This window comes from Euphorbia lathyris, chromosome 2, assembly GCF_963576675.1.
Source record: "Euphorbia lathyris chromosome 2, ddEupLath1.1, whole genome shotgun sequence".
In the NCBI taxonomy this organism is placed as follows: Eukaryota; Viridiplantae; Streptophyta; class Magnoliopsida; order Malpighiales; family Euphorbiaceae; genus Euphorbia; species Euphorbia lathyris.
The window spans coordinates 49584116-49656204 of NC_088911.1; the positions used below are offsets into that span (position 1 = coordinate 49584116).

Here is a 72089-nt window from a genome sequence, read left to right on the forward strand (position 1 = left end):
TTTTTTTGTTTTTGTAACAATCCTAAAATAAATAAATATTGATTGTGATTCCGCCAAACTCCCTTGGTTTAATTTTCAAATTTTCATATCACAAGGATTTGGGTTAGGTTAGATCAGAGCTGATGACAGGTTCTTGGAATAGGATCGAAAACAATAAAATGTCTGGTATAGGAAATATTGCAATGCTGGCCGATTGCTTGACGAAAACAGCAACATAAGTCGATCCTCTTACGTCTTTGAAACTTCGATGGCGCTGTGGATTGGTAGATCAATCTTCTCGAAGTAATAGCCAAGTAGCTCCTACAATCTACTGTAAGCGTTATCTTCTACAGTAACAAATCTTAATACTCTGTCAGATATTAAATTGATACTATCCCTCTTTTACTAATAAAAGAAAATCGTTTTTAGTCCAACCTATTCGTTTTTTGGTTCGTGATTTCTATTCTAGAAATGGTATCCATGATTTCCGTAGCTACATTTGCCTCTACTTGGGTGCAAATTGATTCGATCGGGAATTCATATTTCGCGGGTTTGTGTAGGGTGTTTGAAATTCACGCAACAATAAACTCTCTTAGTTGGAAGATGAAATGGATGTTAATTAAAGCATGGAAAACATTTATTTTGTCCCATCAAATTGGGGTAATTATGAAGGTTTTTCTTTATAACCTCCAAAGCAGACTTGAGTACCGTTTGTTGCTACTGCTTCTGAAAATGATTGTTGGACCATATTGTTGATATGTTTAATGCCAATTTTAGGAACAAAATTCGAGATGAGCTTGAGCGAATCCCAAAAACCGTTTAAAACAATTTGCTAACATTAAACCTCACTGGCAATTAGCTAATGTTTTTCTGCTCTGAATCATATCATATGAAAAGAGGGCGAGCCTTGGCGCAACGGTAAAACGTTGTTGCCGTGTGACCTGAGGTCACGGGTTCGAGTCTTAGGAGCGGCCTCTTGCCAATTAAATTGGCAAGGGAAGGCTTGCCCCCAATACACCCTTGTGGTGGGACCCCTCCCTGGACCCTCGCTCAGCGGGGACGCGTAATGCGACCGGGCCGCCCTTTAATCATATCATATGAAAGTTCTTTAGCAGTTTTTGATCTATAAACAAATGAGTACTGCTTGTATCAAATCGTCATTTAACTTCAATATAGAATTTCTATTCTGTGGCTATTTTATAATGTCCGGCTGGGTCCTAGAAATTTATCGTGGGTCTGCATCTTCAAATAGTTAAATTGATGTTTGCACCATCAATGTTCAAAGTGACATGGGAGAGTAAGAATAGTTCCTGCGGAATTGGAATTCTCAAAGATTTGTGCCATTTTAATTCTGTTGCAATTGTTTTACTTATATATCATGTTTTTGTCTTTCCTTTAAAAAAAAGAAAGAAAGATGATCAGGTTTGAATTTCCCAACATAATTATGTATTTTCTAAGAGATATATTGGCCTAAGTTTGTCCTGGTCAAGATTGTACTACTGTCTTTATCTTCTTGGCCTCATGCGGTACCATTGTGGCTTCTTTATTATCATGGTTTTTAAATAGCCAAGTATGATTTGATGTTATCTTCTTTCTGAATATCATTATAGTTAATTGCCATTGGCTATCAAAAGCTTTCTTGTTATACTTGTTGTGCTGTCTAAGTTTTCCTAGAGCTATATGATGATTGATAAATAAGTCAAAATGGGTATGTGTTATTTTGTTGCACTATGAGGATGATTGAGTTTCCTCGTTCCTTCAAGCTATATATCACCACGTTTTATATAAACGATGTTTCATGGGTACTTCTTCTGTTTCTTTTTCATTATTTTAGAACAATTAATAAATATCCCAACTCTTGTTTCCAACCAATATATATAATAATAATAATAATAATAATAATAATAATAATAATAATAATAATAATAATAAAAAGTGGAATTCAGCTTTTGTGAATGTATGATTGTATTCACATTTATTTCTGTAGAAGTTTATTGTCTTTTGCAGTTTCTTTTTGGACTCCAATCTTTTGAATTGAACTGGATCTGAGAGGACTGAAGGACCTATAAACTGTCATATTTTTTTATACCCCTTAAGGACTGCTTCAGATGTACTAGAAAATGGTACTTTAAGGTACATAGATAGTCTTAAACATTCCACAACCACTCTTGCCGTTTCCTGGATTGCGTTCATTTCTCTTTAATCTTAAACAAATGATAAATATAATCTTTGTTTTTTGCCTTAGTCAATCTTGGCATTCTTTCACAGTTTCTTAATATTTTTTTGATTTGTCAATAAAGTACAATATATAGTTTAGTTATATATACATATGTGCGTAGAATAAACAGTATTTGGGGTTGGCTGATGGTAGATTAATCATCCTCTACATATCTAACACATGGACAAATTAAATGAGATGAAACATTAATCAATCAATTAAAATGAACCAACCAACTAACTCAACTCAAACTCACCCACCAAGCCACCAGAAGCAAATCTCCTATCTTTGGTTAATTTTATCTAATATAATTCCACATGTTAGCATCCCTAATTGGAAAACTTCTCCTAAAGTGGGAAAATAATTTGAATAGACTAGAGAAAAAGGAGTGGGAAATTGATGAGGATGAGGATGAGGATGAGATCTATTGGTGGAACACGTTCACCAATATGCAGGAAGTTCGGATATTGAATTTGAGACAATAGAATAAAAACACAAATCTATTAGTTTTTAGCATTGTCTCCAAAGCTACAAGAAGTGGGGTCCAATTAAAACAACTGTCCAAAGCAAATGCCTTTGCTTATACATTTAGTATACTATAATGTTAATTATTATGACTTGATTCACCTTAAAACATATGCTTTTAGGTATATAATATAGGTTTGGCTGTTCTAAGAAGATATGCTCAGATCTTATTGAAGACCTTAATTAGTATATATGCTTACATCATTACCCACTTGTTATATTCCTTTCTCTAGTAACTACTCTCCTCCTTACTATTCTAAAATAGCATTCCCATTCCCTAAACATGGTCAAGATAAATGTATATTAAAATACTTTTCTTATGAAATAAATATTTGTGGGTGGAGGAATAATTACAAAGAAACTTCATATGGTGCTGAATAATCACATTTCTACAGATCTCAACATTTTTTTATAAACATTATTTGGGTCTTGTATAGTGGATGGGACTTGGCACCCACAGGTATGATGTGGGGATTATTTTTTTATTACTTTTATATAATAATAATAATCTCAGGTAGAGGACAATACATGATTCCACTGACTCATTAGTTGGATTAGTAAAATAATAATCTTGGATTAGATAATAGATATGCATTTTAAGTACAGTGGGAGATTTGTTACAAGGTAGGATCCTTCCTTCCTTCCAGGTTATAACATCCCATCTCATCTTTCTTTGACTTTTGTTAATTACAATTAATAAATTATAACCTTTATCCCTTCTTTAAGCATTGAATATTTATTTTTAAATAATCTGGATGTTCCATGATTGCATGCTTTTTTATATGTTTGATACTGCTTACACTGAATCCTGTTTGATGGAGAAACGTTTCAAGTGTATCCATTTTAAATTTTATTCTTTTTAATCAATATTGCTGCATGAGACGGCTTTTCTGATCTGACTTTTCTTTTTTAATTTTTATTTGTCTTTTATATTGACTCTGGGGTATCTATCTTTTATTTAATCCTGTTCATGTTATTATAATACTATAGTGCTGTTTTTAGATGCAATGCATCATTAGAAACCATAATGTTTACTATATAAGGAAGAGAAGGTAGACAACTAATCCATGCATTACTAGTACAAAATACTTTTTTCTGTTTTCTAAGTTTAAGACAGATGGATAAGGAGTGCTCTGATAATATCATATTTTCTTCCACATTAGATGGAGACAATTGTCATTCTGCTGAATCCTGTGTTGAAAAGAAGGTGAAATTATTTGGTTTTGAGCTGAATTTGTACAGGAACGAAGACCGCAACTTCCTGAAAGGTTCGGCAGAAGGAGATGAAAGTGTGAATTCATCAAACACTGTTTTCTCTGTGAAGGAGAAAAGTTTTTTGACAGATGATAAGAAGTTTGAGTGTCAGTATTGTTTTAAAGAATTTGCAAACTCGCAGGCTTTAGGCGGTCATCAAAATGCTCATAAGAAAGAAAGATTGAAGAAGAAAAGGTTGCAACTTCAAGCGAGAAAGGCGAGCATCAGCTGTTATCTTCAACCTTACCAGAACAACCTGAATTATAACGGCCACGGTTCAGCACAATGGTTCTATGATCCATCATGCTCTACTCCTGAATTTACACTCTATGAAGAGTCTCAGATTAGTTTCAATCCTTATGATCAGAATTCTCATCTTACTGGATCTCAGGAACCAAAATGGTATGGTGTACCTTCTCAGTCTCTGTCTCTGTCTCTGTCTCAGCAAGAAACTAATTGTATGTTCACTTTAACACATGCTGATACATCCAGGGAAAATAGGCCTGAAATTAGAACATCTTTGCCTAATCCCAAGCGAACCTGTAAATCTTTGGATCTTCATTTAGGACTTAGCTTGCAATCAAATATCCAAAGCTCCACCTGAATTAGGATATTATTATTACATGAAAGAAAGAAAATTTATGATCATGCTTTACGCTGTTAACACCTAGAGATTCTGATCAATGACAGTAAGAGGAATTTGTTTATTTTATACATACACATAAACATTATCATGTATAATTTTCAATGTAGGATTCAAGATTTTAATGTAATCTATTTATTTCTGTTTTTTTACAGCAATATAATCTTGTAAATTATGCATCTTGCCTTCTCTTTTCTTTTTATCAATAAAAAAAAGAAAGAAAGAAAGAAAGAAAGAAAGAGTATGCTCTCTAACATTCTATTTTATTAGAGAGCATCTAATCCAAACAACCAAAATTTAAATGCATCATCCAAATATAATATTTTATAGTTTTTTCTCTCATTTATATCATTTTTTGTCAACTTTTATTAAAAAAAATTCAAATGTTAAGCAACTCCAAAAGTTACCGTTATAGCTCCATAAATTATTGTTTTATTATTTAAAAATTATATTTTTATTGAAAAAAAAGAGATAGTAAACAAAAAAAAAGAGGTAACATTCCATTAAAAAAAAAAACATACATCATTCACTTCACCAAGCACTCATCTAACCACTCCATGTTCTACTAAAAGGTGTTTCATTTTTTTTATGGCAATCACTTTTTTCTTTTTTTTTTGAATCAGAAAGAATAACTTTTATTCGGAACATAACGAAATATCTCGAATGAGAGTGCTTTCAATGAATACAGGAGAAGAATAATGAATGAAAGAATTAGCATAGGAACGAGTATTTTCGTACCATAAGATGGGCTACTGCGTTCGCTAACCTTGGAACAAAAGACACTGAAAAACTAGTGTGATATCTTAGCAGGGACCTCAAGTCGGCGATGATATTACCGAACTCTGTGATGTCCCTACCTCCTGAATTGATACTATCAATGACTACCTTAGCATCTGACTCAAAAATAACGTTCTGGTAACCCAGGCGTTGTATCCATTCCATACCTGTTTTTAACGCCATAGCTTCAGCCATTCTTACTGTAACTGTTCCGGTCATGTGAGCATTGAAACCTACTATAAATGATCCTGAACTGTCGCATAGTACTGCTCCCATACCAAAAACCACATCTTCCTTGAACAAAGCCGTGTCTACGTTGCATTTTGTCCATCCGGTTTCTGGATGACTACAATTGATTGACCGTGGTACAGATTGGGGTAGAAGATTGGTCCCATGCAAGTTCCGCCTGGTTCCGATCTCAGCGTGAGAGTCTGGCCCGATCCATGATCTTGTTCGCGTCGTTTCTACACTCGGATGAATAATTATCTGCGGCATGTTAGGGCGTTGATTCTGTTCAGCTGAGAAGTGCAAATGAACATTGCGTTGGGTCTGATTAGCGGCATTGTTCATCACTTTTAGGTAGTATTTTTTTGATAAAAATTATAAAAAGTAACGTGGATAAAAGAAAAAATAAAATATTATATTTTAAAATAATGTATTAAATCCTTGACAATTTTAAAATTGCTCTTCATTAAAAATGTTTTTTTTTTCTAATCTCTTCAATTTAGGAGACTACTTCAAACAATCGTGGAAAATGCTCTTACATGTTACCTTTCAGGTTTTGTTGCAAGCCCCACTTCTCCTGCACGAATATGTAGAAAGCCAAAATTTGTGCGTTTTCTTTAATCAAATCTTAATTGATTATATTTCTAAACAGGAATTCTCACATGCACCTTAATGAGCAAGTGAATTTGTTCATTCACCGTTAGATATGGACTTATTAAATTTGTGAAATTCATCCACTACTCTTCAACTTGCATACCATAAATGGTTATGTTAACTTCAATTTGTGTAACTTATTATAAAAAGAAATATATATATATATATATATATATATATATATATATAATAATAATATATATACCCAACTTTCTTTTCAATATATTCCCCCAAAAAACCTATCGATATATAATATTTAATTAGATTAAACAAAATATTTTGGGTAGAATTATAAGGGAAAATTTATAAAAGTGGTCTCCATTCCTTTAGACGTTAAACTAGACTTTTTAATATATACTCTCTCCGTTTCATATTACATGTCGTTTTAGAGAATTGCATAAAAATAAAGGATATTAGAGGAAAGACATTATTGCCCTTTATTTATTGATTCCACTATTTATTTATTGTATAATAAGTACATTATTCTAATTAATTTTTATAAACCCACGTTTTATAGCAGAAAAAAAGATGACTTAACGCGTACTGATTATATAAAATGACATGTAATATGAAAAAAAAATAGTAACATGTAATATGAAACGGAGATAGTATTTTATTTCAAAAATACACTTATTCACACAAACCCCGTACGTTTTTATTGCTAATTGATTTTGTGGCGATTTAGCATTAATTGAATTTTGTAGCGATTTAGCATTGATTGAATGTGTTATATTTGGTTAATGTTAATGTGAATAGGTATAACAATGATTTTCGAACTCATTTAGATTGTATTTGTGTGATTTATTGGTTTAGAAGTCAAAATATTTGGTGTTAAGTGTTAATTTGCAATACTTCCCAATTTATAATTTTGGGAATCACATTTTAAGATTTTGCTTCCTAATTTATGATTTTAGAATCACATTTTAAGCACAAACTAGTTGTATAGTCATACTTCCTGGTTTGTTCATAGTTTGAACAAGACAGGAGTTCCTTTTCGCAGGTGGAAAAGCGGTGGATTATGTGACTGTGGAAGCAGGGACGTTGGTTGTCGATTACGAGTTCTTTCCAATGAGAACCAACAGCAAAGCTTACAAGGACATTCTCTTCTTTTCTAAAATCAGATTATCTTTAACTCTTTGTACCGATACTTTGTTTTTTCCTTATAATTTGAACCGTTGGTAATACCATATTGAATCAACTTTTACTTTGTTTGAAAGTGAATTGGAGATGAAGCTTGAATTGATTCTTGAAAGTGTTTATGCATTGACCATCAAATGTTCATTGAGGGAGGTTGTCACACCCGACCCTAGACGATCTCAATAGGCAACACCAAATAAAAATCACACACCCAATAATTATAACAGATATTAATACCCACATATAAATTCTAAAAATTTAGACACGGACGTGACAAAGGTAAAACGCATTTTGCATTATTTGAAGGGTAATATATCCCATGGTATCTCTTTCATGTGCAATAATATTCGATAGTTACATTGTTTTTCTAATAAAAATTTAGGTGGAGACCGCGAAGATAGAAAATCTACTAGTGGTAATTGTCATGGAACCGATTAAACTAAAAGCTCGACTGATAGTTAAGGCTCAATCATATATCTTATATTAATCTCCGACACACCCCCATACGCAAATGCTCCTTAGGGTTGCAGCGTGCACAACACATGCCATGGAACCGATTGAACTAAAAGCTCGAACTGATAGTTAAGGCCCAATCATATATCTTATATTAATCTCCGACAATAATGTAGTCTTTTGGGGACCTAATTTGGTTTCTTGATCGTCTCAGAAGAACGTATTGTCTCACAGTCATCTACAAAAGCTGATTATCAAGCACTCGCTTCCGCTGGATTTGAACTCAACTAGATCCAAATGCTACTCTGTGAAATCGATTTTCCGTTGCGATCTCTGCTTTGTTAGTGTGATAATCCTAGTGTTGTGTACTTGTCTGCTAACCCAGTTTTCCATAATCAGAGTAAGTATTTGGAAATTGATTTTTATTTTGTTAGAGATAAAGTCTGATCCAAATCATTATTGTTCGGTACATTCCATTGACGATCAGACATCCGATATATTTACCAAATGGTTTGCCAAAGAGCAGTTTCAATTGTTGAGATGCAAGCTAACAGTCATGAGGGAAGTAAGTAATTAATTCTAAATACGATAATATACAATCTTCCTATATTGTTTTTGATTGTATATTAGACAATCTTTCTATAATCAAGTAATTAATTCTAAATAGGAATCCAAACAATTTTCCTATATTGTTTGGATTGTGTATTACATAGCCATCCTATGTTTGAATTGTATATTCTTGTTTACTCTCGACTCCGAAATTTTAGTTATATATTTCTATTTAGATTTAGAGGTGTTTGATTACCTACTTTTATTTGTCTATTCACTTTAAAGGTACAGTTTTAAGTATTTAGTTGGACACTTACTGTTTATCTAATATTTTTTTACAAAAACAGGGAATCCCTGCCTTTCGGAAAAACAATCTTTTCCAAAAACAATCAGGAACCAATAAACAAGAACAACAAACAATTAGTCAAACAGGCCCTTAGAATCTTATATTATAAATACTCTACAATGTACACAGTTTATTCCAACAATAAAGAAATTGTTTTCTATACACTCAAAACAATTAATTTTTTTTCTTTCTTCTCTCAATTCTTATAAGGACTAGCTATAGAGAGAAAAAGGTACTTGTGATCACAATATAATCATGTTAGTTTAACATTCTAACATCAAATAGATAGCATTAGCAATGTTTTGAAAACCGGACCGGACCGGCCGGTCGAATCGCGAACCAGTCAAGTGTCCGGTCCGATTTTAACTATACAGGTTTAACTATATCAGCATTTTAATACAAGAGTTTAGCATTTTAAATATTAGATTATTCTGTAAGCATGATTAGACTAAAAAACGAGTAGTGATCCCAATATTTAATATGGTGGTGCGAGTGATCATTATTAGCATCACGTACGTAGGTATTTGGTTAATTACAGAATGATTAATAGTGGTAGGGAATAGCATTTATATTAATTGGGTTCCAGAAATTGAAAGAATGTCCACTTTCTGTCCCATAAATGAATGGAGTTCCCAACATTTATGTAAAATTGATACGAATTTTGCTATTGTCATCCACTCACTCAATTTTAATTTTAATTGCAATCCATATCTTCTTTTTTATAATCAAGATTTGGGTTTTGACCTATTCATATTCATATTCATGTAATGTAATTGGATATATACTATTGGACCGACATTCTATAACCAAAAAGAATCATAAAGTCTTTTATTTTATTAAAAGAATCCTTTTAATTTTATGTTTAGATGAGTATGCAAATGCTCATCTGAATAAGCCTAAGCAGCTCTTCTATTTAAAATATAATGTAATGGATTTTCTTTGTCTTAATTATTAGTTTGATTGATTCTTCTTCCATTTCAAACTTGGGCTCTATTTTTTACAGAATATTGGTTCCTTTATTAGACAGCCAGATTTAGCTAGATTGTTTTTTCACTATACTAATTATAATTTAGGGTTAAGGTGCAAAAATACCCCTAACGTTTTAGGTCATGAGCAATTTTACCTCTAATATTTAAAATGGTGCAATTTTGTCCCTAACATTTGTAGTCAAGAGCAATTTTACCCCTAACGTTGGTAATTTGGGTCAATTTCAGACACTATTATAAAACAAAGATATTTTTGTTCATTATTTTGCACCAATTGCATATCAATTCATTCTAAAAAAAGGATTTCATATTTTTTTTGTAATTTAATAATAAAATTGGAGATTAATATTTATAAATTCGGTGAATTTTTTGAATTTTTTTATCTAATTCGTACAAAAGACAGTATATTTTTTTTATTTTTTTTTACATCCTAACATATGTTTATGATTTGTTACTGATAAAATGATGCACAATTGAAGTGTAGATGATAAGATTCATGACTGAGAAAACAGTTTCATGAATTATTTCTGAAATTGACCCAATTTATCAACGCTAGGGGTAAAATTGCTCTTGGCTACAAACGTTAGGGGTAAAATTGCACCATTTTAGACGTTAGGGGTAAAATTGCTCCTGACCCAAAACGTTAGGGGTATTTTTGCACCTTAACCCTATAATTTATAAATGAATTTGAATTTGAATTTGAATTTGAATTTGAATTAAAATTAAAATTAAGGGTAGTATGAAATATATATATCATTACTTAAGTAATAGTGACAAGTCGGTTATTAATAATATTTTCTTTTTATGAAAACAAGTGTAATACTTCTCATGTGCATGGATTGTATATTATCTTAATGGAAAAAATAATAATATAATGCATTAGTTTTCCAAAATGAAATCACATTGAGATGGGTATGTCCAGTTTAGAAATCTTGACAAGATCAATAATATCATTAAACAAACATATTATTGATGGCTTTAATAATGACTTATTTGATGAGGGGCATCTCCTTGGAGGATCAGGCCCGGACGAGGAAAGTCGGAGGAAGAACCAAGCACGAGCAACAAGCGAGTAAAGAAACTAAAACAGTGTCACACAGCAGGTCAGCAGGTCAGGCACGCTCCGCGTGAATGAAAGCACGCTCCGCGTGAAGGAAGGTTTGATCCAAAGAAAAGTCCAACAGCCAATCCACGCTCCGCTTGGATTTGGGCACGCTCCACTTGGATTGGGCACGCTCCGCTTGAGGGAAAGCACGCTTCGCGTAAATGAAAGATTGATCCGGAGAAAAGTCCAAAGACCAATCCACGCGGAGCTTGGAATTAGGCACGCTCCGTGTGGATTCATTTTAATGAACTTGCCCCTTACTCCAACTTCCTCCTTATTTACACCTTTGCCACTCCTTAATTACAACTCTACCACTCCTATATCTACACCTATGCCACCCCCTTATTATTACTCCCATTTTACCCCTAACCTTACTCTTTAATTAATTATGTTAAGCTAGCCTTTTATGTAATTTGTTATTTAGGTTTGAGGTGATATAAATTCATCTCTTTCTCTTTGTAATGGTTAACTTTTTATGAATCAAATTTAATCATCTTCTTCATTGAAGCTTGTTAAGGTTTTCACCTTCAACAATGGGAAATTTTTATTTCCTATGGATTTAGTCCATAAAACCGGGATTAACTCCTTCTAGTTTAGCTAGAGAAGAAACATCTTTGTTAGTTTACAATTAAAACTAACACGTCCCGAAACCGATCTATATCAGTTGGTATCAGATCTGATCGTTTTCCTAACGGAGACTTCTTTCGACTATGGATCAACCAACTTCATCTCTACCATCCGAACAAACCGCCAACAAGGGATTGGAAAATCTCAAAGCCATCGTGATAAGGTATGAAGCGACTTCTCGGGAGGATTTCCGGGTGCTAAACTAGCTAATGAGGAAGTTTATGGCATCTTGGGAGAGTCTCAAGCAAGGATACCGAAATGGTTCCCAACCAACCATAGAAGTTCCTCCTAAAGATTCATCACCAATCTTTTCTCCTTTACACATTGAAGAGGTAAATCCTAAACTTCCAATTTCTCATATTGAAGTTGTGGATAGTCCTATTGCTATGGAGGATTTGGTTGTTTGTGATGTTGTGTGTGGATTAGATTCTCATTATGGGTTAATTAATAATGATGTGATGAATGAGAATGTGAGTTCATGTGTGGATGAGGAGGAAGGAGTTCTTGTAGGTGAGGATGTTGGGGAAAACAATGTAGCAAGTGATGCTCCCCAAATGTTTGATGAAATGCCTCTTAAGCATAGCTACATATGTATGCTTAAGGACATTGAGGGTATTTGCCTTGAAGAGGGGGAGAAAGAGTTTGGGCGTATTAATCTCTTTGAGGAGAATGATGAAGTTAGTTTATGTGTGGAGATTGATGACTATGGAGATGGGAGAGATGTAGGTGGTTGAACTATAGTTGGGTGCAACATGTCGTTTGGGTCGGGAAGCTATTCAAATGGTTTAGCCGGCTTGAACTATAAGGAGAAATGGAAGGAAACGAGAGGTCGTGGGAAAAGATGGTTCGTGGATGAAGAGGGAAATGAATTTGTATATGATCATAAAGAAGAGGAGTTAGTAGAGGAGATTGATGAAGAGGAGAACCAATCCGAGAATGAGCTAGAAAGGAATGAGGAACGTGATTATTATGAAGGCGAATTCGAGGATGAGGTTGAGGAGAGAGAGAGCGCTTCCGTAGATGAAATATGTGAGAATGGTGAACTTTGTCATAGTGCATATGAGTTTGATTATGATGAAGATGGTAGAGTTTACCATGAGGAGGATGAGTGTCGAAGGATTGAGTGGAACCAATATGGGGCCGCTTATGAGAAAGACGAAGATAGGGTCTACTATGATGAGAGTGAGCGTCGGTGTGTTGAGTGGGATCAACATGGGGCTCCTTATGAAGATAATGAAGGTAGATTCTATTGTGATGATGAGTTGGAGGATGTTGAACGGAACTACAACGAAAATACTTATGAGTATGATGAAGGTCGGTTCCGAGATGACTATGAGTCGGGAAATGTTGGGTGGAACTGAAATGAAGACACTTATGAGTATGATGAAGGTCGGTTCCGAGATGACTATGAGTCGAGAAATGTTGGGTGGAACCAAAATGAAGATGCTTATGATGGTGAAGAAGGTCGGTTCCAAGATGAAGATGAGTCGGGAAGTGTTGAGTTTTGAAGACATCTATGAAGTTGACGATGATGGCAATGAGCACAATGTGTATTTGGTGATGAGGGTGCCAATGCCTAGTGAAAGTGAGCATAGCCAACGTCATCGATTATTTAGAACTCGGTGCTTAGTTCGTGGGAAGAAGTGTGAGACAGTGATCGACGGAGGAAGCCAAGTGAATATCATTAGTCGGTCCACCATGAGTAAGTTTGGGTTGGTTCCCGAGCCACATCGTAGACCTTACCGCCTTGGTTGGGTCAATGAGGTGGAAAAACTTCAAGTTACTCATTGGTGTAAAGTTCCTTTCACTATTGGAGCTTATGGGGATGAAGCTATGTGTGATGTTGTGGAGATGGGTGCTTGTGATGTGCTACTTGGTAGGCCATGGCAATTTGATTGTGATGCCTCACATGCGGGAAGAAGTAACACCTACACCAGGCACAAGGATGGAATATAATATGTCCTTACACCTTTGAAGAGTTCTCCTAGTAAGAAAACGGAGACCACTTTGGAAGTTTGTCCAACTCAGGAGTTGAATGTGAATGGGTGCATTGGTGGAACGGGTGAGACATTGAATCATCTTGACTTGGGTTCCATGGATGAATTAGCTAGTCACTCTCCTAATGAAGTCAAATCCAAAGAGGAGAAAGAGGAGAAAGAGGTTGAGAAGGGGGGCAGCAAAGTTGAAAGTGAGGAAGTTGAGTCGATGTCTGAGGGTGACAAGCACATGCATTTCAACGAGCCACCTAAGGGGTTTCCTAAAGGGCTTCCACCTTTGAGAAAGCTACCATGAGACATAGCATGGGATCCGAGAGATAGTGCACCTAGTCCAACATATGGTGAGTTGAGCTCTAAAGAGGAGGATGAAGGTTACTCTATGGTGCTTATTGATAGCACCGAGATGCCTAACACATGCCACACGCAAAATGATCAAGTCACTCACTTGGTAAAATCTGAACTTATTCTTTTATGCTTTGTTGAAATATATGTGTTGGAATCTTGGATGTATATGTTGAGGGAGAACATTTCCTATGATGAGCCCATGAGGGGTGACCTTGTTGTGAATAATGTGAGCTTCATTGAGTATTTATTGAGTGGAAACGGTTTCTCGAGGGGTATAGAGGAGATGGAAGGAAGTCAAGACTTGGTAAATTAGGAACTCCTTATTTTGTGCTTTATCGACATGCATGTGTGTGGGTATATGTGGTGCTTATTGAGGAAGCATCAACCTTATGGTGAAGAGAGTGGGTTTTATGAAGACTTTGATGAATAGGGATAGCCGCCCGAGAGATATTAAGAAGATAGAAGAAATTCAAGACTTGGGGAGTGATGGCCAAGTTAGTAAGGCGGCAAGTCTTGAAGTTCCGGGATTGGTAACCCAAGGTGAGGGAGGAGCTAATCTAAGTGGGCTTGAGTTCACTATGAAGTGGGTTGACAAGTGTCACTGGGATATTCCGTTTGATGTGGGCCATGGGCAATGAGAGATTGTGAACGGTAGCCGGGTTAGTGGAATGAGTGAGAGCAAAGGCCGGGCATATTCAATTCAAAATCTTGTTTGGGTTGTGAAGAGTACTCAAGGGATCGCTCCAATTTGGGTTGATATATGGCGTCGGGACATGCCATTTGAGGTCAGCTATGAGCAAGTGGAGGTTGAGTCTAGCATCCGGGTTGATGGCATGAGGTACATAGAGGTTCGGGCATATTCGACTCAAGGCCATGTTGGGGTTTTGAAGAGTATTTGTGGGATTGATCCTAAATGGGTCGATACGTGTCGTTGGGACATTCCATTCGAGGTAGGCCATGAGTGGAAGAAGATTGTGTTGATTCCTCAAGTTCGTGATGGGGAGATCAAGAGGATCCAATGGTGGTCCGTTCAACAAAATGAAGGGCGTTGGAAGACCATCCAAGCATTTGTTGAGAGGTGGTTTGACAAGCTTTGCCAAGACATACCATTCGATGTCGGTAGAGATTGGGAGATGAGTACCACGGAAGGTGAAGTCCGGGGTGAGGCACTTGTTGAGATATGGGGAACAACTCGTGAGGAGAAGGTGAATCCGGCAATATGCGGATTGGACTTCTTGAATTCATCTCGAACAACACTTTGGTTCGATTTGAGGGCTGGGGTCTGCCCAAAATGAACACGTCTCATCAATATTTGGCAAGCAACTTGGGGTCAAGTTCTTTTTAAAAGAGTGTATGAAGCGGGGCATCTCCTTGGAGGATCGGGTCCGAACGAGGGAAGTCGGTGGAAGAAGCAAGCACGAGCAACAAACGAGTAAAGAGGCTAAAACAGTGCCACACAGATGGTCAACAGCTCACACTACAACAAACGATCACTTGCGCCACGGTTAGAATCATGGCACAAATATAATATTTCTGTGGCTATACTATTTAGCCACGGAAATTCAAAGTAGATACTTCCGTGGCACAAGTGAACGTGGCTAAGTAGTTGCCACGGAAAAATAATGGTTGTGGCATAAATTGATTTTTATGCCACAGAAAAATCTGTGGCTAATCATATCATTTTGCCACATGTAAAATCGTGGCAAGAGTAAAATATCCGTGGTAATAATAGTAGCCTGTGACAATCAATCCCATTTAGCCACAAGTATAACCGTGGCAAAAATAAAACACTTCTCGCTGGAAACCTTATTTAGCTACGAACATAATCGTGACAAAAAATAGAACACTCGTGGCTAAAAACCGTACTTAGAGTCACGAGCATAATCATAACAAACTTGATCCAATTTTAGCAATTTATTTTTAATTTCTTTTATTATTATTATTATTATATAAAATTTTGAATTGAAGAGGGATGCATTAAAGTTAGTAAGAATAAAAAAAATTGAACAAAGTACAAAATTTAACCATTCTTAACAAAATAAACAAATAATTATTAAATAACATCAATCATTCTCTCATCACAATTATTCAAAAAAAGATTTACATATTTTCTTAGGTTATCAAGAGACATCATTTAACTAGACTAACTTTTGAATCCATTGCTCTATGCTTCATTTCTAGACTAACTTTTGAATCCATTGCTCTATGCTTCATTTTGATCCATGTGTACCATGTTTAGGAATTCGTTGGAGACTGTATGAAAGCTACATTGAAAGAAAATAATGGTAAGAAAAGAAAATTACATCTAATTAATTCTCTAATGTAAGACTATTAGTGGAAAGTAAGGCAATAGATTGATGTGTTTCAACATCCATTAAAGTAGATAAGTGCAGCATAAAACAATAAATAAATAATACTAGCTTGTAAAGGGTAAAACACTAACCAAAAACATAATCATGATCAATACTATTACCCATGACTTTCAAGTACTTCTTTCCATACTAAGGGCCATGTAATATTGTCATAATCACCTCTAATATTTCATCAGAAAGTATTGTGTATCATTTAATTTCATGAAAGTTAATTACTTTATCATATTCCCTTTACCTCAAACAAGTTGACCTTAAACACTTGTTGTTTCTAGTTTTCAAATTACATTCTTACAATTGAAAGCTCAAGTTCAAAGTAAAAGGATCCCAATATATGAAATCTTTTGGTCATGCTAAGCACAAGATTTTTAGCTTAAATAAATGTTGTGTTGGCTCCTAAAAAGCATGTGTTTCTTTTCAGTTAGATACAAAAATCTGATGTAGGTCCTTAAAATATATTTACAAGAACTGTTATATTGTCAATCTATTAAAACTATCTCTACCATCACAAACAAAAGAGAATATCAAATGGAAAAATGGAAAGCAGCCATACCTTATTAAGAAACTTTAACAAAGAATTTTAATAAACTTAAAAAGAGAATATTGGCTTAGTAATAACATACCTCAACTTCCATAGAACTAAACTTGAATCCAGAATCTTCTTAAACGGCAACAACAAGCCTATCAGGCTCAGTTATGGCAGCAGCAATGCAATACCCCAACCCAACACCCATTGTCCCCTAACTCCCAGCATCCAACCTAGTCCTAGGCTCAGCCTGAACCAACACAGCTCTCTCAATATCCATTGTATTAGCCCCCTCTAAAACCAATATAGGCGCATGGCTCCCTACTCCCAAAATAGCATCCTTGATAATCCTCATTGGCACCAAGCAATTAAATGGCACCATATCCTTCACCAATTAAGCCTCCATTCTTGACACATTGTCCTTTGCTTTATTCGAAATTGACTCCATCCACAAGTGACTCTTCCAAAATAGAAAAGGTCGTGCTTGATCTCCCTATTGATCAATTCGAACATTGTTTTTCCATTTCCATCTAAACCCAAATGTGGTTTTCTTAGCTCTATCTCATCCTTACAAACATCCACCATATGAACTTCACATCTTTAGGCCATTTCCCAAAAAATGCAACAACAAATTAAGTCTTACCACAACCACATTTGCAACATCATATTTACCAAAAGCAAGTGACCTAGCAGCACTGGCTGCAAGCTCATGGGTATCAGGCAACAGTCCTTTCCTATAAGGGTAGGCAAAAATGGAATTGGAGTGCTTTCCACCAGCTACTTCAGTTCATTCTCTGCTCTCGCAAACACAATTAGACGCCTAGCCATACTTGTATTGTACGTTCTATCAAGGTTTGATGCAAAACATTGATTGGAACTTCTAGTGGACCGACCATACTTGTGTTGTACCTTTTGTGACTCTTGCTGTGTCAGCCAACAGTCTTCAGCAAAAGTTTCATACTATAGAAATTGAATAAATCTTCAAGATTAGGTCCAAGTAAATCCATCACAAGGACACTGTAGTCTCTTTCAACATCAAACCATCTACCATTTGGAATTCCACCTGCCAAAATTACAATATTAGCAATAAGCATAACTGGATGTTGACAAAAAGAAAAGACAAAATAGACCGAGGATTAGAAAAAGACGAATTATTTCTTCCTTGGAGAATTCTATATAATTTTGACTCATACTGCAACTAGGGATGCTTTGTCTTAACATTTGGATGAGCTAAAAAGGGAGAAATTACGTGCAAATTTGGGTCGACTTAATGAGCTACCATTCAAACCAAATATCTCACAAATGTAAGCATTTTTCCACCCATATATAAGAAATGCACATTCATATCGCACTGAGTGATAACTAGAACATATCAACTCTCGAGCTAATATTGAAGCGAACTACATAGGAAATGAGCTTCAGATATATATATATATATATATATATATATATATATATACAAAGTTTTGGAACCAAATTACTTTCTAAATTAAAAAAATAAACAAGGTAAAAAAACTTGATAGTAGTCTCGCTTATACCTAGCTTTTATGAATAGTATATCTAGCAAGAGTACTTAATGATCCAGGACAGGAATTAAATCGTCTTCACTACACAATATTAGAGAAGTTAAAGGGAAATAAGGAACCACATATCAGGAAAACCTAAGAACGTACTAGAATTACAAGAATGGAATACTGAAGCACCATTTGGATTTTATAGGCAAAATTTCTCATTATTGAAAAAGAGAAAGATAATTAAGAAAAATTCTTCCTAAAAAATCCATACTCTCAGCTATTTGACTCAAAACATTCATCATTCATCTTCCTTTACTTTTTTACTACTGCACCCAATATTCTCCAAGCAACCGCCCAGGAGAGCAATTACCTCAAAGTAAATACATCAATATAGCCCTAAAATAACTTCATAGGAGAGAGCATGAACCAGGAACTAATTACCCGCATAGCAAAGACTAAAAGCAAAAAGGAACACTTCTAACAAAGTAAAACCATCCGTTCATAAAACTTTAACCATCAAATTTGAACCGAAAACTAATTACCTTGAACAAAGGCACTCGACAACAGACACCCAACTACGATGATTAACCAAGACCACTTCAAAGAGAAAAGGATAGAACCGCAATTGAATCAATTGGTAAAGGGTTTAAACTCAACAAATGGCAACTGGAAGGGAATATCGTCATCATCGAAGAGAAGTTGAAGAAAGAACAACGCAAATACCAAAGAGAATAAAATAGGACTGGTTCAGAAAAATGAATTTTATGGATTAGGGGTTTCAAGATTATCTGGCGAGTGTTGCTGATTGAGGGAATGAGAAGAGAGACACGAGAACTGGACTAGAGAGAGGTGGGTGATAAGGATGACGATTGAAGGCCGTAAATGGTGAGTCGGAAGGTGAAGGGAATGGGAATCGATTACAAGGATAGGATGAGATGAGAATGGTAAATTTGGGGCTAATCTATTTTAATTTGTTAGTATTATTGGGTTTTGTATTCGATTTGGGGGAATATTTCGAGCTAAAATATTTCATACCCATTAATAAAGGAGAGTTTATTACTTTTTGTAAATTTAAATGTTTTTTCGTTTTTAATAAATTTCAAACATGTTTTAAGTAAAGATTTATGCCACGAGTAAATTTTTTCCGTGGCAGAACTCATGTTTGCCATGAATTTTTTTTATCCGTGGCATAAATATATCATGTGGCTATAAGTTTCTAGTAGAATCTATTTTTTCCATGGCTAAATGTAAATATGCCACGAATTTTGAATTTTCATGGCATAATTCGTGGCGCAAGTGATGATTTGTTGTAGTGTCAGGCACGCTCCGTGTGAATGAAGGTTTGATACGAAGAAAAGTCCAGTAGCTAATCCACGCTCTGCTTGGATTTGGGCACGCTCCGATTGGATTGGGCACGCTCCACTTAAGGGAAAGCACGCTCCGCGTGAATGAAGGATTGATTCGGAGAAAAGTCCAGAGACCAATCCACGCGGAGCTTGGAATTAGGCACGCTCCGCGTGGATTCATTTTAATGAACTTGCCTCTTACTCCAGCTTCCTACTTATTTACACTTTTGCCACTTCTTAATTACAACTCTACCACTCCTATATTTACACCTATGTCACCCCCTTATTATTACCCCCATTTTACCCCTAACCTTACTTTTTAATTAATTATGTTAAGCTAGCCTTTTATGTAATTTGTCATTAGGTTTGAGGTGATATAAATTCATCTCTTTCTCTTTGTAAGGGTTAACTTTTTATTAATCAAATTTAATCATCTTCTTCATTGAAGCTTGTTAAGGTTTTCACCTTCATAAAACTGGGATGAACTCCTTCTAGTTTAGCTAGAGAAGAAACATCTTTGTTATTTTGTTTATTGTTATTTTGGAAAACGTGTCAAACCTTCCTCCTCCGTTTCCCCACACTGGCATAAACTCAATTTACCTTCTTCGGAGAAAGAGAACTACAATTGATAAGGATTTAAACTAACATCATTAATTGGAAAAGTGAAACTGCTTTTGCGTCTCTCCATCTGGAGTGTTCCGTCTCCTCTTCTGAGTTGTTCTTTCTGCTTTGATTCATCACCAGATTCTTGATTATTTCCTTCTCCAATTCATTGATTGCTGGACTCTTTAATTCCCCATCACATCTATTCGTTTTCTTCCCAAATTTTTGATGCGAGGGTTTGGGTTACTCATCGTTGATTTGCTCTGTTCTTGATAAGAACTATGGTTGAATCTCGGCGAGCGGAATTGGTTCCGGAGTTGTAAATTCACCACTTTGATTGTGCGATTAATTGTGTGTTTGTGGCTATTGCTTGGTCTTCTGTCAGCGTCTCCGTAATTTCGTTGTTCTGTTTCTTTACTTTTCAAGACAACAGTGCTGCTACTTTATCCTTCTTATGCGAGGGTTTGGGGTGCTCGTTGGTGTGCTCCATTCTTGATTCAATTGCTATCTGGTTACAGACCAGCGAAAATGGTATCCGAGTTGTGGGTTTGTTATTTTGATTGTGCAATTGTTAGTGTGATTGTGGTTGAAGCTTGGTTCAGGTTCTTTATTCTTCAAGATTTCTCTGCTGTTACTTTATCTTTTCTTGTATGATCTAAGTTTTTGGGCTCATCACTGCTGATTAATTCCTCTTACTCTCCTTACTACTTGTATTGTGATTGGTTTGGCTGATTTCTGGCCACTTTTTTACTATGGAGAAGAATAAAGGATTGGCAGAAGAGTATGCTCAACTTTGCTTGAGTAACCCGGACGATGGTTTGGAAATTTCTGATGAGTCTCTTCTTCCTAATTCAGAGAATCAGTGTTTCTTTATTGTAGGGCAGTTCCTTACTATCAAGGCTACGCATTTTGATTCAATGAAGTCTACTCTTGCGGTAATTTGGAAACCTGTCAAAGGGGTAACGATTACTGAAACTGATATGGAGGGAAGGTATCTTTTTCAATTTTATCATGTACTTGATATGAGGAGAGTTCTTAACGATGGGCCTTGGACGTTCAATCAAAATCTTCTCATTATAAATAGTTGGATATCTCTAAACAGGCTTTAACTCCAACTCTGGTTGATCTCATCATATGGGTACAAGTCTCCGACTTGCCAATTGGATTCCAAACGGAAGCGGTCTGCAAAGCTATTGGTAATCATCTGGGTAATTTCATTGATACTGATCCTAAAAAAATTTCTGGTCTGCGTCGTAGTTTCCTTCGGATTAAAGTTACAATTGATGTGCGTAAGCCCTTGAAGACGGGTCAGAAATTGAAGAGAAGTGGAGGTGAGTGGCTTTGGGTTAACATCAGATACGAACGTTTGCCTTAATTTTGCTTCTTTTGTGGAATCATTAGTCACTCTGACAGGTTTTGCCCAAGTCTATTCGACATCATAGAAGCTCCTCAGGAAAGAAAGTTTGGAAGTTGGCTAAGGGCTGTGGTTAGGAAGGTGGGAATACAAAGGGGTAAAGAATGGCTAAGGGATCCTTCAGCAGAGGAGGATAATGTCAGATTTGAACAAGCTATTCACAGTGATGGTACTATGGCAGGGGGAGATGAAAGCTCGCTGGTAAACAGGGCTAATAAGGGATCAGAAGTTGTTGGCAACATGTGAGGGCCAGAGGAGGGCCTAATTATCTGATTCAGCCCATGGAAGATGTGATAGTTATTGATCCGAAAAGGCAGAGAACGAGTGACATGACTATGGAGTTTGTTCAGAGTGGTTCCGTTCAACCGAAAGACGATGAAGTGGCGAGGTCTAGTGTTTAGGCCCGCCAAACATTATGAGTCTACTAAGCTGGAACTGTCGAGGGTTGGGCAACTCTCGTATAGTTAGTGTCCTTCGGGACTTGATACGTGCCTACAAACCTCTGATAATTTTCTTAATGGAGATAATGATTAAAGAGGTGAAGGTTTTGGCAATTTCCAGGAAGTTGGGGTTTGACAATCAGTTTGTTGTCAATGGAATTGGTCATAGTGGAGGGCTTGCTCTTCTGTGGTGCAGTAGCGTCAATTTGGAGGTACTTTCCTCTTCTGCCAACTTTATTGATGCTGTTGTTCGCATCCCCTCTCTTCCTTCTTGGAGACTAACTGGCTTTTACGGATATCCGGAAAGGCGTAGAAGGAGGGATTCATGGGATCTTCTTAGGTCTTTATTTATGGATGATAGGGGTGCTTGGTGCTGTGTGGGGGATTTTAATGATATCAGTAGTGTGACTGATAAAAGGGGTGGAGCTCCTTGACCAAACTGGCTGTTGGAGGGTTTTAGGTCAGCTCTTGAGGACTGTGAGCTCGTGAGTATGCCATTGAGGGGGCATCAATTCACTTGGGAGGCTGGAAGGGGTACTAGTAGATGGATTGAGGAAAAATTGGATAATGCCTTGATTAATGCGGTTTGGAAACAAAATTTTGGGAATTCAGTCCTTCTCAATGCTACGGCTGCATGTTCTGACCATTCAGCTTTGGTCTTGCAATTTAAAGCTTGGTTGCAATCCTCCAGGATAAACATATTTCGGTTTGAAAATCATTGGTGTCGTGAAAACAGTTGTGCAATGATCATTGGTAATGCTTGGGAATCTACGGGTGCTGAATCATTATCGGAGAAAGTTGTTAGGTGCTCTGAGGTGCTTCAGAAGTGGAGTAAAACGCTGGATGGAAATTTCCGGACTCGTATTGGTGACTTAAGACATTGTTTAAGTGATTTTCAGGGGCATACTGATCTATTCGGGACGGATATGTACAAAATTTTTAAAACGGAGTATGTCAAAACTCTTCAGCAACAGGAGGACTTTTGGAAACAAAGGGCTAAACTTTTTTGGTTACAAGAAGGTGATTCGAACTCATGGTACTTTCATGCTTATGCAACTTCCCGAAAGCGAAATAATTCCTTTTCTGAACTCGTGAATGATGATGGAATTAAGTGTGGGTGGGAAAATGGATTAGAAAACATTCTACAATCTTACTTTCAGCACATTTTCATTAGCACTGGTTGTGAGGATTCGAAAATCCTTGAAGCGGTTCAGAAACGGGTTTCTGATACTCAAAATGGAGATCTGATCAGTCCTTTTGTTACTAATGAAGTCAAGCTAGCTTGTTTTGCCATGCATCCTGATAAAAGCCCGGGGCCGGACGGACTTAATCCAGCCTTTTTTCAATGGTTCTGGAACATTGTAGGAACTGATGTCACGAGTATGTGTCTCAATGCTCTAAATTGTGCTCAACTACCTCCAAAATTGAATGACACCATTATTGTTCTTATACCTAAAAAAGCATCTGTTGAGCGGGTAACTGATCTTCGACCCATTGCTCTGTGCAATGTCCTCTTCAAAATAATTTCAAAAATGTTGGCGAATCGGTTCAAATTGATTCTTCCTTCTGTTATCTCATTGGCTCAAAGTGCTTTTCTTCATGGGAGATTGATCTCTGATAATGTCATTGTTGCTTATGAAGTAATTCATTATCTAAAGAATAAGAGATAAGGGAAGAAGGGTTTGGCGGCACTCAAATTATATATGAGTAAAGCTTATGATCGGGTTGAATGGAGGTTTCTTTGGGATATGCTTAGTAAATTGGGCTTTTTTAGGCAATGGATTGATTGGATGAGAATGTGTGTTGAATCAGTTTGTTATCAGATTTATCAGGATGGGAGAGAGTTGAGTCCTATTGTTCCGACACGGGGTCTTCGGCAAGGTGATCCGATTAGTCCATTTTTGTTCCTTATATGCGCCGAGGGTCTGTCCTCTTTGCTTAATGCCAAGGAGATGGCGGGTCAGTTACATGGGTGTCAGATTGCTCGTTCGGCTCCCCGGATTACTCACTTATTTTTCGCGGATGATAGCTATCTGTTTTTTCGTGCAAATGCCCTTGAGGTTCAAGTGATTGGTACATGCTTAAAAACATATGAGAGAGCTTCGGGTCAATGCATAAATTTTGAGAAGTCAGCCTTATTATTCAGTGCAAACACTAATGATTTGGATAGGGATCTTTGTAGCTCAAATCTTGGAGTCAGTGAGGTGCGTGATCTTGGCTTTTATTTGGGGGCGCCAGCTGCTATGGGTCGAAGCAAGATGCAAACTTTTGGGTTTATTAAAGATAGGTTGCGTGCCCGAATTAATAATTGGAAGGAAAAATTTCTATCCAAGGCGGGTAAAGAGGTGCTGATCAAGTCGGTCTTACAGTCTATTCCTACCTACATCATGAGTGTGTTTGTTGAGCGATTTCTGCAAGTGCATGGTATACGCTTGTAGTAATAAAAGATATCGATCCCACAGGGAACATTTTTTCAAACAAAACTTATTTATAATCGGTTAAATTTACTTTTAAGGTTTATAATATGGAAAATCGTTTAGTCGGTTTTGGTTTTGAAATTGCTAGAATGAGAATTAGGTTAGAGTATGAAAACGTTAGAAAATACTCTGATTTAAGAATGAATTTGCAAGATAGGAACGTTTAGTATTTTTTAGAAAAGTAAACAGATGTATTTGTTTGCATTAAGCAAAGAAAACAACTTTAAACTTTGTACGAATTATAAAGATGAAATAAATGACGGAACCTCTAATTATTTGGCTTTGAACATGACAAAACCCTATCCGGGATAATTGCCCTTAATCAAATTAAAACTCTTTCGAGATAATAATTTGCCTAAGTGTTCAACAAAGTTTCCTTGTAAAGATTTTGAATTAAATACGTTTTAATGAAAACACCAGCATCCACTTCAGATCCTTTACCAAAGTGATGCATAAAAATCTATCGAATAGAACAGACTTTATTAGATGAAATATAAATTGATACAAGTTTACAGAAAACATGGAGCATGGAAACATTCGACGGCTTGCAAGTGAACGGGTTGTCAATCCTTTCCTTGGGTTTCGTTAGAGTTTGTCAGGCTCCGGGGCGGATCCTCTACTCAATCTTCTCGTTGAATCTTCGTAATAGAGACTGGGTCGGTCTACTACCAAAATGAAAACTAAACTGGAACAATGTCTAAACGCTACTGAACTTGTTATTATTGAATAAACAATGTGTGTACATCATATTGCTTTTTTACAGAATCGAAATCTAACTTCTGAATCACTTGACTCGGAATTTTTGCATAAATTCTATACTAATCTCTTTCTTCTACATATCTTCAACTCTCCATCAACTCTTTATTTATAGATGTTGAAGAGTCTTGATTGAAGTGTCGTGTCCGTTGTGAAGGATCGTGTCCGTTGCGAAAGGACGTCTTTATCCACCCGAACGATCGTGTTTCGTCGAAAACGAAAGTGTGCAACTAGGCTTCTACAGACTCCTGCTCGTACCAAGAATATTAAATTCTCTACCGAGAATGGGGGAGCATCAATTGGTCTTCAAACGAAGGGAAGGAGAAACTGAGGAACGCGTGTCGCGACCGAGAATTTGGGGGCCGCGGTCGCGGCACGGAACGTTTTTCACCTCTTTGGCTTTCGTTCGCGTCCTCGATTTGGCGTTATTAATTTCTGTCGTCTTCGACTCCTTTTGTAGGGTTTTTATTCTGTTTTTAAGCTCTTTTCGTTCCTATTTGGATTTTACCAAATATTTATGTACCTTACAAGAAAGAAACATATTCGAGAGTAAAAGCTTTCTAAACAGTTATAAATAGCATAAATTCGTAGCAAAATTGATGTAATTATCGATGATATTTTAGGTATATTTTGGGCTTAACAAATCTCCACACTTAATCTTTTGCTAGTCCCGAGCAAAATTTCACTGAATTTATTCTTTAACTAATCTCTTTATGAAAATAAAACATACATCTCTGTATTACCTTTTGAATTAGTTAAGCCGAAAAGACTAGCTTCGCATGGCAAATTTATACACAAAATATCAAACTAACTTAATATAATATACGATATATCACTCGTCTTGTATTTCCAATTTGGAATTGAAGCATTCGGGACGATATAAGCACGCATCTTATTGAGTCTTTCGTCTCAAGGCATTTCAAAGCACAAAATTTCTTTCCCAAACCTAAACTAATATATGAGATATATTATACATTTAAATAAGTACTTGGGTTAATTATTTGCTTAGTTACGCCCGAGATAAGGGTGGTCTTGATCGTAATTTTATACGTATTTTATTGCTTTGTGTTTGCTTAAGAGGTACCGACCATGCCATGGGTGGACGCAATCGTTACTTTAAACTTATACACGCTTATTTTTTTTGTTGCTTTTAACGTTCCTTTCATACCTCGATTGTGATAAGGGTGGTCGCAACCGTGGCCAAAAGTAAACGGTACTTAATTATTCTTTCCTTTCATACCTCGATTGTGATAAGGTTGGTCTCAATCGTGGCCAAAAGTTAAGAATTCAATTAATTGATTAATTAATATGAAATATAAAATTGAAATTGTAACTTGGGAAAAAGAAAGATAGCACATTCATCTTATATTGACTTTAAAATTCAACATGTATTATGGCTAAAGTTTCCTTAAAAACTTCAATTGGTGTTAATGTAAGACGAAATCAAACCGAGCTAAAAATTGTTAGTTCAATTTAATGCCTATAAACCTAATTGAAAACTTAAAATAAGATTTATTGTATCAAGAATTGCATGATATAAAATAGAGATTGAAAATAAAGAATTTATTTAATTAAAAATACATTCACTCGAGACAATTGTACTTAAAATCGTATCGGAGATTTTGTAAAAAAATTGAAAAATATTACCCGTATACGTATAGAAATATTTTTTCTAACGAAAATGATAACCTAAACAAATAATCATATTAACTTATGGTTAATTTATGAACATATGAAAAATGTCAAGTTTATAAAAATAGTGTGAAAATAAAATGTGTTGCAATATATGTTGTATTTGCATAAAAATTATTCGTTGCATTTATTCGTTTTGCAAAATAATATTTTCGTTGCATTTATTCGTATATGTGGAAATGATATATGTAGATCTCCTCCCACACTTAAATTGGACCATGTCCTCATTGGTGCAAAAATGGAGAAAACATAAAAAATAAATACGAAATAAAGCATACGAAACAAAGATTGAAATTGTAGCAAATGAAATATTCAACATAAAATTAAAATGGAAAATTGTATCAAACATAGGAAAATTAAAATTGTACCAAATTATAACAAGATAAAAAGAAAATAAAGAAAACAACCTATGCTTGAGGCGGGGAATCCGGAGGTGTAGGTGAAGTCTCCACATTTCGGCGTCGGAAAAAGGAAAGCATCTGATGCCGAGTCGATCTATGCTCACAGCCTCAAAAGGTTGAGGTTGTCATTCATCACCATGTTGTTTTCGACCAAATCATCAATTCTTAAGTTCATTTGACGATTGTTGGAATTGATTTGGTTCAAAATCCTCCGCAAATCCACCGGATCATCCGATTGAGGTGCTTGGGGTTGTGGTTGAGCTTGGGGTTCATCCTCCTCTCCTTCCGCCTCTCCGCCGCCTTCGGTACCTGCAAATTAAGAACTTGAAGCGCCACCACCCATAGTGCCATGAAGGTGGGCAATACGGGAGGCATACGAAATAAAGACGGGGGGACCTTGTGGAAGCAATAAATGAGCCCGCTCAAGATCCGAGATATCCAAAAGTGGAACATACCCACGGTAGGTGGACATGTCAAAATCAGCCAATTTACCCCGAGCTCCCAACACAATAGCGGTGATAAAATTACAAAGAGGGATCTGAATGGTAGTAGCCCTTGAAGCACGGAACAAATTATCGAACAACATGCCAATGCTATCAATCCTCAGGCCTTTAAACAAACTATCCAACACATACAAATCCCGAACCTGAACCTTAGAACTCTCAACACGCCCAAATAAGGAGAAACTCAAAAATTTGTGAAAGAAGAACACACAATTGTCCTTAATCAACTTGCTTGAAGTGTTTTTGGAATTAAAATAGTCTTGGTCCGAAAGAGTTTGCCAAACAGCATCATTATCAAAATCCTTAGGCTTGTCATAGAAAGCAGAAGTAGGGAAACCAAACATGTTTCCCATTGCTTCATAATCAATGGTGTATGTGGTACCATTATTCCTAAAAGAGATTGAGGTTTTCTTCTTGTTCATGGTCAAAGTGACCAAAAATTCCACCACATACTCATTAATACGCGGAAAACGCATATTAACGAATTCTTGCCAACCCAATGCCTCAATAAAAGCATCAATCCTAGTAGAGAAATTCAATGCTCTTACCGAATGGAAGTCTAGGAAGTGCATATCCATGAATTGGCGGTCGGCTTATGAAAAATGTTTGAAACGAGCGGCTTCCTCCTCTGAAGCGATGTTGAAATAAGCTCCACATTGAACCCGAAGGCGATTAGCTTCCGTAACAGCGGGCTTGTTACCAACACGCTTAGTCCTTACCATGGTGATGGTGTTTAGTGTGTTTAGGGTGGGAGAAGAAGAAGAAGAGGAAAAAGGAATTGAGAGAGAAAGAGTAAAGCTTGAAGATGAATTTGGGGGTTGTAATTGGAAGTGATTGAATGGAAAAGAGGATAGAAATTGGAGTGAATAAATTGGGAAGAGTAAAAGTAGGTTTTTGGGGAAGAGTTTGGAGTAAGGGATTGGGTAAAAATAGAGGTGACGTGAGGTTTGTGTAAAAGGTAGGGTTATATAGGGTGATTAGGTTAATGTATAGGTAGAATAGGAATAGGAATAGGCAAAAATTGTGTCAAAATCGGAATCAAAAGGGCATATATCACGCGTGTCGCGACCGCGAATAGCAAAGCCGCGGCCGCGGCACGCGATTTTCAGGGAATTTTTCCCCTGAAATTCGTCCGTTTTTGCTGCTCATACCGAGAATTATTAATTCTCGGTAGAGAATTAGTCAAAATGGCCTATTTGGATGCCTATTGACTTGGTTTGTGCTTTTTTGTTGATGGAATGGTTCCTGAACTTAATATAAAGTGTCCCTGCACTTAAAAACTAAAATAAATGACATTAATTGCAAGGAAAACCAAAGGTTTAACCTTAGTAAATTGAATTAAAGTGTAATAAATTGGTTTATGAAGAATTAATGAAACTTAAATGTTCATTTATGCATATAAGTTAAGAGAATCATATTAAGTGCATAATAAGTGCATATAAATATATAGTAATAATATGAATTTAATCAATTGAATGAAGTAATGTTTTAAACTCAATGAATGAAGTTTGTGAAATTGGATTAAGTGTGAATATATGTGTTAATTAAGAAAACCATGATTGTTCAATATTATAGATTTTATATAGATTTAACCATGATTATATAAGAAATGGAATCAAACATATATCTAACCTTTGTAAAATTAATAAATGAACTAAATTGAAAATAGAACTTTATTGAATAAAACAAAATATAAAAACAAAGAATGAAACTAAATAACACAAAATACACAAATAATTACAAAAAGAAAACCTATAAACCTAAACTATTCTATATACTCATCCCTATCAAGCGAGATATTTCTAGCCTTAATACGATCAATTTGAAACTGCACGAAAGTTTCACGTTCCGGTGCAGACAGAAAGTGAGGCCCTGCTCGAAAGACACGTTTCACAAGTCCTTCGTGCTCGAGAAATTCATAGTCTATCGTCGGGAAGAATTCATCATCACTCCAGGGAACATCAATGGTACCCTTGGTACCGAGAATTATTCCACAGATTATATTGCCGAACCCAATCTTTTTATCCTTGGATCGAGAAGCGGCGACAAGACCCTCCATCAGAATCTTTGAAGAATCTACTGCATTTTCCTGGAATATATCTCCAAGAACATAAAGATCTGTGTCACGGACCACACTACTGAATGTGCGACCGAATAAACTGTGACACAGGAATTTGTGCAAATACAGCATGGAGTTGGAGCGAAAGGAGTGATTATAGGCGAGTTTTGAATTGAATCGCCAGAAACCGGTGAGCATTCTCCAAACATCCGTGGATGTCATGTCTCTTCCAGGATGACATTTGATTGTATCCTTCGGGGGAAAACCAAACCAAGCATGCAACTCGGGATAGCCGAAAGTGAAGATTTCGCCATCTCGACGAAAACTGAGACGTACCCGTCGTTTGTTAGTGAAACGAACGGTACAAAAGAATTCGAGTATCCAGTCGCCTATTATTGGAAATCGCATTTTGGCGAATTTTGTCCACCCTAGGCGTTCCATATAGCGGCTCATGTCATCACTAATGCCAAGTTGGTTGTTAAGAAATTCATCCATATACAACATTCCAGTGAAGAATTTGTAACGGAGATTCCAGTAACGCCTACCTTCATCGTGATTGAAGATAGGAAAAGGCGCCCCATATCGTTTGGATAAGTCTGGGCGTTTGTTGCTTGAGGCAGCATTGTGCCTTGAAGGTTTGTATTTGGTAGGCATGGTGTTGATTTGGAAGAAACAAAGTTTCTGTTACTTAATGAAAAATGGTGTTTTTGAAGAAATCAGAAGTCTGACAAAGATGAAAAAAAGTTGTAACAGAACTCGAATCTTTTAGGACTAATTTATAAGATTTTAGGATGAAGAGAGGTGTTGTTTTAATCATGAAAAGGTATAAAATTACACCTTTCGGGAATGAAGAAACTTAAGGTTTCGTTTGTCAAAGGGTTCGTCAAAAGGTTTAGGATGATTCAGACCTAAATGTGCAGGAAAAACGCGTGTCGCGACCGCGAATTCCAAATTCTCGGTCGCGACACGCTGATTTCCTTGCGGAAATCGGGCGTCGTAAGCCATGTCCTGATTCACGGTAGAGAATTTATTATTCTCGGTAAGTTCAGAGAAAATCTAACATATTTGGACAAATCTGAAAAATAGAATTCTCGGCAGAGAATTGCCTGAAACTTCAATTTCATTCTAATTTCCTAAAATTAATTCTAAAATCATGAAATAAACATATGTTATGCATTTAAATCATAACATAAAGTCATCTAATCACAAAAATGGCATGTGGAAAGATAAATTAAAATAAAATAAAATTAAATAAAAATAAAATAAAATAAAATAAAATGAACAAAAAGAAACAAAACAAAATAAACTGTGATCGAAAAACTGAGTGATTTATACGTCAGATAATCTTGTTACGAACGGAATTCCTATTTGTGAAATATTTTCGTAATAGATTTTACATCGATTACCATTAACTTTGAAACAAATTCCGTTAGGACCTTCCAGTTCTAAAGAACCATAATCGAATGTTTTGACGACTAAATATGGTCTTATCCATCTGGACTTAAGTTTTCCTAGAAATAAACGAAGTCGTGAATTAAATAATAGCACTTTATCCCCAACATTAAAGTGTTTGACTTTAATTTTGGCATCGTGCTATTTTTTCACTTTTTCTTTATAAATCTTTGCGTTTTCGTAAGATAGATGGCGTAACTCATCTAACTCATTTAAATCGAGCAAACGTTTCTTACCTGCTTGTCGTAAATCAAAGTTAAGTTCCCTAATAGCCCAAAAGGCTTTATGTTCTAATTCGACTAGCAAATGAAATGCCTTCCCATACACTAAGCGGTATGGAGTCATTCCTATTGGTGTTTTAAATACAGTACGGTATGCCCATAACGCATTATTTAGTTTACAAGACCAATCTTTTCTTGAGGATGAAACTGTTTTCTCTAGAAGCCATTTGAGTTCTCTATTTGATATCTCCGCCTGACCATTTGACTGAGGATGGTATGGCGTAGACACGCGGTGGCGTACTCCGTATTTTTTCATAAGTGTTTCAAAACTTCGGTTTATAAAATGAGTACCGCCATCACTAACGATGACTCTTGGACAACCAAATCTACAAAATATATCGTCAAGAAAATTTACGACAACTTTAGAATCATTCGTCGGGGTTGCAATTGCTTCAACCCACTTTGAAACATAATCAACGGCAACTAATATGTAAGTTTTACCATTAGAAGAAGGAAAAGGTCCCATCAAATCTATTCCCCACATATCGAAGACTTCAACTTCTAATATGGTTGTGAGGGGCATCTCATCTTTCCTTCCTAGATTTCCTGTTCTTTGGCACTTATCACAACGAGTAATAAATGAACGGACGTCTTTAAACATCGTAGGCCAAAAGAAACCACATTCAAATATTCTAGCTGTTATCTTGTTAGCTCCATTATATCCTCCATAAGAGCTAGAATGGCATTCCGACATTATGGATTCATATTCATTTTCACCAACGCATCTCCTAATTATCCCGTCACCACATGTTTTGAACAAAAAAGGATCTTCCCAAAAGTACTGTTTAATGTCGAAGAAGAATTTCTTCTTTTGGTGGTAATTAATCCTTCCGGAACAATATTGGCTGCAAGATAATTAGCAATATCTGCATACCATGGTGACATGACGCTTTTCATTTGATAGAGATGTTCATTAGGGAAATCATCTCGTATACCGATAGTTTCACCTATAGGACCGTTCTCATCTTCAAGTCTCGATAGATGATCGGCGACAAGGTTTTCTACTCCCTTTTTGTCTTTTATTTCTATATCAAATTCTTGTAACAATAAAACCCATCTAATTAGACGCGGTTTTGCATCCTTTTTAGCAAATAGATATCTTAATGCTGCATGATCAGTATAAATAATAACTTTCGAACCTAACAAGTATGACCTAAACTTATCACATGCAAAAACTACAGCTAACATTTCTTTCTCAGTTGTGGTGTAGTTTAATTGTGCACCGGACAGTGTGTGACTTGCATAATAAATGACATGAAGTTTCTTATCCTTCCTTTGACCTAAAACACATCCGACAGGTAAATCACTTGCATCACACATAATTTCAAATGGTAAATCCCAATCGGGTTTAGCAATAATAGGTGCACTGACTAAAGCTGTTTTTAATGTTTCGAAAGCTTTAACACAATCTTCATTAAAATCAAAGGTGGAATCTTTCATGAGTAGATTAGTGAGTGGTTTGGAAATTATAGAAAAATTCTTAATAAATCTTCTGTAAAAACCGGCATGTCCTAAAAATGATCTTACTCCCTTAACAGTAGTTGGAGGGGGTAGTTTTTCTATTACTGAAGTTTTTGCTCTATCCACTTCTAATCCTTTTTCAGATATTTTGTGACCTAAAACAATTCCTTCGTCAACCATGAAATGACATTTTTCCCAGTTTAATACCAAATTTGTTTCTTCACACCTAGACAAAACTTTATCCAAGTTTTCTAGGCACGAATCAAAAGAATCTCCATAAACTGAAAAATCGTCCATAAAAACTTCCATGATATCTTCAATGAAATCATTAAAAATCGCAGTCATACAACGTTGAAATGTTGCAGGTGCGTTGCATAGACCAAATGGCATTCTCCTATATGCAAATGTTCCGTAAGGACATGTGAAGGTTGTTTTATCTTGGTCATCCGGGTAAATGTATATTTGAAAGAATCCGGAGTAACCATCTAGAAAACAGTAGAAAGCGTGACCAGCTATCCTTTCGATCATTTGATCAATGAAAGGAAGAGGAAAATGATCTTTCCTAGTTGCTTTATTTAGATTTCTATAATCTATATAATCTTTCCTAGTTGCTTTATTTAGATTTCTATGATCTTTCCTAGTTGCTTTATTCTAGTTGCTTTACAATTGTTATGCCTCCCTTTTTAGGTACGCAATGGATTGGACTAACCCATTCACTATCCGAGATAGGGTAGATGATTCCATTGTCCAGAAGTTTAGTAATCTCATTTTTTACTACTTCCTTCAAATTGGGATTTAGGCGTCTTTGCCTATCCGCTTTAGGTGGCTTATCTTCTTCTAAGTGAATTCTATGCATTACAATGCTCGGATTAATACCTTTTAAGTCTGAAATTTGCCAACCCATACTTCCTATCCTATTTCTAACAACTTCTTTCAATTTCTCTTCTTGAACTTGTGTTAATTTGTTAGAGATAATTATAGGTAGAGAATCGCCTTCGCCTAAGAAAGCGTACCTCAAATGACTTGGTAATTCTTTAAGTTCTAATTTAGGTGGAACTATAATTGAAGGCGGAACTGGTCCATCTTTTCGAATCAAAGGTTCTGGGTCCTTATCTTCTAGTTCCTCACTCATTATAGGTTCTATTATTTCTTCTTTTTGAACAATGTCATTTACACATTCTTTAATTAAATCAAGTTTCATACAAGCGAAATCCTCCATAGGATATTTCATCGCTTGATTCATATCAAACTCAATCTTATCATCGCTTATTCTTAAAACTACTTTCCCTTCCGACACATCAACTAGAGCACGTCCCGTGTTCATGAACGGTCTACCAAAGATTAGCGGACAATTTACGTCATAAGCAAAATCTAAAATAACGAAATCGGTAGGAAAAATAAATTTGTCAACTTTAACTAAAACATCCTCAATTATACCGTATGGTCTTTTAGTGGTTTGATCCGCTAATTGCAAAACCATATTGGTACGTTTTGATATCTTCTTCTAAGCCTAACTTATTAAAAATAGATAATGACATCAAGTTAATGCTTGCTCCTAAATCACAGAGACAACTGGGAAATTCAATATCTCCCAATTTACACGGAATGGTAAAACATCCGGGATCTTTGAGTTTAGTGGGCAAATTGCTTGACACAATCGAACTGCAATCTTTAGTTAGTGAAATGGATGAAATTCCTTCCCAACTGATTTTCTTTGAAATTAAATCTTTGAGGAATTTACCATAATTGGGAATTTGCGTAATCGCATCCATAAACGTCAAATTAATATGCAAATTTTTAAGTTTGTCTAAAAATGTTAAAAGTTGTTTGTCATAGTCCTTATTGCGGACTTTGTGTGGAAAAGGTGGTTTGGGTACAAAAGTTTTTGTACTAGAGTCAATTGGTGCATCTTTTTGTTTTAATGTATATTCTTTGGGCGTCAGTAAATCAGTTCCAAGTAAGGTCGAATTTCCGGACATTTCCGGGCCTAAGTAATTTTTCCCTGAACGAAGAGTGATAGCCTTAACATGCTCTTTCAAGTTTCTTCCGTATGGCTTGGAAGACTTCCCTCTTTGCGGGATGGAATTGATTTAGCGAGTTGTCCAATTTGAATCTCCAAATTATGGATGCTAGATGATTGGTTTTTAATAAGCTGATCGAATTTATTCTCGATCCGTTTAAAACCATCGTCGTGATTACTTATTTTTCCGCTCATAGCATCAATAAATTTGTCGATTTTAGAAGATAAAGTGCTAATCGTATCTCTCGATTGATTTTGATAATTAGCAGTACGATTTTGATTAGCATTAGTAGTATTATTATTATCTCTCCAGTTAAAGTTAGGATGGTTTCTCCACCCAAGATTATATGTATTGGAGTAAGGGTTATTAGGTTGGTTTTGCCCTTGGACAAAGTTTACCTGTTCAATTTCGCTCATACTTTCGTAATCCACATCCGTTTGGATTGGCTTACCATTAGGATCACACGGTGCCATAAACCTATCAATTTTGTGCGATAAGGCAGAAAATTGGGCTTGCAACATCGCTACTGGATCAAGATTCACTATACCTTTAACTGATGAAGTTGCTGAGGATGATGGTTTCGCTAATGGTACGTGTCCACGTTCCGCGGGCCACATACTGCTATTGATTGCCATTTCCTCCAAAAGTTCTCTTGCTTGGGCAGATGTTTTCTTCATGAATAACCCTCCAGACATAGCGTCCAATGAACTTCTAGTTGTAGGATTTAGTCCATTATAAAATATTTGCATTAAAAGTTCAGCGGGCAATTGGTGGTGTGGGCATAAATGTTGAAGTTCTTTAAAACGTTCCCAAGCCTCATAAAGAGTTTCATTATCATTTTGAGAAAAAGATGTTAACTCTTTAATGACTCTTGCGGTTTTTGCTAAAGGAAAAATTTTTGATAAAAATGCTTGGGCTAATTGCTCCCAAGTCTCAAATGATGCGGCTGGCATAGAAGTTAACCATTCTTTGGCTCGATCCTTCAAAGTAAAAGGAAAAAGGCGAAGTTTGATTGCTTCTGCAGTTACATCAGTAATTTTAAAAGTGTCACAAATTTCTAAGAAATTTGTCAAATGGGTATTAGGATTTTCGTTAGGTAACCCGTAAAATGTTACGTTATTTTGTAACATATTAAGCAATGTTGGCTTAATTTCAAAATGGTGTGCATTAATTTGGGGTCTAACTATACTGTTTGTTACACCGGCCACTCCTGGCCTAGTGTAATCCATAAGTGTGGCCATAACTTCTGGCTCGGTAATTCTAGTTTTTATTGGGGTTTTGTTTTTGTTTTTCTTTTCTTTCTTATTCTTTTTAAGAGTTCTTTCAATTTCTGGGTCAATAGGATCTGGTGACGTGCCTGAACTTCGAGAACTGCGCATGAACCTGAAATTTCGCACGAACCGAAACTACCTACAAAACAGAATTTGAAAAATAAATATGTTAGTAATTGAAAATTAATAAAATATAAAAGTTTGAATAAGTATGAATAAACCTAGATTCGAAATAAAACACGAAAAATTTAAAATTTTGTCGAAAATTTTGGCATTCCCCGGCAATGGCGCCAAAAACTTGTTGAGCGATTTCCACAAGTGCACGGCATACGCTTGTAGTAATAAAAGATATCGATCCCACAGGGAACGTTTTTTCAAACAAAACTTATTTATAATCGGTTAAATATACTTTTAAGGTTTATAATATGGAAAATCGTTTAATCGGTTTTGGTTTTGAAATTGCTAAAATGAGAATTAGGTTAGAGTATGAAAACGTTAGAAAATACTCTGATTTAAGAATGAATTTGCAAGATAGGAACGTTTAGTATTTTTTAGAAAAGTAAACAGATGTATTTGTTTGCATTAAGCAAAGAAAACAACTTTAAACTTTGTACGAATTATAAAGATGAAATAAATGACGGAACCTCTAATTATTTGGCTTTGAACATGACAAAACCCTATCCGGGATAATTGCCCTTAATCAAATTAAAACTCTTTCGAGATAATAATTTGCCTAAGTGTTCAACAAAGTTTCCTTGTAAAGATTTTGAATTAAATACGTTTTAATGAAAACACCAGCATCCACTTCGGATCCTTTACCAAAGTGCTGCATAAAAATCTATCGAATAGAACGGACTTTATTAGATGAAATATAAATTGATACAAGTTTACAGAGAACATGGAGCATGGAAACATTCGACGGCTTGCAAGTGAACGGGTTGCCAATCCTTTCCTTGGGTTTCGTTAGAGTTTGTCAGGCTCCGGGGCGGATCCTCTACTCAATCTTCTCGTTGAATCTTCGTAATAGAGACTGGGTCGGTCTACTACCAAAATGAAAACTAAACTGGAACAATGTCTAAACGCTACTGAACTTGTTATTATTGAATAAACAATGTGTGTACATCATATTGCTTTTTTACAGAATCAAAATCTAACTTCTGAATCACTTGACTCGGAATTTCTGCATAAATTCTATACTAATCTCTTTCTTCTACATATTTTCAACTCTCCATCAACTCTTTATTTATAGATGTTGAAGAGTCTTGATTGAAGTGTCGTGTCCGTTGTGAAGGATCGTGTCCGTTGCGAAAGGACGTCTTTATCCACCCGAACGATCGTGTTTCGTCAAAAACAAAAGTGTGCAACTAGGCTTCTACAGACTCCTGCTCGTACCGAGAATATTAAATTCTCTACTGAGAATGGGGGAGCATCAATTGGTCTTCAAACGAAGGGAAGGAGAAACTGAGGAACGTGTGTCGCGACCGAGAACCTAGGGGCCGCGGTCGCGGCACGGAATGTTTTTCACCTCTTTGGCTTTCGTTCGCGTCCTCGATTTGGCGTTATTAATTTATGTCGTCTTCGACTCCTTTTGTAGGGTTTTTATTCTGTTTTTAAGCTCTTTTCGTTCCTATTTGGATTTTACCAAATATTTATGTACCTTACAAGAAAGAAACATATTCGAGAGTAAAAGCTTTCTAAACAGTTATAAATAGCATAAATTCGTAGCAATATTGATGTAATTATCGATGATATTTTAGGTATATTTTGGGCTTAACAGTGTTCCTTTTACCAAATCAATTTTGTGAGGAGGTTCATCGGTCAATTAACCGTTTTTGGTGGAGGAGTAACTGTAGCAGTGGCTCGGGGATTCATTGGATGAGTTATGAATGTTTATGCTTCCCTAAACAATTTGGTGGGCTTGGCTTCCGGCGTCTTAGAGATTTTAATATTGCTATGTTGGAAAAACAAGCTTGGAGAATCATTCTTTGGCCTCAATCATTGATTTCTCGGATTCTTCGGTCAATGTATTTTCCTAATTCGGACTTTTTTGCTGCTGATTTAGGACATAATCCGTCCTTCATTTGGCGCAGTATTTTGGCTAGTCGACCTTTGATTTTGCAAGGTTTAAGGCGTAAGATCGGTAATGGACTGTCTACACAAATCTGGGGTGATGCTTGGCTTCCCGACCCTTGTAATCCGATTATTGAATCTCTTATTGATATCAATTTTCCTACTGGCACTGTGGCTGATCTATTATCTTCGAATGGGCAATGGGAGCGTGAGGTGATATGTTCATCATTCTGTGAAAGGGATCAGAAATTAATTCTTGCTATTCCTCGGATTCGCGTTAATGAAAACGATGGGTGGTTTTGGGGGGCTGAAAAATCGGGCCAATATTCGGTTAAATCCGGATATAGGTTATCTAGCAATTTGCGTTTGTCTACTATCAATTCGAACTCTTATCCTTGGAAGATTATCTGGAAGGTATGTTCTCCTCCTAAAATTAAGAATTTTCTTTGGAGATTATTCTCGGGCTGTATTCCAGTCATGTATAATCTTCGGGTTCGGCACATCAATCTCTCTCCCATCTGTCCGATTTGCTCGACCTTTTATGAAGATGAAAATCATGTTTTCCTTGGCTGCTCCTTTGCCTAGGAAGCTTGGAAGATTTTCTTTAACAATAATGTAATGACCAATGTTTCTGATATTAGGGAGTGGTTAATTCACTTGTTAGTTACCATGAGTCATAATTTTGATGGTAGAATTCTTTTTCTTCTCTAGTGGCTGTGGAAAAATAGGAATAACATGGTTTGGAATCAAAAAAGTGACTCGGCCCAGGATGTTGTTAGGTTGGCTCTTCGTGATTGAGCGGAATGGATGTCGGCCAGGTCGTTGTTTGCTGATCCTGGTATAACGGCGAATGCTAGTTCAAGTTTGGCGACTACTGCTGCTTCTGACTGTTGGTTACGCCACCCCTCTAGGTATTTTGGTGTGTAATGTTGATGTTGGGCTTTTTCGCGAAAAAGGTTATTGTTCATATGGTTTTTTAATTCGCAATTATAATGGTGAATGTTCGTATGCCTGTTTTGCTGCTTATCATGGATTTTTGGATCATGTGACTGCTGAAGCTATTGCATAAAAGAAGCGCTTTCTTGGCTTAAGGCAAATGGGTACAGGAATGTTGATGTCCGCTCGGACTGTTTACCTGTGGTTCAAGCGATTAATAGACCATGTGAATCTTTTTCTTATTTCTCAGATATTATTGTAGAGTACTGTTGTTAAAAGAGCTAGGTAATTCTTCTGTCTCTTTTGTAAAACGCTCAGCGAATTGTGCGGCTCACTGTTTAGCAAGAGCGGCCAATTCTATGTCTGATTGTGGGGAGTGGGCTTGTGCTCCTTCATTTTTGTATTCGTTCCTTTTAGCAGACTTTATTCAATAAAATTAGCACTGATTCAAAAAAAAGAAGAAACATCTTTGTTAGTTTACAATTAAAACTAACACGTCTCGAAACCGATTTGTATCATTATTATTAGAATTATATTATTAAGATAAAATCTAAATTTATCCCCAAGGAAGTACATATTGTAAATACTAGAAAACTGCTTTCACGAAAAGTTACAATTTGTAGCGTAGTTTATGGGGAATGTAGCTTTCACAATTTATGAAAAACACTGATATTAAAGTAAACACTGATATTTGTGGATTTTTTTTATCTAAATGGGGAGTGAGGTGTTTTTTTTTTTGCAAGTAGGAGATAACTGAAGTTTTTCGTTTTGCTAAAAACAAAGATCTCGAAATTAAAATAACCATTGATGACCTTAAAATTGAAAAATTTAAAAACTTCATGATATTCTAAGCAACTTTAACTATTTAAATTTTTAATTATGAGGTCATTTTGGTAAGAAGAGAGAAAATGAATATTTAAAGAGAAAATAAAACTTCGAAAATGATGATTTTCGAAAATAAAAAAATTGGTTACATAGTAAATGTGGTACTAGCCAACTTTAATTCTTGAAAATATCCATTTTGAAGTTGTTAACAGTTATTTTTATAGTGTCAAACTAAAATATCATCGTTTTTAGCAAAACGAAAACATCAGTTCTCGTTTGGACAAAAAAAATATATAAGTACCTGTTTGATAAAAAGTGAAAGTAAATGATTTTTTTTTTTGTTTGGAATTTACCCTAATTTGTTTTGGGATAAAAATAACCATAACTTTCAATATACATATTTTTTAATTTTTAATTTCTTGACTTTTAGAACTTTTATAATGTATTTACCAAACACTTATTAGATTTTTCCCACAACACTTTCCTCCGCAGTATGTTCTGTTGGCCACAACAATACCAAACTGGACCTTACTCTTAATGTATCAACTAATAAAGTTTTATGCATAATGTTTTCAAATTATAACATTTTTACCTTTATCTAACAAAAAAATTGAATTGACCGATTTACCGTTTGAAGGACTTACTCTATATAATTTGGATATCAAATATGAGTTATTGGGTTACCTTTTATAGCGCAGACTCTCATTGAGTTGTTGTAGTGTAAGAATCGAATTGTGATATCGTATTATCAATCACACATCTCTTATGCCAATGTTAATCAGGAGGAGATGCACACATTCATCATTCTTGATTATAGCTTAATTGATCCTCTATTATAGAGGAGGATAAGGATTAATCCTAGTTATAGTCACTCATGCTAAACCTTAATCGTTTATAATTCTAACTCTTAGTTATAATATGATTCTATATTTAGATAGTTAGAATTCCTATTTATCTTAATAACTTAATTAGATAAACTTGAATCCATAATCCACCCAATCCAATTTAGTTACAGGCGAATAATTCCTACATCTCCTATTCGCACATAATTAACACTTTAGTTTTGTCTTGTTTCGTTCATACTCATAAATAGTTTGTGCAACCAGCATACCATTAAGAGCTCTTGTTATACACTTGTTAGAGATATACAATGTCTCCATTAATCATATCCTCAATAGGATACTATACATATTTTAGGGACATATAGATTAACATCCATAGACGAGTATTATACACCTATTAGGGATCTATTAATAAAGTTTCATAAAAGAGTTGTATATATTATCCTAGATTTGCTATCACATCTACTGTAATTACTTTGATCTCTACAATGTTTCTATTATCAAAATTATACACATATACATATTACTCGGATATTGAAAATTAATGGTAATCTTTCCCTATTACTTTATTCCTCCCATCATAATTTAATTCGGTTATCTAGTCGGCCCTTGCCTGAGCTAAATTATCACCTAGCCTATGTGTGTATCCTTTTAAGATAGCCACGTTAAATTGTACTTTCAAAATAAGTTAGGGTCGTAAGAATAACATTTCAAAAAACCATAGTGATAACAACCCAATTTGATAAAGTTGTTACTAGGCTTGGGCTTAAGGCCCATAAGGTGGCTCCTAGGAGGGCCGATCGAATATACCTCAATAGAGGTAAGAGATCAGCTTTGATACAACATAGGAAGGACCCGACAAGAAGCAATCGAGTCTACCCTGCCCCAAAGGCTAACAGAAAGCGGTTACAAAAGGTTATACTACTATATATATGTAAGGCTGGAGAATTATCAAGGTAGGCTGGAGAATTATCAAGGTATGCCTGAAACCATAGCCTTATATTTTACTTTAGTCTCTAGATTTGAGTAGTATACTGACTTAGGCGTCGAAGCACTTGGAGTTGCGGGGAAGGGTAAAGGTTATCACATCCAATTATATTCTAAATATTTCTTGTATACTTCTAGACCTATAAAAAATTTCTAATACACATCAATTGGTGTTGGTGCAGTGAGCATGGAGCTGAGATTCAACAATAGATACATCGACTCCAGAGATGAACATGACAGATGGAAATCCTAAAAAAGGTACATAAAAATTGCCAATTGAAAAAGTGGAGGACATCACGGGTCAAGAAGATTCCGATGCCTCAACTAGAGAATAAATCAGCGAATCTGCGACACATTTCTTGAGGAGATTGCGGAAGATATTAGGCCTCAAAATGCTAATAAATTTCTTGCTACTATGGAAAAAAATATATGATATAAGCAATGAGAGGCGGGCTCACATTGGGATATATCACTACTACTATAAACGGAAAAACTCTTATGAATTTTGACGTATTTAGAGTCAATCTCCCACCACAAATCCTATTTCCTAAAATAGGGGTGTGTGGAGTAGTTAGGAACACTATTAGTTTGATTAGGCGTAGGCAACCAATACTCACCCGACAATAACAAAAGTGGCAACTCAAAGTGAAGAAACAATCAAGGGATGCAAAATAAATGAAACAGAGAAAGTGATTGTTAGGTCATGAATATTTGTTCTGTGGAAGAAGGAGAGAGGAACAGGAATGCAAGCAAGGAATCAGCCTCATTTGCCCCCATAGATGAGTCCATACATGTATTACTCGTATGGAGGATATCTGATGGTGCCACCTCTAGGCAATCCTCCTCTTAGTTACAACTTATTTTTCCCTTTTCCAACGCATGCTCGGTAAGGATACGGGAAGGGATTTGGATTTCGAGCAAGATCTTGGGCCAATATGGAGGGTAGGCCCGGAATTAAGGCTAGATTTTAAAAAAAAATCATAAATCAAAACCAACATAGAGAATGTTGTTGGGCAATCAATAAGCTAGTAGGATAAAGTGAGAGATAGAAAGGGGAAAAATCCAGAGATCGGGCCGAGGTGGAACGAAGAGATTAAAAGAAATAAAGGCAGAGAATTTGCTAGTGGATTGAGGCAGAAAAGAGCTCAAAGACCAAAAGGAGGCATAGACTAACAAACGAGCAATAAAGAGTAAGGCAAGTTGAATATTTAAAGGAAAATGAGTTGAGAATGTATCGTGGTTCTGAATCTAGACACAGAGTAAGGCAACAAGTAGATAAAGTCATTAGGACAACCTTTGAAGGACATAAAATATATATAATCCAATCAATACGGAGAAGTCATAAATCATCGTTCACGGAGCATATATAAAATTGCTAGTAAACGGGCAGTTTGAAATGTCGGCCATACCCAAATACATGGGAGAAGGTAGTCCAATCACTCATGTGAATAATTATAAAAATCTAATGGATTTATATAGAGTAAATGAGGCGCTCCCCCAGAAGTCCTTCGTAACTACTTTAGAAGGACCAACTTTGTGATGGTTTGAGACTCTAAAAGAAAAGTCTATCCAAAGATGGGAATAGGTGGAGCAGGAATTCTTAATGAAATTCATGGCCTCCACACACCAATCGTTACCAAAGAAATCTTATATCACCTTCAGCAATGCAGGAGAAATCTTATATCCCCATGCGAGCATCTAAGGAGAGATTTGGCTAAGAAAGAGCCCGCATACTACCATTGTTGTTGGAAAGAGCAAAAACCTTCATCAACCTGGATAAATCCAATGAGAGGTCAGCTAGCAGAAGCATAAAGCCTATAGAGTCTTTGGCGAGAAATATTATTGACGAGTGGGGAAGAAAGAAAGGGATAAGCTCCCTAAAGATGCAATAGGAAGTTAAAGAAGAGTCCCTTCTAAAATGTAACTTGCATAGTTACTAGGAACAAAAAATTGATGCGAAAATCAGGAATTTTTTTTATATCTCCATTGTATTAAATTTCTTAATAAAAATCTCTATTAAAGAAGTTGTTGCTAGTTTTTATTTTCTCTCAGTTATGTAAAGAATTTACGAGCTAGAAATGTAGAAATAAAAAGTTGACTTCCTAATAGGTTGAAAATAAACTTGTTCTTGAAACATAAAGATCATTGAAGGAGATCAAGAATTCTGGAAGGAATTCTTTTTAAGCCAACGCATGTTAAGATGCGGCCCACATTGGGGCATTCTCCATCATGTGGATGGGAGAAATACTTTTTATGCACAAAATTTTGGAAAAGTCTGTATGAGAAGGTACAACAAGAATAAGCATAAATATGTCATATCAAAAAGTATCCATAGACCATGACCATGTCACAATCTTATGACAAAGTCGGGTGTTTACAAGAGTGACGATTTTGTGGTGAAGATTGGATGGGGAGAAACAACAAATACTTGTCCCAAGTATAAATCAAGCAGAAATCATGGTGATCGATGATTTATTAAATGGTTTTTTTTTATCACATATTCACCTTTCTTACTACAGATTTCTTATCTGAGGACAAAAATGAGTAGGTCAAGATTCAGAGAAAGGTGTAGGGAGATAATTGGTGATTGATAATGTCTTATACAGAAGATCATTTGATCGGCCATGGTTAAAGTGTGTTGGCTTCAATGAAGGCAAGTTGATCCTACATGAAATTCACAAAGGAATTTGTGGGGCTCGGGATGGAAGAGACGCTTTGGTAAGAAAGGCGCAACTACAAGGGTTCTACTGGCCTAAAATGGCTATGAATGCAGCTGAACTAGTATGAAAGTGCTTGGAGTGCCAACAGTTTGCACCAATCATACAATCCCCAGCCACAACCATGAGGGTTTTTTAACCAACTTGGCCCTTCGTTACATGGGGTATTGATATCGTGGGGGCATATCTAACGGCTAGAGGCAAACGCTTCCCTTGATAGCCAATTAGCCAAGCTGGCTTGCCCAACTCACCAAGTTGACATCTGAGGCCTCCGAAACGCGATGACGACCTTGCCCTTTCCGTATTTGACCTGTAAAAATGCACTAAAACTCCAAAAACATTAGTCCAATGGCCGAATTGACTCACCAAACTTTAGAATTAGGTGCCAAACTATTTTACAGTGACATTTGGTGAACCAATTTAGCCAAAAATATTAAATGAACGCTTAGGTACGTGTTAACTTCACATTATTTAACAAAAAAAAATGACTAAAAAGGCACAAAAAGTGGTAAAAGTACTAAAGTGGCAGTGAAAACTAAATAAGTGAAATACGTGAACTAAAATGCGGGAAACTACTATTTATTTACTAAATTTATAAGTAAAACTACCCTAAAACCCGTACCAAAAGATACGAGCTGGTTGATTTTCAATGACTGGGAGCTTTGCTGCCTCCTAGCTTAACAAGCTGGGAATCCCAACTCGACGAGTTGGGGGCAGACTAGGCAAGGTGTTGTTTTAATGGCCAACTCGGCGAGCTGGCCTGCTGTGCGGCTTGGTCTTCACCTGGTCCTGGTGAAAATTGCTCTGATGCTGAAATCCTTGAAAATCACCAGTGGCCGATTCCCGATAATAACACATTTGATTATCTCTGATCGGAGTACTACGACATCGTCATCACCATGTTAGCCCGCCTTTGGTCTTTTGGTAGTGCCCAGTTATACTTAAGGTAACGAAGGAGCTTATTTAATTATGGCTAATTACCGTCAGGCCCCCTCTGCCCGAATATGACACCACAATATCTCACAAGAAATCATATTAAATTAGCTCCAAAATCCATTTAATTAATTTACCAAAAATCTCATTAAATTGCAAGTCAAATTGATTTACTTTTGATAAATTAACTATATGGAAATTGGATTAAAAATAAGATTTAATTAGATGTGATAATCTTTTATTGAAAATGACATAAAATAAACGGAAACATCAATAAGTGCTATGAAAGTAAATAAAAACTTAAAAGTTGATGAACAGAAGATTAAAACTAATTATCACGGATCAGCGTGGAGAGTTTAGAGGTAGGCTAGTTTCTTCTTAGTTTCTTTTTATTTGTTCCGGCTTTTATTAGTCGTCCTTCCCCCAACAAAAAAATATCTTCCAAAATACCAAAAACAAGTCTCCTATATATAACTCTAACAAAATATATCTATGTTTTTTTAATGACATGTTTTTTTAATGACGTATTTACCATGTTATTAACACAATTATAAACTAACTGTCTTTTTTTAAGCTAAACTAACTGTTAAAATGCATTTAACTGTTTTAGTTTATTGATAAATTTGTTTGAAAATTCTAATGTGACAGTTAAATAGCAATCAAAATAATTCGTAGAGTAAAATGAATTATTTTAAAAATATTAAAAATAAAATTTTGCTATGAGAGTAATTTATATTTTCCCTAAAATACTAAATATCCCTTTATATTGTTATAATATATATTAATTTTACGCACGAGGAAACCAATATCTATTATTAGAAACAAAGGGAAAAGAAAAACTAACTCTTGTTTTATCCCTTATTTTATTGGTACATGATTAAAATATACAAAAATGTCATCATACTCAGATAAATCCATTAATTAACATTTTGGTACTTGCGGGTCAATTACTCAACGTCCTTGCATATATAGAAAGGAATTTAAAAAACAAAACAACAACTTTTTTTTTTTTTTTGAAAGAACATTAATTTATTTTATTTATGATCGTTAACGTTGTACGAAGAATACTATAATAATATATGTAAGAATTTTTTAGTTGATGATTCTTAAATCAAGTTGATGGTTCCTATTTATTCATTTTACATGTTTATGAATGTGGATTTCTGATAATTCGAAATGAGAAACAAAATAATAATAACATATGTATGGCTTATTAAAATAAGCATATATATCATGATCAAATTTTAGTAGTTGAATCAAATCTAGGCTTCTTGTCTTCATCAAGCAAATATTAATCTTATGTTACTTGCAATCTAATTATTTTATCAGAAAACAAGAAGAAAAACAAATGTTTTTTTTATGGTTATCTTAGCCAACTAATCTAAGATAATAAAATCACAAGTCACTCTCTTACCTTACTAAGGTAAGATATAGTATTAACCATTTGTTGAGTGTTGGATAAGTTTTTAAAAAACGTTATAATAAATTGTATCGGATCTGGTATTATAAATTTAATATGTAAAAAAATAAAGGGAAAAGTACAAAAATAAACCTTATGGTTTGACCCATTTTCGAACTGCACCCATGTGGTTTAAAAGTTTGCAAAGTAGTACCATGTACTTCATTCCGTTAGCAAACACATACAAAATTGACTAACGGTATTAAAAGTCAAAGGGAAAAAAGTTAATTTGGTCCTTATATTTATTTATTTTATAAATTAACACACGTTATTATCTAATTATCACCAAAAAAAACCCCAAAATTAAAAATAAAAATCAATTAAACCATTTTTTCCATCTCTCTTTAATTTTTTATTTTTTTTTCTTTCTCTATTCTCTCTTAATTTTTCTCTCTCTAAATCAATTCAACTTAGGAAAACATAAAAAGATCAATGGATTGGCGTTCAACCTATTCCTGCGAGTTTAGTTGTAAACATTGATGATCTTCTTCAGGTAAATATATATAATACATTAATTCCTTTGTTTTTCCATGGATTTATTTGTAAATGATTAATTTGGACAGATAGTATCAAATGACAAGTTGAAGAGCAATGTGCACAGGGTGCTTCCGAGCTGAGTTCCAAGAGTTTCAGTGCTAGGATTTTTTGCTGGGCGTGTTGCTTCACCGGCCAGGATGTACCGTCCAATAAAAGAGCTATTATCAGATGAAAATCCCCCAAAGTATAAACAAGTTTTTGTTCGTGAATTTGTTTTGATTCTTCACCAAACGACTCAATGAAAAGCCTAGTATCAATGATTACAAGTGAAAGATGAAGAAGCTGGCTCTCGCGGGTCGAAGATGGAGAGATTCCCGTCGTCGGAGCCGGTGGCCAACCTCTGGCCACAGTAATTCCAGGATGTGCAAACCGTGCCTTTATCAAGCGTTGCTATTGATTTCTCCATTTTCGTACCCTCTGATTCTCTGGCTCTGGGGTACGAAAATGGAGAAATCAAAGGGTAAACAGTACAGTAGTGATTTTGATTAAACCAGAGATGGGGATTCATTATAAGGGTGATAATTAGATAATAAGTGAGATTAATTTATAAAAATCAAATTAGATTGGAGATTGAAGATTGATTAATTTTGTATTCTTAGAGAGAGAAAGAAGAAGAAAAATAAAAAAATTAGAGAGATTGAGAAAAATGTGTATTTGATTTTTATTTTTAATTTTGAGGGTTTTTTGTGATAATTAGATAATAACGGGTGTTAATTTATAAAATAAATAATATAAGGACCAAATTAACTCTTTTCTCTTTGACTTTTAACATCGTTAGTCAATTTTGTATGTGTTTGCTAACGGAAGGAATGAAGTACATGGTACCACTTTGCAAACTTTTAAACCACATGGGTGCAATTCGAAAATGGGCCAAACCACAAGGTTTATTTTTGTACTTTTTCCAAAAATAAATTGTAATATTTACATGGTTGAATTAATTATAGGGTTAATTACAAATAACTACCATGTGGTTTGGCCGATTTACGATGTGGTACCTGTGCTATTTTTTTTTACAAACAAGACCTCGTGGTTGACACCGTTACACAAATAAAGGAGACGCCAGAAATTCTGTTAAATCACATGGGCAATTTGGAAAAGAAAAATTTTGACTTTTTTTTGCTGACTTTTTAGGCTGACTTCATCTTCTTCCTCTCTTCTCCTTCTTGGTTCTTCTTCTTCTTACTCCATTTCCTCTTCTTCCTTTCTTTAATTCCGGAAATTCCAGATTTCTTCTTTCTTCCTCCATTACCTCTTCTCTTTCTTCCTCCATTTCCACTTCTTCTTCCTTTCTTTAATTCCGAAAATTCCAGATTTCTTCTTTCTTCCTCTCTTCTCCTTCTTCTTCTTCTTTCTTCTTCCTCTTCCTCCATTTCCATTTCCATTTCCTCTTCTTCTATTCTTCTTTTAATTCTGGAAATTCCAGATTTCTGGAATTTCCAGATTTCTATTTATATATATATATATATATATATATATATATGTAGCAAAACACATATATTGTCATGATTGATTATTAAAGATATATCTATTTTTGTGACAAAGGGAATTCAATCCAATTCTAAACTTTGAAGATGTTTTTCTTTTTGTTTCTGCAGAAAAATAAGTACACTATACAGTAAACATATAAAGCCCTTTATCTTTTCATATATTTTTCAATAAAAATCTCTAACTAATTGAAATAATTTAATGAAATAAATAATGATGATTAATTAGTGAAGAAGAAGAAAAGAGAGGAGGAGGAGGAGGATCAAACGATGAAGGAGAGAGAAGGAGGAGAGAGAAAGAAAAAAAATTAAAAAATCGAATTTCCTAAATTACTCCTGTGCCACGTCAGCTTTTTAACAGAATTCCGGTCGTCTCCTTTATTTGTGTAACGGTGTCAACCACGAGGTCATGTTTGCAAAAAAAAAAATACCACAGGTACCACATCGCAAATCGGCCAAACCACAGGGTAGTTATTTGTAATTAACCCTTAATTATATACATTTAGGAGAGATAAAGAAATATTATTTCTTAATTAAGATAAACTAGTCGAAAACCCGTGCGATGCACGGGATATGAAACTTTTATATAATTTAGATAAATAAATAAATTGACATATTTACTTTTAAATAATTTTATATCATGCTATGAAAAAATTTATATTATGTATATTTGAAATTAATATATATTTTTTAATGATAATTCAATTTAAATTAATTTTAAAAATAATTGACTATATTTTTATAGAATTTTAACTAAAGATGAATGATTTATTTATTTTTACAAAATTCAATGATTTGTACTTTTTAGGAATTTTAATACATTTTCATATTCCAAATATTCTGTGAAACAATAATAATAAAATAGCAGATTAATTAAGAAATATATTAGAATATAATAAAAAACCAAAAATTGAATTAAACTATAATTAAAATTAAATATTATATTTACGATACAAAAGAATTACAATACAGGTTAAACAAAAATTGAATTAAACTACAATTAAAATTAAATATTATATCTACGATACAAAAGAATTACAATCTATGTTAAAATGAAAGCAACATCAATATATTATTCTATAAACTATTACAATCAATACTTTTCTAATGTTGCATATGAAGAAACTTTATCAATTCAATATGTTACATAGAAAAAAAATAAAATTCGTAAGAATTAGTCACAAATTCATCTTGATGATAATTATTTTGGTTGATGGAATTTCATGATCACCAAGTATTCGAATTCAATTATTCATTCTGCTACAATAACCCAATATATCTAATTGAATCAGTTTAAGATGATGATTTCTCCTATTCTCATCTTGTAATATCTCATCAAGACATTTGATCAATTTGTTCTTCATTCTTTTACTATATAGAATATCAGCCATACTCGCAGATATCACTTATTTGACTTCATTAATATTTTCTAATAATTATATATTCTTAAATTTTATAAGTAAGAAAAACAAACAAAAGAATTGAAAAAAAAAATGAAGGGACGAAAAAGATAATTAGGAGAGAACCATCTTCCTCTCGGGTTTTTTTTTTTTTTGAAAATAAGAGAGAATGTCGAGACATAAGCGTATAAAGAGGAGAGTGAAAATATTTTTTGCCCATTAATTAAACATTTTATTTTTTCTTAATGAAGTATTAAGCCCATAAATTAATTTTAGTTAAATAGAATTAAATCGCAATTGTAACCACTCAGTACAAAAAAAACATTTTATAATTAATATGTGAAATTAATTACATTAATTAGAATCATTATGCTCAACATTTGAGAATTTGAAGAGATTCAAATAATAATATTTTCTTAATTAATATTTTTCAATAATTTGTCCTATGATCATATTTCATTTTCATCTGTTAAAAACTCTTGAAATACTAACAATTTTGTACGAACCATAATATAATAGTTAAAAATTATATAAGCCAATGTTGCAAAAACAATTATCTCAATATCCATAATTAATGTACATTTTTAGGATTTTGAGCATCAAAATTTATTTTTATTTACCTTGATTTTGAATTCGTATCTAGCATAATCCACATTCTTCAAGAATAAACATCTTATCAAGCGTATTAGACGCTTACAATCTCCTTGTTTAGAAAATTGAAAAAAAATAACTTCTTGATAATAATAATAATAATATAACATAATTTATATTGAAATAAACTTCATTGTAAGTATAATATTCCAATATCTCTTTAATATTTTATTTAATATGTCTCAAACTTCAATGAACAACTATCGTGTGAAACTTTATATCTATTTGTACCAAAATGCATAAAAATAAAAAATACAATCCATATCAATTAGCTAAAATCAAACTAAAAAAATGAGTGGATTTCAACATGTTCCGAATTAGAAAAATTAATCTAACTTCAATTAAAACTAAAAATTGAGTTCATAAAAAGCAAAAAATCTAAATTTTAGTTAGAGTTAACAATCAAAACGATAATACCTAGGAACATATACTAAAAAAGAATGCAAATATACAAAAATCTTTATTTTAGTCATTTTGAAAAATAAATAAATAAAAAAGAAAACATGGATAAGGTAGTGAGAGGTATGGAATCTGGATAACGACAGAAATGGAATTTCATCTCTGAAAGGTGAAACTATAACAACAATTGTTTAATAAAAATAAAACAACAGCACAATTGAGAAAGCCAAAAATTGAGTTCATATAAAACCGAAAATCTAAATTTTAGTTAAGAGTTAGCAATCGAAACGATAACACCTAGCAACATATACTAAAAAAGAATACAAATTTACAAAATCTTTATTTTAGTCATTTTGAAAAAAAAAAAGACAAATAAAAAAGAAAACATGGATAAGGTAGCGAGATGTTTGGAACCTGGGTAACGACAGAAATGGAATTTCATTTCTGAAAAATGAAACTATAACAACTATTGTTTAATAAAAAGAAAACAACAACACAATTGAGAACAAAAATAACTACAACATAGGAAAAAAAATCGAATAATTACCTTGAAAAACATAATAATTTCTTGTAATTTTTGACACTTTTGTGTTTTCCGGTTTTAGTTGTTCATGCATCTTCTAGTTCTGTCGGATTTCTTCAATTGAAGCTATCAGTTTGGAAAAAAAAAAAGACAAATAAAAAAAACATGGATAAGATAGCGAGAGGTATAGAACCTGGGTAACAACAGAAATGAATCTGAAAGATGAAACTATAACAACTATTGTTTAATAAAAATAAAACAACAACATAATTGAGAACAAAATAACTGCAACGTATGAAAAAAATCGAATATTTACCTTCAGAAATATAATACTATCTATCGTAACCAATGAATATAATGGTGGAATACTATCTATCATGCTTTATATAGAAGTTTATTTGTGACTTTTGGATTTCCTTTGCTTTGTGTTTTTTCATCTTTCCGTAACTCTTGCTTTCTTTTATTATTTTAATTAATAGGCTAGTAATTATTTAATATATTATAAATATAAATTTGTTATTTTTAATTAATTAAATATTTTTAATCTGATTTTTTACTACGTTGACAACTCATCAAAAAGACCTCTAAAACACTTCTTCTCATTTCTCTCTGCTTCCGTAATTATATATAGTATAGATTTGTTGTAAAACTTATTAAAATCTCTTTGAATGTTTAATTTTTTTTTTAAATTAACTTTACTTTTGTCTCTTATAATCCAGTAATGTTCATACAATTTTTCTCACTTAAAATATGATTTTAATGCCCATCCTAAGAGCATCTCTAATGCAAGGTGTTTAAAAGAGTGCTTGATGAGATGGAGGGTGCTTGAAATAGTTTCTTGCATTGAAATAATAAAAGTTGCCAAAATGATTATGGCAATGTTGTCAATTTTTACTTTTCTTTTTTTTAAATATAAAAAATGATTTTTTTAAATATAAAAAATGATTTTTTTAAAGTATAAAAAATGATTTTTTTAAAGTATAAAAAATGATTTAGTTGGCTACTATTGGTGGAATTTTTGACAATATTTATAATTAGGGATAAGTACAAAAAAAATGCTTGTGGTTTGACTAATTTGTAAACGCGAACTTGTGGGGTTTTTTTTACAAACAGAGGTATGTGTTAAACGTCGTTACCAAAAAACAGATTTTTTGCTTACACCGTTACTTTGGGATGACGTGACACTTTGACTAGGATTTTGACTAGGAAAACCACAAGTACAAAAAAAACATGTGATTTGCCTGATTTGCAAACACGAACCTGTTGATTTTTTTTTACAAACAGAGGTATGTGTTAAACGACATTCCCAAAAAACAGATTTTTTGGTCTTCCATGGAAGATGGTTCAGAGGAAGGTATCAAATCAGCTTGATCATCTTCTTCTTCTTAAATCCAACAACCTGAAACCAATTTATTTTCAGCACCAAGATGGAAAAAACAGAGGATCAGACATGAAAAAGGAGATGATAAACCTGATCGACAAGCAGTTCCAATAGAAAGCTGATAAACCTGCAACAATGGTTGAAATCGAAACAAACTTACACAAAACTACTTACTAATCACATCAATGGCAGAAATTGAAATTAAAAAAGAAAGACGAAACTAACCTCTCATGCCTAAAAATTCATCGGCCCGACAGAGCACTGCTTTGCTTAGCCAAGCGGGGCCAACAGAGGCGGATGAAGATGAAGAAGCAGAAAGTGGTGATTGAAAAGCCATTTCGTGTGAAAAAATGATCTTGAAAAGCCATTTTTGCGCAGAAGCAATTTTACCAAATCATTTAAAGGAGGAAGTTTAAGGTTGGTGAGTACTGGTTCGGTGTTTTAATGGAGAAAAGGTTTTTATTGTTTACAGATAAATGAAAAACGAATGGGAAGAAGACAGAAAGAAAAGAGTTTTTAATTTTCTTTTCTTTATAATTGTTTAGGGGTATTTTATTTTTAATACTGTTTTTTGGTAACGGCGTTTAACACATACTTCTGTTTGCAAATAAAAATCCACATGTTCGCGTTTGCAAATCAGGCAAACCGCATGCTTTTTTTAGTACTTGTGGTTTGCCTGGTCAAAATCCTTACCGTTTTACCCCTGGTCAAAATCCTAGTTAAAGTGCCACATCATCCCAAAATAACGGTGTAAGCAAAAAATCCGTTTTTTGGTAACGGCGTTTAACACATACCTCTGTTTGTAAAAAAAGAACCACAGGTTCGCATTTGCAAATCAGTCAAATCACAAGCATTTTTTTTATACTTATCCCTTATAATTAAAATAAATTATATATAAAATAATAATTTGTGGGACTATGGTAGCAACTTTTAGAGTTGCTTAGCATTGGAGAACTTTTTTTATAAAAAATATTGTCAAAAGTGATGAGGATTAGAGAGAATATAAAATAATATATTTTATGTTGATGTGTTAAGTTTTGTCAACTTTAAAATGTACTTACGTTGAAGATATTCTAAGAAGTCCACGTGTCCTTAAAAGATATAACTAGATTGTAATTAGGAAGTAATAAAGAATAGTCTATGTGGTTTCCACATGACACAAGGGATTAGAGTTATATCGGAATATAACTAACTAACATATAGTATTCTTAATAGTCGAAGGTTTTTAACCCTCCAACCATGCCACTTCATATAAAAAAATACTTTTCAACTATAAAACATTTCCAACAAAAAAATCTTCTATAATAATTGGATAATTATATATTATTTTAGTGAGTCTCATTTTATATAAATTTTATTTATTTTAATTTAACTAATATTTTTTTGTTTTAATTTTTAATATTTTTTTGTTTATTTATTTTAATATTTTTTTGTTTATTTATTTTAATATTTTTTTGTTTTAATTTTTTTCTTAATAATATTTATGAATAATGTATTATGGAATAATATTAATATTATTAAATAAAAATTGTTATTTGTATACAAATTATTTATTAACATTTATTGTTTAAATAATATATTAAGAATTTTATTAATTTATTTAATTTGATTTAAAATTTTAGTTATGACAAATGTAAATCTTCAAACTTCATATATTAAAAACAAACAAAAATGACAAAGGTTCAAACTTCATATAATGGGTAAATTACATCCATGGCCACTGAACTTTGTCTATTTTCATATTACAGCCACTAAAATAAATCATAAAATAATATTAGCAACATGCAACTAACAAATAAATAAGCCTAAAAAAGAATGCTCTTTTAAACAAATTTAAAAAAAAAAAAAAAAGTCTAAAAAAGAATGCTCGCACAAAACAAGAGGAGGTGGGACCAGAGAGTGCAGTTGTCCGTAGATGGACAATTTCAAAAGTGGCACCAATTTTTCTTCAACGTTGCTGGTTGGAGTATATTATTGTTAGATAGAATATTTCAGTTTAATTCAAAGAGTGAGGATTCATTCCATTGTTATTAGGACAAATTACAAATCTAACCCAATTAAATGGGTCCATTTATATATCTAACACATTTTGCTTCCATCTCATCAAATTAGAAACTTTTATATATTTTGGACAAAATTATCCTTAGTTCTATCCGATCGATCCATCTGCTCCTGCTCCCGCTTCTTCTTCTTCTTCTTCTTTTCAACTTCTTCTCCGGTTCATCTTCTTCAATTTCTGATACCAACCGTTAGTGATTTTTTGAGATTTTTGAAGTATTATGTTCGATTTCCCGTATAAATAGTATGTTTTTAGCTTATAAGCTTGCTTTTCTCGCTGGTCTTGACTCTTTCTTCATTTGTAACGATATTGATAACACCGAGATATTTCATACTGGATCAAAGAGGATATTTACCAAAACGACCGCGTATTCAGATAATCTGGAAAGCAATGGCGTATCGAGCAATCCATCCAAGTGGCGAATCACCTAGATTCCGTCACACGCCATCCGTAGTCAAACCTACGGGAGACCCGCCATCATGCCTCAATCCGCCCGTCGAACGGTTATAGCCGATTCCTAATAAAGGTAACTAATAACCCATTAATGAACTAAGCTATTGAGGTACACACATTCTCGCTCTAAACCCTACTTCGTCAATACAGTTTATTCTCTATATCTATACTGATTTTGGCATCGGAGCTTCCCCCCGTCGAACCCAACGACGCCCCCCCGCAGGGAAGGAATCCGGTCGAAAGTTCATCACCAGTTATCAATTGGTGCGGTGAGCGTGGAATCCTAATCAAAAAAGGACTTAGTTCACGATTCAAACATGGCAAGTGGGGGGTCTAACCCCTCATCAGGAACTACAATACCGCCCATACCACCATCAATTAATCCAACTACAAATGCTGGTCGCGTTGATCCCAATGCACCCACCATCCATGATGAAAGGAACATGTCACCAGAATCCTTTTGGGATATTTGCGCAGGTACCATAGGGAGAGAACATGGACCCATTATGGAAGGTCGATTAAGAGCCTATCTAGTGAACCAAGATGTAGGTGGACCTACAACAGGAACCGTTCCCCTACTAAATCGTCGTCAACCGCCAAGACCGACCCTATCACAATGGCAAAACGCCTATGTGGGACCCAATGCCCGCCGCGACTCGTCATTTTTTTCTCTCTCAACCTGTGGATTCAACAGTTGTTAATCCGGAGCTCGCTAGTAGCCTGCCGTTAAATCGAAGGCTATTTCATGATATACCGGAGGGAAGTCGTATGAACGATCAATCTCCCCTGAGGAACACAACAAATCCGGGGATCACTATTGGCGGATCTCGACCTCCTCCAACAGGAACGTTGGCGGGTCAAGATGACACAGTGATGGATCCACCAGAAGGCAGATGTGATGGTCGCAGGCATAAAAGACGAACCCGATCACATAGGAAAGGACGATCCAGATCCCGTTCTCATCACAGACATAGAACTTGATCCCCCCGGCGTGGAAGGTCGCCTCCACCACCTGAGCGAAGGGATAACAAACGCCAAGCTGGGTCACATCGCCAGGTCATATAATATCCGCCACCAAATCAAGGTAACGGGGGACGATCTCCACCAAGGGGGCGTGGCGGCGGTGGAAGAAGGTCACCATCAGAACCTTCGTCAGGATTCAGCTCCTCTTCCTCACAGCGAAGCAGGTCACATAGTAGGAGACGTCCAAGGAGGGACCAAGGTTCCATAGCGGATCAAATCAGGGCAAAGATACACGGACAGAATGAAGAGAATGCCAGGCACAATCCGTTCGCCAATCGAGAATCGCCCTTCACCGCGTGGATTAAAGCCGAGGAAATGGATAGGCATTTTAAGATTCCAAATATACCAGCCTACTCCAGCGAGGATAATCCTGAAGCTCATGCAAGGAAGTATCGCATGTTGCTTGGACTTAATCGTGCAAGCGAGACAGTGCAATGTCGAATGTTTATCACCACGCTAAAAGGTCCAGCCTACGACTGGTTCCAATCTCTTCGCCCGGGATCGATAAACAGTTGGGATCAGTTAAGTAGGGAATTCTGCTCAAAATTCGCAGGAAGCATTCCCCCAGTGATTAAATCGCGAAAGCTCTTCGAGCTGAAGCAAAAAGAAAATGAATCTCTCCGGGAATATGTCGACAACTTCAATAAGTTATGTATCCGCATTGTTGATGTGGATCTCTCCATGGCAGTGGAAGCACTAGTAAAAAATACAACATGCAAGAGCTTACAGGAGGATCTAATCAGAAACAAACCAAAAAATATGGCGGAGCTGATAGAAAGGTGCAAGGATTTCATGGAGGTCGATGATATTCGAAGAGAGTCGGCATCTCCACCCAAGAGAGGAAAAGGTGAATCCTGAAGGCGGGATAAGGAAAAAGAAAAGCTCCCTGACTCATCCTCCCGAAATAGGCGAAGAGGCTCTAGGAACAAATCAGCATATTCGCCATCGTTTACACCTCCAAAAGCGAAGTGCTAATGTGGATAGAGAACAGCCAGCACAAGCGGAGCATTTCATACCCCGAACCAAAAGGGGGAGAGTACACCAACACGGGGAGAAACCCCAAGAATTATTGCAAATACCACAGGAGGAATGGTCATGAAATAGATGCATGCTGGGACTTGGCTAGGGAGATTGAGAGGCTTATCGAGAGAGGAAAGCTGGACAGGTTCGTCTTGAATGACAATAAGGGAGATGGCGATAAGCCCAGAGATGAGCCGAAGAAAAAGGCTAAAGGGGTCATTAATGTTATCGCTGGTGGACCAGGGTATCAGCCTACGGTAAAGAAAGCAAAAACTATTGCTCTGGATAGAGCATCACTCAACCGTCCCTTTGCAGACATTGGTCCGGCTATCCTCCCACATGCAGACGCTCTCATCATCACTATGATGGTGGAAGGATGGGAAATGAAGAGAGTAATGATAGACACTGGCAGTTCTTGTAATGTCATCACTAGGGGAGCATTCGCCAAACTCAAGGTTGACCCTATTCAAATCGAGACCACCATCGTAGATATTCTGGGAGTAACGGGTCACACAATCCAGACAAAGGGCCAAGTAACACTAGAATGCGAGTTAGCAGATGAAGACCAGGTATGGATGGAAGATTTGGAGTTCTCCATCATGGACGGTCAATTAGCATACAACATCATCTCAGGGCGGCCTTTCATCTCAGAAGTGGCGGCTCTCATATCGATACGCCATTTGACGATGTACATCCCTACTGCTAAAGGAGGCGTGATGATCAAGGGGAACCAGAAGGTTGCTCAGGAGACATACTCTGCATCCTTATCAATTCGCCCCCAGTCCAAAGATGACGAAGAAGATGAACTTGTCACGACGGCCCTGGGAGACACAGAAATGTTCCTCATTGCAAACGGTAAGCAGGTGCGGATCGCCAAAGGGTTAAAAGTTGATATTAAGGAAGATGTTACGAAAGTTCTCCGTGAGTCGGAAGACGTGTTCGCATGGAAGGATGAGATCCTCATAGGGGTCAGTCCAGATGTGATCACTCACAAGCTCAATATCGCCGAAGATGCGGTCCCGGTGGCTCAGAAAAGAAGGAATCATGGGCTAGAGAGACAGAAAGTGATAGAGGAAGAGATATCTAAACTGAAAAAGGCGGCCGCCATAGAGGAAGTTATCTACACGTAATGGCTGGCAAATGTAGTCCTGGTTAAAAAGGCAGGCGGATCATACCGCATGTGTATCGATTTCACGGACCTTAATAAGGATTGTCCCAAAGACAACTACCATTTGCCTTGCATTGATATTGACGGAACCACGGGACATGCAGTATATTCCTTCACAGATGTGAAGTTGAGTTATCACCAGATCCTCATGGAGCCATCAGATAGGATCAAGACTTCCTTCGTAACTCACCAGGCGACTTATTGCTTCAAAGTCATGCCTTTTGGGCTTAAGAACGCTAGAGCTACCTACCAGCGGATGATGAACAAAATATTCGAAGGAAGAAAAGGTGACAACTTCTCAGTTTATGTGGATGACATGATCATCAAAAGCACCACCATGGAGAGACATGCTAAGGATATAAGGGAAGTCTTAGGAGTCCTTCGTCATCACAATATCAAGCTAAATCCTGAGAAGTGTACTTTTGGGACAACTTATGGAAAATTCCTGGGATACATGATCAGCCAGAAGGGAGTAGGTCCCAATCCAGATAAAATCAAAATGGTACTGGACATGAAGGCGCCACAAAATGTCAGAGAAGTGCAACGCTTTAATGGGCGGATCATAGCACTTGGTCGATTCATCTCATGCTCTGCTCGTAGATGCCAACCTTTTTATGAAGTGATCAAAAAGTAGAAAGGCTTCGAGTGGAATGAAGATTGCAAGCAGGCCTTCGAAGGGATCAAACGCTTCCTCTCAGAACCGCCTCTAATGAGCAGACCTTTGGAAGGTGAGAATCTATACATGTATGTTTCTGTTACTGATAAAGAATTTTGCATAGTCATGATAAGGGAAGAAGATGGCCAACAATATCCAATCTACTACGTAAGCAAAGTCTTAAAAGATACCGAAACCCGGTATTCAAGATTGGACAAGATGGCTTTGGCTGTGGTCACCACTTCAATCCGCCTGAGACCTTATTTTCAAGCACACACGGTCAATGTTCGTACCAACATATCTATGAGGAAGGTATTACAAAAGCCGAAAACTTCAGGGAGGCTGATAGAGTGGGCAATCCGCCTAGGCGAGTTTGATGTTCGTTATGAAGGCAGATCTGCCTTGAAAAGCCAAGTCTTGGCAGACTTTGTAAACGAATTCACTAAAGAGGGCATAAACCTACCCAAACCAAAAGTAGAGGAATGGACGATGTACACGGATGGCGCTTCCTCAGCGGAAGGTGCAGGAATAGGCGTAGTAATCAAGGGACCACACTACATTAAGCTACATTATACCGCGAAGTTAGAGTTCCTTGCAACGAATAATGCCGCAGAATATGAAGCCTTGATATTGGGGCTACGCCTGCTGAAGGAGATCACGCCAGAACGAGTTGTGATCTACAGCGACTCTAAGCTAATGGTCAATCAGGTGATCAAAAACTTTGATGTAAAAGATGAAACTCTGGTCAAGTATGTAGAGGAGGTCAAAAAGCTATTAAACCATCTGGAGATCAAAGAAACCAAATGGGAGCTAGTTCACGTGTTACGAGGATCAAAAACAGAAGCGGATCACTTGGCTAAGCTGGCTTCAAGCAAAGATCAGTGGGCGGACCTGCAGTGCCTATTCGAGGTAAAAGCTAGATCGGCATTCGCCCCCGAGACCATAGCTCTTCTTACACCCGCCAGGGGAGATTAGAGATCGCCAATCCAGCAGTATCTCACAAATGGGACTTTGCCTCAAGACAAAGAAGAAGCCCGACGGACGGTAAGAAAGGCAGCATACTTCTCCATAATAAATGATTGCCTGTACAGAAAATCTTTTGGACAGCCTTGGTTGAAGTGCGTTACGACAGAAGAAGGACAATAGATCCTTAAAGAATTACATGAAGGTGCTTGTGGAGCCCATGAAGCATCCGCCTCCATTCTGAAAAAGTCCAGGCTATCCGGATTTTATTGGCCTACGGCGGAACTCGATGCACATAAGCTGGTAGAGACGTGTCATAATTGCCAAGTCCATGCAAACGAGTCCCACACGGCTAAGCACCTACAAAAGCCCATTATCGAAGGATGACCTTTTGCCATCTGGGGGATCGACATTGTTGGTCCTTTTCCTCCTACCAAGAGACAAAGGAAATATGTGGTAGTAGCTGTGGACCACTTTACGAAGTGGGTAGAGGCCGAAGCTGTCTCCTCCATAAATGCAGAACGGATTGTCGAGTTTGTCAGGGACAATATCGTTGGAAGATTCGGGGTCCCCCACACGATTATCACTGACAATGGGACGTAGTTTAATTGTGGAGAGTTCAGAATATTATGCGAAAGTCAAGGCATTCAGAACAGGTTCGCCTCTGTTTACTACCCCCAATCCAACGGGATGACTAAAGTTACAAATCGAACGATCGTCAAGGGCATAAAAAAGAGACTGGGGGAGCATAACAAAAAGTGGGCGGATCAGCTAATAAATGTCCTATGGGCATACAAAACCACTCCTCGGACAGCAACATGCGAATCACCATTCGCCCTTTCCTATGGCGTAGAAGCTGTGATCCCCATTGAGATTCAGGTCCCTAGCGACAGAGTCTTATTTTATTGCAAAGACAAGAATGACCAAAGGTTGAGGGAAAGTCTCGACCAACTGGAAGCAAAAAGAGAGAGAGCGTATGTACGAATGGCCGCCTACAAACAGAGGATCGCGGCATATCAGGAGATCTAGTGCTCCGAAAAGCGGACAAAATTCAATCCACGGAGGGTAAAGGAAAGTTGGGGATCACCTGGATGGGGCCATACAAGATAATCACTAAAATTGGACCCGCCACCTTCAAGATCCAAGACATGGAGGGGAACACATTGCCACGGACGTGGAATATTCAGAACCTCCGCAAATATTTCGCCAGAGAATAAAATGTAACCAAGGTCTTGAGTACTCTTTTTCCTTTAGTAAGGTTTTATCCCATATGGTTTTTCTTATTAAAGGTTTTAATGAGGCTCACACATAAGACCAATTTGCTGTAATAAGGCGAATCGCCATTTAATAAAGAGAAATTTTTTATCTTGCAAATTCTTTCTTAAGTATTTTCTTGCAACAATATAAATATTCCAGATTCAAAAAGGGGAGGCAACAAACGCATTCCCATGGTAGAATAATGCCATCATGGCATAACTACCTTCTCCTCAAAGATAGGAGAACAATAATCTCAGCGGCGGATCAATTTACCTCAAAGATAGGAAATTAATTGATCACCGTCAGAGACAGAGTTAAAACATTTCTCAGACGTGAGAACTTTACACTCTCAAATACTCTTCCCAGAGAAGAGTCTCAAGACCTGGCGGCGGATCGATTCACCTCAAAGATAGGAAGCAAATCGATCACCTAAGGCAGCTTAACTTCCTCAAAAGGAACAAAAGCTTCAAAGCCTTCAAAAATGCTTTTAAGGTACGGCCGGCCACCTGCCTTGAACCAACAAAACAAGTCCTAAAACCTAGAAATTTACTTGCTGAAAGATATAAAGCATAAAGTAAAGACAATGGTTGAAAAAGGATTAAAATCAAAAATAACAATTGTACTTAGTTACACAAAGAAACTAAACATTCACAGTGGTATCCTCCTTAGCGTCTTTCTCTAAGGATGCACTCTCTGGAGGAACCTCATTCTCCATAACAATAGTTCCCGCCTGAGCAGCCGTACAATCAATCACCGAATCATTAGCCCTGTCACTCGCCTCTTTAGAGGCTTCGCCATGATCATCCAATTCAAGGTCAACTACAGGCTTGCTCTCCTCGCCCAACCCGTTCAGCTCCCTCCGAATTTGATCACAGATGAAATCCTTAACGTTCGGTATCTTGTCATACCTAATGCAATCCTCAACCTTAGGACGACGTATTCCGGATCCACAAAATCAATCTCGGGGTAGGTAAGCCTAACATAAGCCATGATCCGCTTGTCGTAGTAATAAGCACGGTTACCCGCCATAATCTCTGAGTTCGACAGGCAGCTTTATGGTTCTTAGCATCCTCCTCCATCTTCTCCTTCAGGTCGCGGATCTCTGCGTCCTTGCTTTCATTAAGGGCAATGGCGGAAGCAGCATTTGCACTGGCAGCGGCAACTTTTTTCTCCAACCTTTTTATGGTGGCTTTATCCGCCACCCCTTGAAGTAGATCCGCCTCCAGAGCACGCATGTGCGTATACGCCTGGCAAAGCAAAGGACGATTTAAAAAAAACAAAACAAGATTTCCCCAAAGGAGATCACGCTTTCATCCAAAAATGTAAGACAAGGAAAATAAAGCTTATCGAAAGGAGCTTCCTTTTCCCCATCTTGGCATGGGCTGATCCGGAGAATTTGTTTTGACTCTCCTGTACTTCACCGAGTTGACCAAGGGCTTCATCAAGGTCATTGATAACCGACTCGTTCCCCAGTGACCCTTTATCACCATATTTGGCGATCCAATATCCTCCCAAGTCGGGCTTAACCACCTACGCAAGGAAAAGAAAAGAAAGGCCAAAATCAGGTTCCATAGAAGAAGGGAGAAATATGGTAAAGTAAACATACCTGCACCAGATCCGTCCTAGGCCTCCCAGCCTTCATGGCATCCACCAGTAATTTCTCTCCGTCGATAGCGGTTGATCTCTTCTTCTTAAGAGGCGGATCCGCAGCACCCTCCGCATGGCGTTTCTCGGAGCTCCTATTGGGATCCGCCACCTGCCCATCTTTCTGGGCCTCCAACTCCTTCTGTTTTTTACGCTTCTCTACAAGGGCGCGACTGGCTTCAGACAAACCCAACAAAAGATAATAATCAAGGTTCAAGGAAGAAACAAAGTTACCTTTGTCAAGTTATGTAAACTTTGCATAAGTAATCACATCCCCCACGCGGCGGACCAAAGGAATGTCATTCATCATAAATTCCAGAGCATCGGCGTACGTCCAAGCATCCATCTTTATGCTCTCCAGGAGATCCGCCACTTTCTCATCATTGTCTGTCAGTATACGCAAATCCCCAGCCATGTGTTGAGGATTAGCGTTCCAATTCAACGGGAATCCCAAAGGTTCGCCCTCTTTCACCTTAACAAAGAAAATTTTTTCGTCCCAGAGATGGACGTTCGACATCTTGTCGCAAAAAGGCGAATAATTCTTGAATTTGGAAAAAGTATAGAAAGATTCGGTTTGACACTTCGAAGGTTTATGAAGAGAACGGAAGACACGAGGATTACAGACTACCCCCAGATTCGAAGCTAAATAACAATCTAGAGCTATGTCCAACCAGCCATTTGGATGCAGCTGGCAGACTGTGATCCCAAAGAAGTCCAAAATATTCGCCATCATCCGGGGAAGAGGAAGGCGGAATCCCCTCTCCACATTACTGCTATACACGGACAGGAATCCCTTAGGCGGACAGGCGGGTCGCTGATGGGCAGCTGCCAACTCAGTCTCATAATTTTTGATCCACGGATAGCGATCCGCCAAATCCGTAAGATTCGCGGCGCTCATGCGAGATGAAGTAATCTCTGCACGAGGCTTCTTTTTCCTAATCGGAGTTGAAGGGGAAGCTTCCATCCCTGAAAGAGTCCTAGGATCTATCGCCGGAGCAATATGAGCTAGAGTGGCGGAATGGTTCTGGATTCTAGTTAAACGAGGGCAACGATTCCTATTCTCCCTCACCAAATTGCGCAACTCATATGAATTGCAACTAGGCGTACTTTCAGAGGAATTAGAACTCTCAGAAGAGGTCCAACTAAACAAAGGCTCAGAAGAAGTGGTCAAATCAAAGAGTTCAATGGTAGAGCCAGAAGAAGAACTCATAAAAACCCAGATGACAACAAGAACATGACGAGAAGGTTCACTTACATGGAAATTAGAAGCTTTGAAAATTCTTGATGCCGGAAAAGCTCTGAAAAAACTCGAGCGAAATGGAGAGGAAATTAGCAAGTGAGGTAGAAAGAGAAAGGGAGAGGTTGAATAAGGTACCGTCACTTACCTCGAGCTGTGCATCCGGGACACCTGTCGCGCAGTGAGTGGACTCGAACAGAGCGGTAATTAATGCGACTCATCATGACGGCGCGCCAGGAATTGCAAAAGCCCTAAAGGAATTTAACGGAACTTTGGGGGGGCTTCTGATAACACCGAGATATTTCCTACAGGATCAAAGAGGATATTTACCAAAATGACCACGTATTCAGATAATCTGGAAAGCAATGGCGTATCGAGCAATCCATCCAAGTGGCGAATCACCTAGATTCCGCCACACGTCATCCGTAGTCCCACCTACGGGAGACCCGCCATCATGCCTCGATCCGCCCGTCGAACGGTTATAGCCGATTCCTAATAAAGGCAACTAATAACCCATTAATGAACTAACGGTCATACTTGAATAAGATCAGTAACCGCCATTAATGAGGCATTAATGGAGACTCTTTAGTTCCTAGGAGTTACAACTACATGACTATAAATAGCTTGCATCCCAAGCTATTGAGGTACACACATTCTCGCTCTAAACCCTACTTCGTCAATACAGTTTATTCCCTATATCTATACTGACTTTGGCATCGGAGCTTCCCCCGTCGAACCCAACGACGCCCCCCGCAGGGAAGGAATCCGGTTGAAAGTTCATCACCAGTTATCATATATCATTTCAATTTCCTCTATTTCCTCCATTTTTCGCCATTGTTGTCGCATTTGTGACAAACTTTGTCGCATTTCGTCACAAATGCGACAACTCTTGTCGCATTTTTGACGAATTCGTCACAAATGCAACATCGCAACAGTTCAATTGTTAGATTTTTTTCTTTCTCATTTTTTTGAGCTTTCCATCCTAATCCTCTTCCGTATACATTAATTTTTCAAATGTTGAACGAAACATAATTTATTCTCTCTATAAACCACCGTCTTTTCATCGGTTTGGGGTGGCGAAGAAGACGTTGAGAATCTGAGGAAGAATATGAATTGAAATAAGAGTATTCTTGTCCAAAATGGATGAAAATATCTAATTTGGCGATATGAAAGCAAAGTGGGTCAAACATGTTAATGGAATCTTTAAATGGACTAGATTAGTAATTAACTCTTATTATTATTATTTTGGTTCGCATCAGAGACAGAGATTTAAAAACTGAAGATCCTAATTTATCGTTTCACTCATTCGACATCTTCCTCCGGAGAAAGAAAAAAAAAAACAAACACAAGTCTTTTGTCAAACTTTCTTCCCCGTTTGAGTTAAAATGAAATTTCAATGGATTGGTTACATTACAGTGTTAGTGGTGATGTCGTTAATTATTTCCAACGCCTTGTCATTACTTCCTCACCTTTCAATGGATTTCATTCTCTCAATTAAGAAATTTTGCTATGAGGTAATCGGAAAGAAAATTGTTTCTTCTTAGGGAATGTAATAAAAAGTTCCATTTATATATTTAGATTTATTTAAAGACATGCTACCAAACTAGACTTTTCGAACAAACACTCTCAAGATTCACTTCCATTTCATCTCTAAATTACTTTCAAATTTCATAATATATCTCCAAATCACTTTCAATCTTCATCTCCAAATTTTACACCACTATCTGCTTTTATTGTAAAAAGTAGACCCTGTAAAAATGAAAACAATTTAAATTTCAATAAATATAATTGCAGTTCAGACAAAATACAATTATTCACATTTAACAAATGGCATCGCATTTCTCTAAATGCGAAAGAGATCTTTTCGCATTTACATAGAAATGCGATACAGATACCTAAATGCAAATCGCATTCGATGTAATGGGTATTGCATTTTATCGATATATGACTACATTGTTATGGACTAAGTATTCACATATTATGGGTTTATCTATTCGCATTTGGCGATATGCGACTACCTAGTTCACGGTTTATGAGTTTATTTATTCGCATTTTATGAAATGCAACGCAAATTCATAAAATGCGAATGGTCGCAGATGCATAATTTCGCCAAAAATCACAAGTTATTTAAGATATATCACATATATGCACATCAAATTATTTCGGAAATCCACAATGTAGCCATTAAACACTGATACCTAAGCCTAAACAAACATATCACAACAAATCCATGCATAAACCCTAAAACATATCTGATAACACCGAGATATTTCCTACGGGATCAAAGAGGATATTTACCAAAACGACCGTGTATTCAGATAATCTGGAAAGCAATGGCGTATCGAGCAATCCATCCAAATGGAGAATCACCTAGATTCTGCCACACGCCATCCGTAGTCAAACCTACGGGAGACCCGCCATCATGCCTCGATCCGCCCGTCGAACGGTTATAGCCGATTCCCAATAAAGGCAACTAATAACCCATTAATGAACTAACGGTCATACTTGAATAAGATCAGTAACCGCCATTAATGAGGCATTAATGGAGACTCTTTAGTTCCTAGGAGTTACAACTACATGACTATAAATAGCTTGCATCCCAAGCTATTGAGGTACACACATTCTCGCTTTAAACCCTACTTCGTCAATACAGTTTATTCCCTATATCTATACTGACTTTGGCATCAGAGCTTCCCCCCGTCGAACCCAATGATGCCCCCCCCCCCCGCAAGGAAGGAATCCGGTCGAAAGTTCATCACCAGTTATCAATTGGTGCGGTGAGCGTGGAATCCTAATCAAAAAAGGACTTAGTTCACGATTCAAACATGGCAAGTGGGGGGTCTAACCCCTCATCAGGAACTACAATATCGCTGATGGGTTCATAATTGACCCTAATAACCATATTTTATTTCACTAAAAATGAGCTTATGGGCTGTTAATTGTTATCAATTTAGGACTAAAGGACCCTTATTGCAGATTTTGTGAAGAAAAATAGAAACTGCTGTCAAACAGCCCATTGCAGGAAAAAGTAAAGGAAAATCTATGGACCAAAGGGCAATAGCGTGTAAAGAGATGGAAGACAGCCAAGCAAAGAGGTGGGACCAGTGGAGATCTAGCTTGCTGAAGAAGATTTGGGCCTTGAAGTGTTCAAGTGGCCATAATCTGTCAGAACGGTCTGCTTTAGTGTACTTTCTAGTACTTTTTAGTATATTTTATGTTTCTTCCCTCCTAGTTAAATAGACTACTGTGAAAGGAGAGAGGGATGACTTTTTGGAGATCTAAAACTTCATCTTCCACGAGAGTTATCTTTAATTTGAGACCTAACTCCATTAATGGGGAGTTATTGCAATTTTTGTGGCTATTCACTCTTCACCATGAGTGAGTAGTCGTTTTGAACGGGTTAGGTCAGTTAGGGCTTGTTATGTAAGTCTCCTATTTTCTTATTTATGAATGAATGTTCATATATTATGTTGTGTTTAAGAAAGTAATCACTCTATTGCTGTGTGCATGTATGTTAGTGTTAGATGAATGATAGGGAACTGCTTTCATCTTCACGGAACTATTTCTCAAACGTCCAAACCCCGAAGCAGGAATGTTAGGGGGTTGTATCAAGGGTTTTCTTAATAGAAATGCTATTTCGATCGTAATGCAAGAAAGAACCAACTTTAGGGACGCTTAAGGTTGTAGTACGTCTTAAAATCTTAAGAACACACGAGAGTTGACTTAAGTGAGCATTAAAGCAGAGACCTTGACTTCACTTTATTCATTCATGAATAAATAGGGTGTTTAGGGACTTAAGGTAACCTGTTCCGCTGTGCCTAGCCTGTTCTATCTTTTTATCATTATCAAAACTCATTTTATTACACTGAATCTCTTAACTAGTATTGCTGTTAACACATCACATCATTTCTCAACTAAAGAAAGTCACACACACGAACACCTTGTTCTGCAACGTTTTTCTAGTAAAATTTGGTCGTCAATCCCTGTGGAGACGATACTCAACTTATTAAAATCAATAGAAAAGTCATTCAAAAGTTGATCAAAAAATCCCGGTAAAACGCAACTTCGCTGGGCCTTTTCCCACTTATGAATCTTTCGTTCACTGGTCTGTGAAGCTTCCGAAAAGAGCTTCATATTCTATCCCATTGACGTCCCACAGCTTAATCCTTCACAGCGGCCCTTATGTTACGCGATAAGTTACGTTCCACCGCTGTTACGCCAGAAATAAAAGGTAGCCATTTCTTTTGGCTTTCCTATTCCTAAATCACCCTATTCTCTTGCAGAAAGATCAGTTCCAACAAAGAAAAGAAAAACGGATCAACATCTTAATGTGTATTTGAGAGCCGTGATTAGCATGAGATCGTCAGTCAAGGTGTCTGGCTATTCTAGAGATAGCTTTAGCGGCTAAATCCCGCGCGGAGGATCTGTTGAGAGTTTCTGTTGTCTCGGTAGGGAACTGTACGATCAGATAATATTGGATGAGAGAATGTTGAAGTTTCTATTCTATATCCGTTTCAACCAGTATTTTAGAGGCAAGCTCCACAGAAACCTTATTTCTTTCTAAGCTTTTTCTCTTGTCTCGCCCCACAAGTCCGCTCGGAACCAGTCGATTCCTGAGCCATTTATTACTTGTATCTAGTGCAGTTGCTAGAGTCTGTTCGGAGGACAACAAGTTTTTGGCGCCGTTGCCGGGGATTGAAAGCAACAATTTTATTTGAAAATTTCTGTGAAATAAGGTGTTTTTAATCTGTTTGTTTAATAGTACAGCCTTTCCTATCGATCTTGAGTTAGAAAGAACGTGTAGAAGGAACCAGGCAGCAGCTAGACGAGCAAGACAAAGAGAAAGAAGAATGGCTGGAAGAGTACCAGAACAACCTGTTCAAGAAGAAGAATGTGAAAACAATAATCCACCAGTAATGAGAATCAGAGACTATTCAAGACCTACCACTGAAGGGCACTCATCATGTATTGTGCTGCCTAATGAGGGGAACAACCTGTTCGAAATCAAGCCATCCATGATACAAATGCTTCAAGCTGTTGTTCAGTTCGGTGGATACCACAATGAAGACCCCAATGCTCATATTCAGGATTTTGTTGAAATGTGAACACTTTCAGAAAAAATAGGGGGGTAACCGATGATGTTATAAGGTTAAAGTTGTTTCCTTTCTCTCTAAAGGATAAAGCAAGAATTTGGTTGAAGAACCTTCAACCCAGATTAATAACTACTTGGCAAGAGATGGCTAGTGCGTTCTTGATGAAGTATTTCCCACCAAGGAGCTATCAAGTTGAGAAATGAGGTTTCTCGTTTTATACAAGAAGAAGATGAGTCGTTAGCCGAGGCTTGGGAACGTTACAAGGAGCTCTTGAGAAGGGTACCAAACCATGGCATTCCCATGTGGATGCAAGTTCAGAATTTCTACAATGGAGTCACCAATACCTATAAAATTCAAATTGAGTCCATTGCAAATGGTAGCCCTGAAGATCTTGAACCACAAGCTCTATATGATCTCTTTGAAAGGGTGGTCAATACAAGTTACAATTGGCACTCAGTGAGGAGTGATGGGAAGAAGATTTCAGATTCTGATGTTGTTTCAAAGCTGACAACTCAGATGGAACAGCTTGCTAGGCAAATCAGCAAGATGAATGTGTCTTCCATTCACAGTGAACCTCCATTTTCTGATGAATGTGACTTTTGTGGTGGTCCCCATTTAAATATCAACTATCCAGGAGTTAAATCGAGCAAAGCCAACCAAGAACAATGTCATTATGTTGGGTACAATCAAAGAAATCCACCCAATCCGTACTCAAACACGTATAATTCTGGTTCCATGAATCATCCCAACTTTGAGTGGACCCAGCAGCAAAATCAGCAAGAACAACCTACGCACCAGCAGCAACAAAGAGGTCAATACCAACAATAACCTCAGCAACAATACAAACAGCCTGTTCAGGCTAAAGAAGAGGTTGAGCCAGATTTGAAAACCATGATGATGCAATTCATGAAGCAAACTCAAGCTTCCATCAATAATCTTGAGACTCAAATGCATCAATTGGCATCATCATCCTCATCCAAGGAAAAGGGTGTCATTCCAAGCAATACCGAGCCTAATTCTAAGGGAGATGTCATGGCTATCACGCTGAGGTCTGGTAAAGAAATCTCTGCCCCTACTAAAACTAAAAAAGTTGTTGATGTTGCAGGTACCTCAAAAGAAGCTGAAACTGTTAAGGAACAAACTGTTCCAAAGGCCACCCGGCATGTTGCTAAAGAACATGAGCCAATTCAAGTTCATGAGGAACCTGGGGAGAAGTATATTCCACCTCCTCCCTATGTACCACCTGTTCCTTATCCAGCAAGGCTTGTGAATCAAAAGTTGAAAGAGCAAAACTCCAAAATCCTTGATACATTGAGAAAGTTACACATCAACATTCCATTTGTGGAAGCTCTGGCTCAGATGCCAAAGTATGCCAAGTTCTTGAAGGATATTCTGTCCAACAAGAAAAAGATTGAGAACATCTCTATGATCCAACTGAATCGAGACTGTTCCTCAATACTGCAGAACAGGCAGCAACTTCCTAAAAAGCTCAAAGATCTAGGGAGTTTCTCAATCCCTTATTCCATTAGTAAATTGAATATTGAAAATGCATTGTGTGACTTTGGAGCTAGTATCAATCTCATGCTGTATTCTGTTTATGCTAAGCTAGGCTTGGGAGAACCTCAACCCATTAGGATGTCGATTCAATTAGCAGATAGATCCGTATGTTATCCTAGGGGAATTGTGGAGGATGTGCTAGTAAAAATAGGGAAATTCATATTACCTGTAGACTTTATTATCATGGACATAGATGAGGATTTGCATGTGCCCATCATTTTAGGGAGACCATTTTTAGCTACGGGTAGGGCCTTGATAGATGTTGAAAAGGGACAATTGTTTTTAAGGATAAATTGTGAAGAAATAATTTTTAGGATGAATGAGGCCATGAGGCGTGCTAACTCAAGTGATGATACATGCTATTTTTTGGATGCATGCCACACCTCGTCTGTTTTGCAGGACTATCACCA

General features: G+C 36.4%; 1 protein-coding gene, 1 long non-coding RNA gene and 2 other non-coding genes across 4 annotated transcripts; 2 read left to right on the top strand and 2 right to left on the bottom strand.

Annotated features, from left to right (window-relative positions):
• The first annotated feature begins 2275 nt into the window (after window positions 1-2275).
• Window positions 2276-4798, top strand: LOC136220415 (zinc finger protein 5). The gene has a single exon (XM_066008237.1). The coding sequence runs from the start codon at window positions 3840-3842 to the stop codon at window positions 4578-4580; it is 741 nt and encodes a 246-aa protein (XP_065864309.1). The 5' UTR covers window positions 2276-3839; the 3' UTR covers window positions 4581-4798.
• An 11043-nt stretch (window positions 4799-15841) lies between these two features.
• LOC136218133 (uncharacterized) lies at window positions 15842-19199 on the bottom strand. The gene is made up of 3 exons (XR_010683648.1): window positions 18772-19199; window positions 16813-17778; window positions 15842-16084 (listed from the first exon to the last, which is right to left on the bottom strand). It is a non-coding gene; the product is annotated as an uncharacterized lncRNA (long non-coding RNA).
• A 16701-nt stretch (window positions 19200-35900) lies between these two features.
• LOC136221007 (small nucleolar RNA R71) lies at window positions 35901-36007 on the top strand. Its single transcript, XR_010684801.1, has one exon. It is a non-coding gene; the product is annotated as a small nucleolar RNA R71 (small nucleolar RNA).
• Window positions 36008-70311: 34304 nt separating this feature from the next.
• LOC136221334 (small nucleolar RNA R71) lies at window positions 70312-70418 on the bottom strand. The gene has a single exon (XR_010685105.1). It is a non-coding gene; the product is annotated as a small nucleolar RNA R71 (small nucleolar RNA).
• Between the last annotated feature and the right edge of the window lie 1671 nt (window positions 70419-72089).

Coding starts and splice junctions, on each gene's coding strand:
- LOC136220415 (XM_066008237.1), top strand. CDS start 3,840: ATGGATAAGGAGTGCTCTGATAATATCATATTTTCTTCCACATTAGAT.